Source organism: Chlamydomonas reinhardtii (assembly GCF_000002595.2).
Source record: "Chlamydomonas reinhardtii strain CC-503 cw92 mt+ unplaced genomic scaffold scaffold_22, whole genome shotgun sequence".
Lineage (NCBI taxonomy): Eukaryota > Viridiplantae > Chlorophyta > Chlorophyceae > Chlamydomonadales > Chlamydomonadaceae > Chlamydomonas > Chlamydomonas reinhardtii.
Window position 1 is genome coordinate 1 of NW_025061535.1, and position 62,701 is coordinate 62,701.

Genomic DNA, 62,701 nt, shown 5'->3' on the forward strand with positions numbered 1-62,701 from the left:
CCCAGCCCGCAGCGCCCGCCATCTCCCTACCATACTCCAGTGCGGCACTTGCACAAGCACGGGCGGCAGTGGCGATCAGGCCCTCGGGCACTGCTGCTGCAGCCTGCCGCGCCGCAGCCAGGGCATCGGCGCGCGCGCCCTCCTGCACCGCCGGGGTTCCGCCGGCACTGACCACACCCAGCAGCCGCGTCACCTGCTGCTCGTTCAGTCGCTGATGAAACTGCCACAGCCCGGTGCGCAGAGACCGCAGCATCAGGAGCGCTGTGGAATTCACCACGTGCGCCTTGGGCTCCCAGCGCTGCTGCGTGAGGTTCTGTGTGATGTACTGAGCGGCCACGGCGACGTCGTGCTCCGTGAAGGCACACAGGCTGGTGCCAGGGGCGGCCTGGCAGTAGCCGCGCATGACCCCCCAGCTGCGCTGCTCCTGCGCCACAGTCTCCGGGTCTGCATAAAGCAGCGCAATCGTCTGCTGGAAGTCCATGGCCGACTGCGCAAACATCTCATTCTGCTGGAATGCTGCGGCATATGTTTGCCGCTGCACCTGCACGCCGTTCGCACGCAGCTGCTGCAGGCGGGCCACCCCAGAGCGCAGGCTGAGCGCTAGGCTGGACATGAACTCCTGCTCTTGCTGCAGCGCCTGAGGTTGATGAATTACAGTCATGGCCAGCGCCCGGCCAGCGGCGCAGCCCAGCGGCGGCCGCATGTACATGAGCATGCGGCCGCACAGCCCAGCTGCCCACACTTCGCTCTCAGTGTTGGCGGGCCTGGCGATGACAGCCTGGCGCCAGAGAGCGAGGCCCAGGACGCTGTTCTGGCGGATGCGGTGGACTTTGCGCATGTAGGCCTCAAACTCATCCTGTGCCTGCTGTCCGACCAGGTCCCCACCGATGCCTGGGTCCGGCCCCCAGTCCACCCCCGCAACGCTGTCGTCCCACGTGTGCGCCCATGTCAGTGCCGCCCACAGCAGGTGCGGCAGGCCCATCCGGGCCGCCGCGATGGCAATCCAGGACCCCAGCGGCAGCTGGTGCGCCAGCGCCGGGGGGCCGAAGGTGAAGTCAAACATGCTTGTGCAGTCATCATGGCCGGCAAAGTCGAAGGCGTCCTCACACTCCCACAGCACTGCCACCGGCGTGCTGAGATCAGCGCCGCCCAGGTGGCAGAGCGCCGTGAGCAGCTCTGCAGACACCAGCTGATCCATCACAGGCACCTCCTCCTGTTGGGATGCGGGGCAGGCGAAGCAGACGAATTCCAAAAGTAAGCGCAAAACAGGCGGAGATTAAAGCTGTGTGTGTGGGGGGGGGCGGGCGGCTCTGGGGTTGGAGGTGGCAGGGGGGTGGGGCGGGAACGTAGGGGGTGAGCGAGCGCAGCCGCGGGCGCTGCCCACCCGCGGGTCGGCCCCGTCAGCTAAAGTCTTCTGAAGGCGCTGCACGCAGCCAAAGAGCCATGCAAATTATCCCTTATCCATTGAAACCACTTACGTCCGGGTTGGCGTCCATACGGGCCATCGCGGCGGTGGCCACCACCGCCGCCTTTATGTTGGCCTCACAGCACAGCGCGGCGCCCGCGCCCGCGCCCGCGCCCGCCCACTCCTGCGCCTGTGCGGCAACCGCTCCAGCCGCGGCAAAAGCACTAGCGTGGCAGCCGCGGAGGCCAACGGCCGCCAGAAAAGGCGGCGCGAGCAGCTCCTCGGGCGGCGCCTTCGCTGCCACTAATATGGCCAACACTCGCCTGCCCTTGACGTCAGGGCTTGAGGCCGCTTCATGAATAATGTCCGGTTGGTACAGGTCTGCATACAGCTCTCGGAGGTCAAGCCCCGCGAGCCGGCGGTCCAGCAATCCTGGCATTGTAGGTATATATGGTGAAATTAAGCTAGTGTTGAAGAAAGTGAACAAGATGAACGCGGCAAACCCCATTGCGCATTGGCAAGGCACGCTTGGGCCCCACGCGCATGCTGGCTCCCCGCCCTGGCTCCGTCACGGATGTCCCTAACCACAGTTCCGTGCCTTGTGCAGTGGCTTGGAGGCTAACAGGGGGCTATTATGTGCTGATCGGCTCGCTGGAGTCGCCGGCCCCAAGCATCCCGCGGGGGCTCAGCCCTTTTTCCAGCTGTACAAAGCTGACCCCCCTTGTCTGCGGGTATTTACATTAGCAAGCCCGAGCGTCGACTTATAACTTTTGAGTTATGAGGTTACCTGTCGGGCCATTTGTAGTTCATTCAGTTGAATTTAATATTCATTGTATGCATTGTTTGTTAGCTGCCTACACGGTTAACATGCGGCCGGGGACTGCAAGGGACACCAAGATAGCAAGGAGAAGCAAGGGCGTTCAATAGAGCTTCGTTGTATGTGCTGTATTTAGATTTGTGGCAGCACTGACATTGGGCACTACTAGGCACCGTGCGGGGCGCCGGCGGTGTAGGCCAATTGGAGTGCCCGGCGCCGTCACCAGCGGGCACGAGCTGAGCAGGCATGGAGCCGCGGGGAGCTATGGGAAGCCCTCCTGAGAAGGGGGGAGGGCTGGGACTGCTGGTGGAGGGCGCGGGCGCGGTGTTCCGCGATGACGACATTTTGGGGAGCCGAGGGCCCTCCCCACGAGGGGGGAGCCCCGGTACATGCGGTTCTCCCCATGAGGGGGGCGCTCCGGTCCATGGGGAACCCCCCATACCTCGAGGCGACTTTTCCTGGAGTGGGACCCAGCAGAGGGTGTGGGCGTCCTACCTACCCACGGAAGTCCCTTAGCGAGCAACTTAAGTTTTTACCGGCAATGACTGCTACAGTGGGCGCAATGTCCACGCAGGCCGACAATGCAATCTAGCATGCGGGGGGCTTAGGAAGGGACCAATGCAGTGAGTAGCCTTTAGATCCACATGCCCCCACCCGCCCCCGAGGGTGGCCACATGAAAGAGCAGGGTAGCCGGGGCACGGTTACTGAATGCAGGAGGATGCCGGTTGATGCTGTGTCTGTTGGCAGGGCTGACGTGTACCAGCTCGCGCGCGACAAGGCTGCCATGCGACAACGCAAAACCCACAAAATAAAGCCACCTGGAACGCAGCCAGGCATGGTGTCATGCGTAGATGCGAATGCGAGTGCAGGCGGCAGCGGAGGTTATTGTTGCTTGCAAGCAGTGAAAGCGGTCAGCAGAACGCACCGACATGTTACCTCAAACAGACGGTAACCGCCGTCCGCTGTTGAGGCCAAGGCTGGGGCCGCCGAGAGTACCAAATGAAACCAGGGAAACTGCTGGGCTGGGGGGCCGCTGGCGTGCTGGCGATACGTGGGGCGTGGCACTGGGCGTGCGGAACATGGAAAACACCAGCACCACCAACGCCCAGCAGCACATGCCCTGCACAAATCTCGTTTGTACTGAGACTATTTAGGGAACGTTACTGGCTTTATCTTTGTCAGCATTTATCTCTTCTGGCTTTCAAGTGGACTTCGGTGTTTTGGGACACGCCGACGTCGTCGGCACGCCCGCAGCGCCCCAGCACGCCCCAACCCCCTCTGGGGCCCAGATTCGTGTCGAGCTCAACGTCGCGACGTCCAGCCCAGCTGCCAGCCCGGTTCCTCCACCCGGCCGGCCCCGCTGCACCGTGCGTGGGCCGGTTCCTGGACGGGTGTGTGGAACCGTACACCAGTCCGCACTCGTCAGTTACCCCATGGCCTACAGCGCGTCATGTCCCCATGCAGCGGCGCATCATGCCCAACTCGCCTGGCCGGCACCAGCCTTTCATACCAGTCTCAGCTCACCATATACAGCAGCCAGTCAGCCTTCGCGTCAGCCCGGCCGCAGCTAGGCAGCCACCCTGGTTTGTTTCCTGCGCCAGCCTCAACGTTTTGACAACCTTTCTGCCGTTCTCTTTCCTCCTGTCCTCGCATGTACGTACTACTCCTGGCTCACCGCGGATGCCTGGCTGTGTTCCAGGTGGGTCTCTTGGGGTTCGCGTCATCACAACGCATCGCAGCCTTCGCTTGGTAGTCTGCGGCCAGTCTACGCCAGCCCAGCCTCTGACAGCCGTATACACCAGCTGAGAGCTTTAGGACGCCGGAGTGGTGCAGCTTGGCGTGCTGTTATCTCGTCAAAAGGTAACGTAGCAGTTGCGGTCGCTGCTCATGCTCACGCTTTTCTTTTTGCTTGTGCTAGCTCACTGGCCTCGGCTCTACAACGTCATGTTCGCTTGTACGTGTTGCGTTCTTTCAAAGCACATCAATAATGTGGGGAGGGCGTAGCTTCCCCCCCCGTGTGACTTGCTCCCTTGCGCGGTGGTTACGCAGCGGCGCCGGCATACCCTTCCATACGTGAAAGCGGCTTTCAACATTATGCCAGACACGGCACTTGGGACAGTTTGGGCTTTGGACTGTGTCACGTGTGTGGGCGTGTTACTGCCCCCCTCCAATCCGCATGTCAAAACACAGACGCCCGCCGTACATAGCTCTGTAGGCTGGTCCACTGCCAGAACGTTGGAAACGGCTTGCGAGCTACTCCCAAAACGTCACAGCGGACAAACCCTACGCCGGTGCCCGCGCTTGCGGCTGCGGCTGCGGCTGCGGCTGTGCCTGCGCCTGCGCCCGCACCGGTGCCCGCAACGGGCTCCATTGCGGGCTGCTGCAGGCGCTGTCGTACCTGCATGACAAGTGGCGAAGGTGGAGGCTATAAGTAACTTGTAACTAAAGGTTCAGAACATGAAGACTTCTCAAAGCAAGCCCCCCACCAAGCTAATTACCCACCTCCTCGACCTCGCAGCTCATCTCCTTTGTAAGGGCTGCCTCCAGGTCGTCAACGCGCTGCCGCGCACTGGACAGGACCGCCTTCGCACGCTCACGCATGCGCCAGAGCCGCATCGGCATGTCCTCCAAAACGTCCCGGCAGTACAGGCGGCACACACGCTCCAGATGCGCCTCCCTATTCGCCGGACTCATGTACTGGGTGACCCCGCCATGCGGCCCAATGACGCTGTTGAAGATCTCAGCCGGCTCCCCAGTGCCCTGCCCCACACCACCTACGCTGGCGTGACCAAATGCCTTCTGACAGGCGAGGCTGCAAACAGTACACATGACATTGTTAGTCATCGCCAGGGTAAAAAGTGATAGCCACTCACCTGTGGGCGTACCGATGCCACGGCGGGATTAGGGGTCGCAGGCCTGCGCCCAGCTGCTGCAGCTCTGGAGCTTGCCGTCCCAGCCATTTGGTGTAGGATTTGCCCCCCATCACCGGATCGCTAACTAGTTTAGCGATTTGAATCGTCCTTACGGCAGAAGGGACCCGGGTACAAATCCGGATGAAAGCCCAATTATGCAAAAGGCGAAAGATTGGTGCGAAACCGATTGGTGATCCCACGAATGAAAAAGGTCGTGGTGCAGAAGTCCGAATTAGAGGCGTCCAAGGTGCGGTCCAAGGTCCAAGATCCAAGGTCGAAGCAGGAGCGCCATGGCTCTGGCATGTTGCAATTAACTGGCAGTGCTCCGCAGCTTTAGTGCGGCGTTCCCTAGCGACATAGGGTGATGGCTAGGATAGGGTGGCTCGGATTGGCTAGGATAAGGTGGCTCGGATGTGCTAGGATGATGGTGGCTAGGATGCGGTGGTGCAGACCGTAGAGTTGGCTTGGCAGTGCTGGGGTTGCACTCGCAAGCGATTCTCCGATAATCTCACGCTAGGAGCTTAGGCCCAGTGTAACCTTTCTTTCTTTCTAGGATTTGCCCCACCTGCATTCATTGCAGTCGCAAAACTTAGCGTAAATGTATGGAACGGAAGCAGAAGCCCTACAGGAGCAAACCCACCTGCAAGCAATGTCGTACCACCAGAACTGCACCGCTGTTCCAGCGCTCAGGAGAGACAATGCCGCAGTCGTAGCGTAGGCATGACGTTCGCCTCCGAACAGGTTCATCAACCGCAGCAGCATACCGTGCCGGCATAGCACAGCCCCGACTGCCGTGATCAGGTTCTTGCGTGACTCAGCTGCAAGCACCTGTTGGGGCAGACGGGTCGGGTTAGGGCTGTAAGGTTCTGTTAGGCCATGGTGCTGGTACGTCACTCATTCCACACTACTGACCTTATCGGCGTTGAAGTTGGAGCAGTGGGTTGCTCCAATCTGCTGCGAAGCCGTGCCGTCTGCAAGTACCTGCTGGATGAGCGTGTTGGGCAGGAAAAAGCGGCGGCGTGCAAGCTGCGTGTACTGCGCCGCGTAGCCTCTGAACGCCAGCAAATTCAACTTGAAACATGCGTCGAAGTGCACCGAGTGGAGACAAGAAGGACCCGGACCAGAGCCCTCAGGACTGCATGCGGTGAGCAGCCATGCTGATAATAATAATAATCGAAACGGGCCGGCGTGGATTATCGGGGCAAGGCGGGTCAGTGTAGGGGCCCATCCCCTACCCTGCCGCCTCACCACGCGAGGGGGGCTGGCTGGGGACATCACCCTGGGGTCCTCGTGTGCCCGTATTCCATGATCCTGCGGGCTTTAATTATGCCTCCAGCACTATTGACGGCATGGTGGTGGAGCTTGTGTCCGCAGGTTTTGGCCGCCTTGGAGGACACGCCTAGGGTGGTCAGGAGTGGGACCAGGAGCAGCCATGCTGAAGCGACAGCGGCTGCACCAAGCATGGCCACAGTAGCGGCTGCCATGGCGCCGCCGGCTGGCCCGGCGTCTGCCATGTCCACACCCGCCACGCCGCCACTGCCGCTCGGCCCGGCGCGTGCGCCCACCACCGTTTCCCCAACCACTGCAGCGGCAGCCGCTACGCCGGCTGTCATGGCGCCGCCGGCTGGCCCGGCGTCTGCCATGTCCACACCCGCCACGCCGCCACTGCCGCTCGACCCGGCGCGTGCGCCCACCACCGTTTCCCCAGCCACTGCAGCGGCAGCCGCTACGCCGGCTGCCATGGCGCCGCCGGCTGGCCCGGCGTCTGCCATGTCCACACCCGCCACGCCGCCACTGCCGCTCGGCCCGGCGCGTGCGCCCACCACCGTTTCCCCAACCACTGCAGGGGCAGCCGCTACACCGGCTGCCATGGCGCCGCCCGCTGGCCCGGCGCCTGCGTCCACCGCCATTGCTGCACATGTGACGCTGTCACCGCAGCAGGGGCAGCTGTTCAGGGCGCCGCGAGGCCAGTCGGTTATAGTGTCCTCCGGGTAGTCCTCGATGACGTTCTGACAGTCCATATACAGCAGCAGCGCCTCGCGCATGCGCTGGCGCAGGGTTGTCGCCGACACAGAGCTTGGACGGGAGATCCCATTGCGCTCCCAGCTGTTCATCATAGCGTCACAAAACGCGTCTGCGCTGAGATGTCTGGTCCTGAATGACAGGATGTCATACTTCTGCAGCACGGACTGGTGCCACCAGAGAACGTTCTTGCCAGAGTGAGCGCGGTCGAGGTCCCACCCGCTGTTCGAGTCGGAGACGCAGTCCGCCTGAACCGGCAGCAAGTTGCAGCCCTGCTTGCACGTTGTGCACCAGCCCACAGGTATTTCCGCGATCACAGGCTGCTCCCGTGTGACAATTGTCACGGAACATCGCTTTCCCCCGAACACCGCGGACACGCCGCACCCAGGACATGTGCGTGGGATGGCCTGGGCCAACGCCCGCAGCGTGTCGGCGGCACTGTCGAGGAGGCGGCTGCGGCTGTCTGCCCCCGAGGCGTAGTGCTTTAAGAACGCCTTTCGGACCCTGACCTGAGCTGCAACGTCCACTGATGCGTCGTCGCCTTGCTCGGTGTCTTCATCATCGGACTCGCTGTGCACATGCGGCAGCGGATCCGCTGCTGAAGCGCCCATATGCATTTCCACGTTAGCATGTTGCTCTCCCTCATCATCTTCTAGCTGGTGGTGGCCTACTTCCTGTTGAGTGTTGCTTTGTTCAATGCGAGGTCGCACACGCACTCTAACTTGATTCGGGTTTTTCCTCTTCGCAATTCGATCCGTCCTTTTAGCGCCTGCACTTATAGGGTTTGGAACTTTGAAGTCCCTAAGTGACATTGTAACTGGTCCAAGCTACTGTGGCATTTTGGCACTCCTGCTACATAAAGCTAGTCCGTCAAAGAAGTGATGCCGACATCTGCTATTGAGGTTACGATATGCAGGCGCGCGGTCCAGGCCAATCGGAGTGCCCGGCGCCGTCACCGGCGGGCACGAGCTGAGCAGGCATGGAGCCGCGGGGAGCTATGGGAAGCCCTCCTGAGAAGGGGGGAGGGCTGGGACTGCTGGTGGAGGGCGCGGGCGCGGTGTTCCGCGATGACGACATTTTGGGGAGCCGAGGGCCCTCCCCACGAGGGGGGCGCCCCGGTACATGCGGTTCTCCCCATGAGGGGGGCGCTCCGGTCCATGAAGAACCCCCCATACCTCGAACGCCTGGTGCGCCGGGCTGGATACGGTGTATGGCTCACATGCACACTCACCTCCGCTCACGCCCACCGCTGCATGAAGGAAAGCCGGGGGAACGCCTGGTGCGCCGGGCTGGATACGGTGTATGGCTCACATGCACGCGCACCTCCGCTCACGCCCACCGCCGCATGAAGGAAAGCCGGGGGAACGCATGGTGCGCCGGGCTGGATACGGTGTATGGCTCACATGCACGCGCACCTCCGCTCACGCCCACCGCCGCATGAAGGAAAGCCGGGGGAACGCCTGGTGCGCCGGGCTGGATACGGCGTATGGCTCACATGCACGCGCACCTCCGCTCACGCCCACCGCCGCATGAAGGAAAGCCGGGGGAACGCCTGGAGCGCCGGGCTGGATACGGTGTATGGCTCACATGCACACGCACCTCCACTCACGCCCACCGCCGCATGAAGGAAAGCCGGGGGAACGCATGGTGCGCCGGGCTGGATACGGTGTATGGCTCACATGCACGCGCACCTCCGCTCACGCCCACCGCCGCATGAAGGAAAGCCGGGGGAACGCCTGGAGCGCCGGGCTGGATACGGTGTATGGCTCACATGCACACGCACCTCCGCTCACGCCCACCGCCGCATGAAGGAAAGCCGGGGGAACGCATGGTGCGCCGGGCTGGATACGGTGTATGGCTCACATGCACGCGCACCTCCGCTCACGCCCACCGCCGCATGAAGGAAAGCCGGGGGAACGCCTGGTGCGCCGGGCTGGATACGGTGTATGGCTCACATGCACACGCACATCCGCTCACGCCCACCGCCGCATGAAGGAAAGCCGGGGGAACGCCTGGTGCGCCGGGCTGGATACGGTGTATGGCTCACATGCACGCGCACCTCCGCTCACGCCCACCGCCGCATGAAGGAAAGCCGGGGGAACGCATGGTGCGCCGGGCTGGATACGGTGTATGGCTCACATGCACGCGCACCTCCGCTCACGCCCACCGCCGCATGAAGGAAAGCCGGGGGAACGCCTGGTGCGCCGGGCTGGATACGGCGTATGGCTCACATGCACGCGCACCTCCGCTCACGCCCACCGCCGCATGAAGGAAAGCCGGGGGAACGCATGGAGCGCCGGGCTGGATACGGTGTATGGCTCACATGCACACGCACCTCCGCTCACGCCCACCGCCGCATGAAGGAAAGCCGGGGGAACGCATGGTGCGCCGGGCTGGATACGGTGTATGGCTCACATGCACGCGCACCTCCGCTCACGCCCACCGCCGCATGAAGGAAAGCCGGGGGAACGCCTGGTGCGCCGGGCTGGATACGGTGTATGGCTCACATGCACGCGCACCTCCGCTCACGCCCACCGCCGCATGAAGTAAAGCCGGGGGAACGCCTGGTGCGCCGGGCTGGATACGGTGTATGGCTCACATGCACACTCACCTCCGCTCACGCCCACCGCTGCATGAAGGAAAGCCGGGGGAACGCCTGGTGCGCCGGGCTGGATACGGTGTATGGCTCACATGCACGCGCACCTCCGCTCACGCCCACCGCCGCATGAAGGAAAGCCGGGGGAACGCATGGTGCGCCGGGCTGGATACGGTGTATGGCTCACATGCACGCGCACCTCCGCTCACGCCCACCGCCGCATGAAGGAAAGCCGGGGGAACGCCTGGTGCGCCGGGCTGGATACGGCGTATGGCTCACATGCACGCGCACCTCCGCTCACGCCCACCGCCGCATGAAGGAAAGCCGGGGGAACGCCTGGAGCGCCGGGCTGGATACGGTGTATGGCTCACATGCACACGCACCTCCGCTCACGCCCACCGCCGCATGAAGGAAAGCCGGGGGAACGCATGGTGCGCCGGGCTGGATACGGTGTATGGCTCACATGCACGCGCACCTCCGCTCACGCCCACCGCCGCATGAAGGAAAGCCGGGGGAACGCCTGGAGCGCCGGGCTGGATACGGTGTATGGCTCACATGCACACGCACCTCCGCTCACGCCCACCGCCGCATGAAGGAAAGCCGGGGGAACGCCTGGTGCGCCGGGCTGGATACGGTGTATGGCTCACATGCACGCGCACCTCCGCTCACGCCCACCGCCGCATGAAGGAAAGCCGGGGGAACGCCTGGTGCGCCGGGCTGGATACGGTGTATGGCTCACATGCACGCGCACCTCCGCTCACGCCCACCGCCGCATGAAGGAAAGCCAGGGGAACGCCTGATGCGCCGGGCTGGATACGGTGTATGGCTCACATGCACGCGCACCTCCGCTCACGCCCATCGCCGCATGAAGGAAAGCCGGGGGAACGCCTGGTGCGCCGGGCTGGATACGGTGTATGGCTCACATGCACGCGCACCTCCGCTCACGCCCACCGCCGCATGAAGGAAAGCCGGGGGAACGCATGGTGCGCCGGGCTGGATACGGTGTATGGCTCACATGCACGCGCACCTCCGCTCACGCCCACCGCCGCATGAAGGAAAGCCGGGGGAACGCCTGGTGCGCCGGGCTGGATACGGTGTATGGCTCACATGCACGCGCACCTCCGCTCACGCCCACCGCCGCATGAAGGAAAGCCGGGGGAACGCATGGTGCGCCGGGCTGGATACGGTGTATGGCTCACATGCACGCGCACCTCCGCTCACGCCCACCGCCGCATGAAGGAAAGCCGGGGGAACGCATGGTGCGCCGGGCTGGATACGGTGTATGGCTCACATGCACGCGCACCTCCGCTCACGCCCACCGCCGCATGAAGGAAAGCCGGGGGAACGCCTGGTGCGCCGGGCTGGATACGGTGTATGGCTCACATGCACGCGCACCTCCGCTCACGCCCACCGCCGCATGAAGGAAAGCCGGGGGAACGCCTGGTGCGCCGGGCTGGATACGGTGTATGGCTCACATGCACGCGCACCTCCGCTCACGCCCACGGCCGCATGAAGGAAAGCCGGGGGAACGCATGGTGCGCCGGGCTGGATACGGTGTATGGCTCACATGCACGCGCACCTCCGCTCACGCCCACCGCCGCATGAAGGAAAGCCGGGGGAACGCCTGGTGCGCCGGGCTGGATACGGTGTATGGCTCACATGCACGCGCACCTCCGCTCACGCCCACCGCCGCATGAAGGAATGGCGCAGTCACCACCACGCGCCGCCGCCGCTCCCCCCGTTATGCCTGCCGCTCCGTGCAGATCCCGGGCTGATAGCAGCGCGCAGCAGCGGCAGTCGCCAGCCTTCCTCCCCACCCGCGGCCGTGCAACCGGTGACTGCTGGCCATGGGCAGCCGCGGCAGCCACAGCCTCTGCCGCGGCTGCTTGGCACAATCACCACCACGCGCCGCCGCCGCTCCTCCCGTTATGCCTGCCGCTCCGTGCAGATCCCGAGCTGATAGCAGCGCGCAGCAGCGGCAGTCGCCAGCCTTCCTCCCCACCAGCGGCCGTGCAACCGGTGACTGCTGGCCATGGGCAGCCGCGGCAGCCACAGCCTCTGCCGCGGCTGCTTGGCACAGTCACCACCACGCGCCGCCGCCGTTCCCCCGTTTACCCTGCTTATGCCTGCCGCTCCGTGCAGATCCCGGGCTGATAGCAGCGCGCAGCAGCGGCAGTCGCCAGCCTTCCTCCCCACCCGCGGCCGTGCAACCGGTGACTGCTGGCCATGGGCAGCCGCGGCAGCCACAGCCTCTGCCGCGGCTGCTTGGCACAGTCACCACCACGCGCCGCCGCCGCTCCCCGCGTTTACCCTGCTCATGCTTCCCGCTCCGTGCAGATCCCGGGCTGATAGCAGCGCGCAGCAGCGGCAGTCACCAGCCGTCCTCCCCACCCGCGGCCGTGCAACCGGTGACTGCTGGCCATGGGCAGCCGCGGCAGCCACAGCCTCTGCCGCGGCTGCTTGGCACAATCACCACCACGCGCCGCCGCCGCTCCCCACGTTTACCCTGCTTATGCCTGCCGCTCCGTGCAGATCCCGGGCTGATAGCAGCGCGCTGCAGCGGCAGTCGCCAGCCTTCCTCCCCACCCGCGGCCGTGCAACCGGTGACTGCTGGCCATGGGCAGCCGCGGCAGCCACAGCCTCTGCCGCGGCTGCTTGGCACAATCACCACCACGCGCCGCCGCCGCTCCCCACGTTTACCCTGCTTATGCCTGCCGCTCCGTGCAGATCCCGAGCTGATAGCAGCGCGCAGCAGCGGCAGTCGCCAGCCTTCCTCCCCACCAGCGGCCGTGCAACCGGTGACTGCTGGCCATGGGCAGCCGCGGCAGCCACAGCCTCTGCCGCGGCTGCTTGGCACAATCACCACCACGCGCCGCCGCCGCTCCCCACGTTTACCCTGCTTATGCCTGCCGCTCCGTGCAGATCCCGAGCTGATAGCAGCGCGCAGCAGCGGCAGTCGCCAGCCTTCCTCCCCACCAGCGGCCGTGCAACCGGTGACTGCTGGCCATTGGCAGCCGCGATTACTAGTTAATACCTAGGTTTAACTCAACATACATACATACAACATAGAGCCTGGCACTCATTGCTTTGCCTTTGTTTAACAAGGCCCATCCCTAACGCCGTTCTCGTGGCAATTGCGTTATACGTGCTAGTATACTGTTTGTTAACGCAGTAAATGTAGAAGCAATAGTTTGCACGTTGCAGTGCAGTTGGGCGATCGCGAGGTCTGGCAAAGTCATCTTTCGTTATGTGTCTACACTCTGTGATTTGAGCAAGTACTTGAGGTGAAGGCTTTGATGGGGCTTGCGTCGGGGGCTTGCGTATTCGTGGGGCGCATGCGTCTGCATGCGTTCCGCATGCGTGTTTCGCACGCACAACAGAGAGGTTTGCCGCTCTCCCCGCCCCTCATGCTTCTTGCTTTCCGTGGACGCATGCGTCCCACCCCCAACGCATGCTTTACGCACAAAAAGCAGGTGTGGGCACTTATTGTGCATCGGTGCCCCGGCCAGCCCGCCCAGCCCTGGCGGTGGGCTTGCTGTCGGCGCTAGCGCCCCGCCGTCACCGCCACCTGTGCTGCTGCAGTCCAGCCACTGCCGCGGTGGCGCCGGCAGGTGTCACCGCCCTGCCCAGTGCTGCGACCTCCAAGTCCGCGCCGGGCCCGCCTGCGCGCTGCAGTGCTTCGGCACTCCCGCCCAGTTATGGAGGTGGGCTTGCTGTCGGCGCTAGCGCCCCGCCGTCACCGCCACCTGTGCTGCTGCAGTCCACTGCCGCGGTGGCGCCGGCAGCTGTCACCGCCCTGCCCAGTACTGCGACCTCCAAGTCCGCGCCGGGCCCGCCTGCGCGCTGCAGTGCTTCGGCACCCCCGCCCAGCCCTGGCGGTGGGCTTGCTGTCGGCTCTAGCGCCCCGCCGTCACCGCCACCTGTGCTGCTGCAGTCCGCTGCCGCGGTGGCGCCGGCAGCTGTCACCGCCCTGCCCAGTGCTGCGACCTCCAAGTCCGCGCCGGGCCCGCCTGCGCGCTGCAGTGCTTCGGCACCCCCGCCCAGTTATGGAGGTGGGCTTGCTGTCGGCTCTAGCGCCCCGCCGTCACCGCCACCTGTGCTGCTGCAGTCCACTGCCGCGGTGGCGCCGGCAGGTGTCACCGCCCTGCCCAGTGCTGCGACCTCCAAGTCCGCGCCGGGCCCGCCTGCGCGCTGCAGTGCTTCGGCACTCCCGCCCAGTTATGGAGGTGGGCTTGCTGTCGGCGCTAGCGCCCCGCCGTCACCGCCACCTGTGCTGCTGCAGTCCACTGCCGCGGTGGCGCCGGCAGGTGTCACCGCCCTGCCCAGTGCGTGCTGCGACCTCCAAGTCCGCGCCGGGCCCGCCTGCGCGCTGCAGTGCTTCGGCACCCCCGCCCAACCCGCCGCCCGTACAGCCAACGGGCTTCTGTGCACACGTGCTGCAGCTCCAGCGGCCCATCGGCACCGCCGTGAGAGGGGGTTCATGGCAGTTCACGTGATAGCAGTCGTTGCAGTCATCGCAAAATACCATGTCAAAGACGGCCGTGGCCCTCCTTGCCACCGCCACTCTTCTTGGTGGTGTGCCTGCTGAGTGCCGTTTGCACCGCCCGCCCAGATCCTCCGGCTGCTTGTCCACGCCTGCATCATAATGCGCTGTTCAAGTACGGATGCAGTCACGACGGGATGTATCAACTTACGAGAACGGAGCAACTTTGGCGCTTGCGAGCATGTTCAAGCGTCAGGGGCAACCACCCCTGTACGTTTGTCAATTGATTTTGAGAAGGCGTTTGACAAGGTACCCAGATGGGCGCTGTGGCAACGTCTGGCCGAAAGAGGAGTACGTGGCCGAATGATGGAGGTCCTGAAGCGTTGCTATGAAAGAGTTTGCCTGCGGGTGAAGGTGAACGGCAAACTGAGCGACGCGTTTGAGTCGCTGCAAGGGGTCAAGCAGGGATGTCCTAAAAGCACCGACCTGTTTGGCACCTTCATTGAGGCACTAGCAGAATACGTGGACGCATGGGACCAGCATGAGCCAACTGAACGCACGTGGAAGCATGAGGCGCCGACGATAGGTGGCAAACTTGTGGCCTGCCTATTATACGCGGACGACCTGACGCTATGCGCACTGTCCATCCACCGTATGCAGTTTTTGCTCAATAGATTGCACGAATTTTGCCAAGCCTTTGGTATGCGAGTCAACATAGCTAAATGCGAGATCATGGTTTTTGCGGGAATAGCAACGCACCGGCAAATCCACGCCGTGTACGCTACGGCCCTTCGGTACCCGTACCCTGGGGGTGTAAGCATACCGGTGAAGGGGCGAGCGCGGTACCTTGGCCTATACTACGGCCCGGCCACAACGTTTGATTCTTGCTACCAAGAGCTAATAGCTGCGGGCAGGAGAGCTGCGTTTGGGTTGATAGCGGCGCTAGATAAGAACGAGTGCTCTCGGGCACCATGCAAGCATGTTTCGAAGTGCAAGTGAGGTCCGTGCTGTCGTATGGCGTCGAGGTGTGGGGCCCCGACGCCCTGAGCGCCCTGTTTGAAGGCACGAGCTATGGCGGCCACGACCGCACCATGGACAAAACGCTAAAAAGCAAGTGGAGAAATGCCAAGACTTGGTTTGACAAAGCCCTGATCGATCCGATGGTGGCACTGCAAACATCTTTCCTGGCACGAGCTGCGGGGGTTCGCAAGCCCACCTACAGGCTGCTTTATGCTGAGTTTGCCGCACAACCCATGCATTTGCACTGGGCGTACATGGTGTTTGGTTTCTGGAATCGTATTATCAAGCAAGACAAATCGCTAGCGCACGTGTTTTTGGAAGATGCCGTAGCAACGGCAGCTGCAGGAGGTTTCGAAGGCATGTGCTGGGTGAGCAAGGTTTACCGAGTCTGCAAAAAGCTTGGCTACGACTGGTGTACAGAGGGCCCGCAGGGCACAGACGCACTTTGTGAATGGCTACTGCGCGGGGCTGCCGATTGGTAGTTTGCTGGGCAACTTCGCCCACATGCTTATGGGTGAATGGAAGGCAGAGAGCATATGCGGTGACCCTCGGGCTTTCCCTGAAAGCGGAGGGCACCGTAGTACTGCCGGTGGGCCGGGAGTTAAGATGTGCCGCTATACGCAGTGGATGGGCGTCCCGCAGTTGGATGCTGCAGTTAAGCAAGGCATTTTACCGCACATGAAGGAGTATGTTACGCACAAGCACCTCATGGCGCTGATACGGTTCAGGCTAGGATGTTGGGATATCTAGGTTAATCGCCCCGTGGCGGGGGGCCGGTACCGTCCGCGCAACGAAAGGGTGTGCAGGCTGTGTCGAGGCGGTGTAGAAGATGAAAAGCACGTTATGCTGGAGTGCCCAATTTATGCTAACATTCGGTTGGCTTCTGGTATTACAGGTAGCGATATGAAAAAGATTATGCTTGACACGGACACGCAAAAGTTGGCTGCCCACTTGTACGCAGTTACGACGCTACGGGCACGGACGCTATTGATCTAGGCCATTTGCCTGTTTACCTAACGCGCCCCCGGACTCAAAGGAGTTAGTGGGGCCACATGGACTCGAACCCATGTAAATGCTCATGCTCATGCTCATGGCTGAGCATGCCAGCAATGACCGCCACAGCTTCCTCCTCGCCGTACTCTTCCTTCACCTCCTGGAAGTGGCCGAGTGCCTCCTCCTGCAGCGTTGCAAGTATCAGCAAACTACCCGTAGCCGCCCTAGCATGTGCACTTACCTGCGTCGGCGTGAGCTTGCCCCATTTCAAGCTGGCATCCCGCAGCGCCCTGGCCAGGGCTGCCTATAGCCTTCTTCCTTCAGCACCTGCAGCAGCGAGCCCTCCCCAGCCCCCTTCCCATCCATGTTGAAGCGCTCAAAATGCGTCTGCAGGAGCTGCTGGCTGAGTGCAGTTGCACCTGTTGCATAGGGGATGAAAGGAGTTAATGGGAGCTTGGCACGCAACCGTGCACACGAGGCTTGCACACCTTGCGGCTTGCGGACCTTGCGAGCCGCCACCACCATTTTCATGCTCTAGTGCTTTCAGACAACCTTATCTGTGCTACCTGCTAACTGCAATGTAAGTTATCGCTACGTGCATTGTCGCGCCTGACAATGAAGCGCAGTTACTGTCCTCGTTCATACGCTGCACTCGCTCTCGCGCCCTGGGACCAAGATCACGCATAGAAGAAGCTATGATCATTCGGTTGTGTCAATGCGTTGGGCCGAAATCGCGCTGTCCGCGACGACGCATAGGATGCGTCACACTTTCCAGAGGACCCGTAGATAGCTGTGATTAGGGAATGCGCGGTGGGCGGAAACCGGCAGGGAGGTGTAGGTATCTAGCACGGGTGTGTGAGGGCGGTGTAGATGTTTAGAGGGTGTGAGGTGTGAGGGGGGACTAGCCGCACAGGTAGCGGCTTAGTTGCGGTTATTGGGCAGGGCCAGCTGGATTCCTGGGCTATGAAAAAGTAGTGCAGAAGATGGGCGCACAAATGTGCGCGTGTGGCGCGGTTGGCGTCGGGGCATGGTAGGGTACGCGAAGCTTCGATTGAAGCGGCCGAACTAGGCAGCCGAGTCGCAGCCCAGCGGGGCACACATACATACTGTTCTTACGCACACTAAAGCTGAACGCTACCTGAGATTCAAGTACCACTCGAGCAGGGTTCGATCATTCGAGTAGTTTTGGTCTTCGCGTGTGGATGATTTCTTTTCTATTTTAGACAGGGCCAAAAATGATACCGAAGAGAAGCAACGGCAAGCAAAGCGGCCGGAGGAGGCAGCCCGGCAGCAAGCGGCCGCGTCTGCTTAGAACGCCAAGTTACAGGGGCGGGAGTTCCAGACATGACTAGTTGGAAGACGGCGGGGTGGCGGGACTGCGAGAGGAGGAGGGAGGAGGGAGGAGGGAGGAGGGCCGATCTGCGAGCCCGTGTTTCGAGGCGTTACCGTGGCCCAGTATGGCCGATGGTTGCAGACAACCCCCCTCCCCCAAATTCGCTAACAAGGCAGCCGTACTGCGGCGGAGCATTCTAAAGGGGGCGCCACTAAATCGACTGGAAAGAGGCCCAGTAATCCCACTAGCGGACCGCCATGCGATCCATGGAGCGTGCCCCTAAGGGAGTCAAGTGACAGGGGACGCAATGTACAGTGTTTAAATGCCGAGCACGAGAGGAGGCTGGTGTAGAAGTGGCGACTAAAGTCTGAGTATGACCTGAGTGCCAGAGTCGTAACAAATGTTGGACCAAAGGTACTGCGGATGCTGGCGTGCACACAACCTCCTGGACCGGTGACCGGGGCCCCATAAAAAAAATGCCGTGGCGACTGACGAGGATTCCCCGCCCAGAGGGAGGAGCTTTTCTTCCTATGGGTTTGGCTTTTCTCTCAACAACTTTCCAAATCAGGAAGCGTGATGTGTGCACGGATTGGCTCGCGTCTGCTGGATGTCTGTGCTGGGGTTGGCCCAGGGATGCGGGATGAGCCGGCGACTTGAGAGACGAGCCGCTCTCACGGCTCGGGTAGTCTCTTCACCAGTTCACGTGGAGCAGTGGAGGGCGTGGGGGAGGGAGTTTCCGCCCCGCTACATGCAGCTTCCTGCGTCAGTCCGCACACCCACATTAACCACAACTACTAAGTGCATTAATCCCGGCCAGCAGCCCCGCCACAGCTTAGTCCGCCCAGCGGAACTCGGCACTGTCACGCCAGTGCTTCAGGGCTGCCGCGTACGGGAAGTCCGACAGAGAGAACCACCGCTGCGCCATCATGCGCACAGTCAGGCACAGGTGCCGCTGCTCCAGCCGGTTGCGCTGCTTGTTCTTGATGTAGCTCATGGTGCTGAACACAAGCTCCTTGACTTTGGCCTTGACATTGCCCAAGCTCTTATCCTTAACCTTAGGGGCCATATCGTGGGGCCATATCTACTGTATGAACTGGTATGAATGTAATACGCATAGCAAGTAGTATTTGCGGCGGGGCCCGGGTAGTTTAGGGTCCGGCGGATTAAATTTTTGGTACCCGTGTGGGTACTCGAGGCCCCAATAATTAGTTTCCAGTACCCGCGTCAATTTCGTCGAATTGTTTTCTCAGTACCCGAATGGGTACTAGTACCCGGTTTTGGAAACACTGCTAGATTGCATCGTCGGCCTACGTGGACATTGCGCAGTCTCCATGCGGGTCCCACTCCATGACAAATCGTGTCCCCAGGGAGGCGCCCACACGACGGCACCCAAAACCCCCTGATAGATAGTACTTTCAGGATGCCACCACGCCGTCCCTAACTGATGTGTACAGGACAATACATCAGGGGGGTTTCACCGCCGTCCGGGGGCTGCGCTTCCCCAGCTACCCCAGCCAAACCCGCACGCCAAGGAGGCCCCAAACCAAACGCAGAGCGGGATACAGACTCCGCCACTTAATGTATATATGTTACATGCAATCTATTGGAGCAATAGCGCTTGACGGCAGGCTAAAACGTGCTCGTCGAGGCTCAAGTCATGACATTGACCGACCAACATCCTGCATAGGCGTTGTTTTGGAGCGTGATCAATTGCCGTCAACACAGATATCTGCATAGATGTAATCAGGCTACTATCTGGCCTGATATGGCGTGTCCTGGCGAACGCGACATGCAGATGTTTGAGGTCGGCCCCGGCTCGATTCAGTGCCCCGGGGCTACCCTATTGACCTTATATGTTTGTAGTAGATGCTATAGGAGGAATGGTACTGGGCTGGGGACACGACCGGCCCGTAGTTGGACGTTGCCGACCGACCTCGCAGCGCCACCTTGCCGGTGCCTGAGGCGCATGCTGCCTATTAATTGCTATTCATAATTCTGGGTCCCTTTTATGGGGCCACGCGGCCACACACCGGTGCTCGCGCAAACCCGATACTCAACGCGGCGACGCGGCGTTCTTAAGTGGGGGGCCGAATTCTGTGCGCTGTATTTACACAACTGGGTCCCTCGCGGCTGCCCGGACAGCAAATGGCCGCGGCTCCGACATAAACGCCACGGAGCGCACTCCCGTATGCGGCCCCAGCGACGTCGCGAGCACGCGCGACGCTCCTCGCAACAAAGCTGGGTCCCTCACGCCCGGGGCCCCGGCCCTCCCCCACACCCTCGGAGGATCGCCCGCGCGACTAAGTCCGGTTTCTATTATTATTCTTCTTATGATATAGGAATAATAATAATAATAATAATTACAACGCCGGCCCATAGGGCCTGGCATGGATTAACGGGGCAAGGTGACTAAGGCGAGAGGGCCCGCCCCCCTCACGCTGACGCCTCACCACGAAAGAGTCACAACCTCCGAAACTACAACCTCCAAGTCCTAGGCCGCTCTTCAAAGTCCACTACATCCAAGCCTGCACACCTAGCATATCGAGCTAGGGAAACGCCACGTTATAGTAGTGGAGCACTGCCAGTTCGTGCAAACCGAGGAGCCATGGCGCTCCTCTTCGAGCCTTGGATCTTGAGCCTTGTCTTGAACCTTGGACCTCGCCACTAAATCGGACTTCTGCACCACGACCTTTCTAGTTTGCAGCGGGCATAAGCCCGCAATTGCCACTAAGGGCAATTACCGTGGGATCACCAATCGGTTTCGCACCAATCTTTCGCCTTTTGCATAATTGGGCTTTTATCCGGATTCGTACCCGGGTCCCTTCTGCCGTAAGGACGAGTCAAATCGCTAACCAGCTAGGCCGGGGGCCTGATTGTGCACACCCTCCTCCTCTGGGCCCGAGGCGGGGGGGTGGGGGTGGGGGCTGTGATGGAGGTGTGCGATGCCGCGCGGGACGTATGGTGAAGGTGTCGGGGTGGGGAGTACGGGGGCCGGCGACGAGGTTTGCTGCATGTGTACCGCCGCCGTCCTGCAGCCAAGACCTTTGTTGAAGGGCAGCGTGTGTGTGTGTTTGTGTGTAATGCACGGTATGTGTGTTTTTGTGTGTGTGTGTGTGTGTGTGTGTGTGTGTGTGTGTGCTTGAAAGGTGTGTCAGCCGTGCAGGCATTGATTGGTGCAAATTAAGCAAGGAGTGTTCACCAGCGCCATCACTAACAAAACTGATGAACGGGCTGTGTCGAGGTCGAGCGCTCATATGTTACAGGGGCGGTGTTAGTGGCCGAATTCGCTAAAATGGCGAAACGGGAGTTGACGAAATAGGCTGCCACTGCAGAATGAATGAATATAAATAAGAATGTAACACATACGCCATAAATATGACCCTATGCAATATGACCGCGCACCGAGCTGGCAGGGTTGACGAACAGCGAAAGAGGCAGCGGAAGCGTGCAGTTAACCCTGCACTGTTGTTGCTGACCTTCTGCATGCTGTCCGCAGTTTGCCACTGGCCGCGAGTCCTGGGTGCGTTTTCGGCCGACCTGTTTGACCGGGACCCCGGGCAGAGCACTCGCTCTGCCGCCGGTAGCCCTCGGGCTATCGGCAACGGGACCGACCTTGGTCAACAGAGGCAAACGCTAGGCCCGACTCGATGTGCCTGGCACCACGCAAATGTCGCTCGTGTGTCGCATTGCATTCTCTTGCCTGGCAGCAAACGCCACAGCTGCCAGGCAGAATGGGCACACGCTAATGATAAGAGCTCCAGGTCTCGCATGGCCAATACGGGGACACTACTGACGCGCCGAAACCAACACTTGTCATGGTCCGACTCCGGCGCGCGCGAAAACCTCTACGACACCCACGACGCATCTGCTTCTTCCAAGCAACACAGCAACACTAAGACAACGACTCTCCACGACCTAGAGGGCTGGGAAGCGACAGTCGATTTAAACCTCTCGCAATTTGGTCCGCTCAACACAACTAACGGCCCCCATTATGCATGCGATACGCATCCAATGAAGAAAACAGCACACGGACACACCCTGCGTTGCCCCGCACAAGCAGTCAACACGTGGGACAATCCGGGCCGAGCTCTCGAACACTTGCACTGGCCTCAAACCACCTCGCTCTCACAACTTCACACAAACCATTTACTCAATCAAAGACACCACACAATGGGCAGTAGCCCAAGCCGCGTGCTTGGAACGAGCGTTCCAAGCGAAACCATAGAACAAGTTCTTAACGAGGGCTACGATAAAGACCCTCACACGCGCATTCTGATCAACTCACACCCTATTGACGCCAATATAGCGGCTGTGATCAAGGCCGGAGCTGGCGCACTCGATGAGGACCTAACCATGCCTGCGGAGGCGGAGGAGGGCCTCTTTGCAGGCGCGCGATTCCTCAATAGCGATAACGGGGAGGCTACCAACCAGCACTACAAACCGCTAAGCGACGGCCTGGGCGCCATGTTGCTCTGCGTCGGGGGATGCCCCACACGCCTCCTTCGCGCCAGTGGGCCCAACGCAAAGGCTGAGCACACCTGGAACATCCACCTGAGTGCGGCTGGACCGACCGCTCCTGGACGTGGCCGCGGCCGAGAAGCGGCCGCTGGCCGCAGCCCAGACCTGCAAGCACTGAGCGGATCACTGGGCCGGGAGCTAAAGCAGCGGGGCGCCATTGACGTTCAGGTAACTCGTAAACAACATGGCTATGGCAACACACCGAACGCGATAGGAGGTCACTTGGGCGAAGCCACCCGGACAATTGCTGGATTTGCGCACTCGCGAAACCGCCCACACGGCCCCGCACTGACCCGATGGCCCACATATCCACAAACGCACCAACAGGTCACAGTGGGCACCCCTAAGGAGGAGGCTGGAGGGCACAGCGTCACCATCACGGCCTATGGACGCGACCGCACGCTAGCCGCAGCCGTCCTGCAACTGGTCGGCTCCCGCCCGGCCAGCCTGTTCCACCAGGACAACCCACTGCACGGCGCCGTGCTCAACTTCCGCGCGCTGCACGGCAACACCATCACGGACGGTGACACACAGGTGCTTGTGGTCATGCGGGAGGTGGAGGGCGCGGAGGCGGACTACCAAACCGTGAACATGCTGAAGCGTGCGGGAGAGGCCACCGTGCGCAAGCTCCTTAGCAGTAAGTCGAGGAAAGGGCACAGGGCAGCACAGCACCCGTCTGAAAAAGGATGGCCGGGCAGTACACCCCCCATCACGCAGAGCAACCACCACACTGCCGCAACACTAGCAAGCACCCGTCCACCACAACACTCACGCCCCAACGCGCCCCCAAACTCCCACCGCACGGCCGACAGCAACACAACCCTTAACTCACCAACACTACCAGCACGCAGGCAGCTGACCAGCTCTGCAGCCCGACCACCAACCATGCAGCTAGCACACCACGACCAAACGCCTGTGCCCCCGCCACTGCCAACCCCACCCACAGGCGCCCAGACCCTTGGCGACCTGCGGCGCCGCCTGCTCAACTACCACGGCAGCATCCTCTGGAGCATACTCAGCTGCAGCGTGCGCGCCTATGGCAAAAGCGCGGCAGAGCAACAGAACCTGCGGCAAGGGCACTGCCCCGCGCCGCTGTTCAAGTACGTGGTGGCCCTCAACTTCAACACCGGCCACCAGGCCAAAGTGCTGCAGCTGGCCCGCCACATCATGCTCGGCGTGCGCAGCGAGACCACTGTCCTGATGTCTGCGCTGCCCTTCCCGCCCCCTGCTGCTGAGCTAAGGGCCGAGGACACCCACATCGTCCTCCTGCGCAACGAGACCTTCGCAGCTGCCGTCCGCCCCTCGGAGCTGCTACAGGTGCTCCAGGCACTGCGCACCAGGGTAAGCGAGGGCGCCCAAATCCAACCTGGGATCGCCACAAGTAACAACATGCCAAACCGCACGAACATGCGCACTCCCGCGCCCCCTCACCGTAACCAACCGCACGAACTAAACACGCCAACACCGAGCGCCACCACAAACCGACCCATACCCTCACCCCCCCCCTTACCTGCTTCCCCACACCACACAGGCAGCTGAGCAGGACTCCGCCTGCCAGGCATTCGCGCGGGAGATCCTCCAGAAACCGGAGCTCCTGCTAGTCTCCCCCAGCGACGACCCCGACGCCGGTGTCCAGCTACAGGAGGAAGAGGACGACTGTGGCTTCACGCCCTCAAACCGCAGCAGCTCGCGCACTGCGCCGGCGCCCCAGGCGCACCCCCGCTCCCGCATCGCGCCCGGCCTCCAGGAGGCTCACACCCGCGCGAAGCAGGCTGACGGCGGCTGCACCGGCCGCCGCGCACTCGTCCTCAACAGCAGCCGCGATGAGTTCATTACACTCCTCGGACCGGAGGCCGCCAGCCCCAGCAGCGTCATCACGGGCGCCCACTGGTGCTCCCGTAGGACGGGGCAGCTCTGCCCCGTGTCCCTCCACCTGGCGCGCTACGGGCAGGGCGGCATCACCTTCAAGGCCCCAGACGACAGCGCCGACCTGGCGCTGGTCTGCGCATCACCCTACGACACAGCCAGCATCTGCGCGGCAGCCTGGACCGACTCCTGCTTCAACCCCGCGGAGTACGCCTCCAACCAGCCCTCCGGCCTCTACCTTAAGGGACCGAACGGCACCATGACTCTGACGCTGGCCGGCATCATGCACCACAGCCTGGGCGGGCGGTACGTGCACACCAGCTACGACAGCCACGGCGGCGGCAGCAGCAGCAGCGCCACCACCGACCACCTGCTACAAAAGCCCACCACCACCGTCGTCGTCGCCCGCAACCTCCTGGCCGGCGAGCACTACCTCACCGGCGCGGAGCAGGCGTACAACCTCGACACGTTCAGCTTCGCCTACCAGAAGCAGACCGGCCTCATGCTCTACCACCCGCCGACCGCACTGGCACTGAAGCCCACGCGTAGGATGGGCTCGCCGGGCTTCCAAGCCCGCCACACCGGACGCCCGGGCCGCACACTGCTGACCCTGCCCACTGCCGAAGATGCCAGAGGCGCTGCTGACGGCGCCGCTGGCGGCGCCGCTAACGGCGCCGCTGGCGGCGGCGCCGCCGCCGCCGGCGGCGTCACCACGGGCATTGTCCCACCCGTGGGCACCACGCAGCGATCGCTCTCGCTCGCGCTCCAGCAGGCGTCAGCATACAGCGCGTCATGTCCCCATGCAGCGGCGCCTCATGCCCAACTCGCCTGGCCGGCATCAGCCTTTCATACCAGTCTCAGCTCACCATATACAGCAGCCAGCCAGCCTTCGCGTCAGCCCGGCCGCAGCTAGGCAGCCACCCTGGTTTGTTTTCTGCGCCGGCCTCAACGTTTTGACAACCACCATGCCGCACCCTCCTTTCTGCCGTTCTCTTTCCTCTTGTCCTCGCATGTACATACTACTCCTGGCTCATTGCGGATGCCTGGCTGTGTTCCAGGTGGGTCTCTTGGGGTTCGCGTTATCGCAGCGCATCGCAGCCTTCGCTTGGTAGTCTGCGGCCAGTCTACGCCAGCCCAGCCTCTGACAGCCGTATACACCAGCTGAGAGTCACAAGCTTTAGGACGCCGGAGTGGTGCAGCTTGGCGCGCGGTTATCTCGTCAAAGGTAATGTAGCAGTTGCGGTCGCTGCTCATGCTCACGCTTTTCTTTTTGCTTGTGCTAGCTCACTGGCCTCGGCTCTACAACGTCATGTTCGCTTGTGCGTGTTGCGTATTTTCAAGCATGTCAATGTATGTTTATGAATAGCTGATATGGGCCCTGGCGCGGCCTGTCCGCTTGCCGAGCTCGCGAAATGCAGCTGCATGCCCCGAAATTTTCCGCGAAGAGTTGCTATTAACCCCCGTAGAGACTCTCTAGCATCTGCCTATAGCTACTTATAGGCACGGCAACGTTGAAATATTGAGGAAATGCCTGCTTGAGAGACCTCCGTCAGCCGATTTTGCTCCGGGATACATTCCAATGCGGTATTATGTGTCTAAATAGCATGGTGAGTGAGTTTATGCCCCCTCCAGCACGCTTCCGCTCGACCGTGCCCGCACGTACCCATCGAGCCAGGGGTGCGGGGTGGCCAACTCGGCCCATGTGATCGGCAACGGCCGGCAACCGCCCCCAATTCCCAGTTGCGACCAGGCCCCGGCCCGAATTCTTTGCATAGACCAATAAGGGGCACCTCATAGAAGACCCCTGGCGCGCCGGGCGACTATATGACGGTGGCCGAAAACATGCTTGCCGACGCAAATTGGAACCTCGGCTTGGAGGCAGGGAGAGCTGCGCGATAGCAGCCTATGGACCTGTTATGTACTGAAGGTCTGAAACAGCTTTGTTCCAGGACTTCGGGGGCCTACTACAAGCAGGGAGGGGCTTCCATGCGACCAGCGAGGTGCAATTTCAAGCCGGAGTTCAAAAGCAAGACTGCGCAATAGCAGCCGCCGACGCCGCTTTGATATTTGGCATGTTACAATCAATGTGGGCGCATAAAACAAGTGGGGCCGGTTCAGGACGACCTTGCCGGACGTCGCCAACTTCGCGCCCCCCTGTGCCGGCTGTGTTTAGCCGCTGGGCACTGTGCCCCTCTCATTCCCCGCAACCGGCACGAAGCCATCCCCGCGCACCCGGCTGATGCGTCTGGAGCTTGTTGGTTACATAATGGATTCACAGTGCTGGCTTGCTAAGTTGAGCGCCCAAACACATGTGCCAAACCAGGTCCGTTGCTTGCGTGCCCTGCGCAGCTGTGCGCAGCAGGGGTGCCTGGGCGCCTTGCCCATGCTGCATTACATGCTTGTAGTGCTTTTCACTCGTTGCAGGCGGCCAGGCGCCCTTTGCATGCATCCACACACATTGCTCTAACACACTCCCATACATCTGCATTGCTTGCCCTGTAACCTCTCCATTCCCTCCAGCGCCTCCCCACCTCGAACGTGGCACACCCTTACGCCTCACTCACTCCTCAGACCACATCGTGCGTCATTTGCACTAGGTTACTACTGCAATGAAAAGCATGCATGGCACTTTGATTAGAATCCGGGGCACAATCAGCGCGTACATGTACATACATGGTCAGGCTACGGCGGACACAGCCCACAACACCAGTTCACGGTTGCATTCCAGATGTACAGAGGGGCCACTAGTACGCCGCGTGCAAATATGGCAGCAGACATTTACAGCTGCGTAAAAGAAATCACGTCAAAATCACGTGCGCACCCCCGCCATAAAGACGTGCGCCACCCCTGCTTGTCATGCACTCACTGCAGCGGTTGATTCATGCCAGACCCGACCAAGTACTAGTCGACATCATATCGCGTACAGTGCACCACTATGTGACTTATTCATGATGTATGTGCGCATACCACATTCCGGCTCCTGCGTCACATCCCGCGTCACACAATTGCTTAGGTTGCGTGTGCAGCTGCTCGGGCACCGGCTCCGGCGTTGCCGCCATGAGCACGTCGCCAGGTCCGTCAACATCCATGGGCTGCGTTTGCGTGTCCTGTCGGCCCGTTCTATCCCCGCCCCCGCCCCGTCCACGGCCCCGCCCTCGGCCCACGCTGGCCGCTGGTGCTGGTGCCGCCGCGTCCTTGTTGGCAGCGGGCTGTCCCCGGCCCCTGCCCCTGCCCCTGCCGCAGCCCCAACTGTGCTTCTTGCCACCATGCTTCGACATACTGCACACCAGGACCTGTAGAGGGGGGGCAGGAGGCCAAACAAACGTCAACCCAGTTGAAGGAACACCGGAAACCAGGCGCGAACGAGCACCCCGCACCTACGCCACAGTCTTTCATAGCACTCGCCCGCGCTCCGGACAGGACAATACAACTTAACACTTGCTACAATATGGTAGATGCCTATTTGGACAGTGTAACGGAAAAAGGGCTTCCCCTGCACGCAAATGCACACATGCATCGTGCATGTCTCCCAACATCCTAGTATCGAAGACCCTGACCCCTGGGACATCTCATTCTTAGCCTTGTCAGCAGATATGGCGCACCTGGCAGCCGCGGGCTGCAGCTCCAGCTGATCCCGCGCATTGAAATTCTACGCCACAGAGTTGTATACGCGTTGGCGCCGCTGCATGTTGCGTGCCTGGCTCATACGCTACCATATGTATCTGAGATGCCTATTCGGGGGTTGTGCAAGCTTCCGTGTGTGTCCTGACCCGAATGCGCATTTGATTTGTCGCGTTGACACCACATATTGTTATGAGATGCAGCCCATCCTACTTATGCAGGCCCCAGTAGGACATTTCCATTATCCCGGCAACTTAGCATGAGGCCGGCGTCGCACCGGCAGCAGTAGCGCCAAGCAGAGTGTTAGGCCCCGCCCGTGACCAGGTAATGGCTCCATCTAGTCTATATGATTACATGGAGGGCTCCTGGCGCGCCGGGCGCTCCAAAAAGGGAAAGGCTGCAGAATTGCTTGGTGAATTTCAAACGTCGGTCAAAGGCCAGTAAACTAGTCGCCCGGCGCGCCAGGGGTCTTCTATGAGGTGCCCCTTATTGGTCTATGCAAAGAAATCGGGCCGGGGCCTGGTCGCAACTGGGAATTGGGGGCGGTTGCCGGCCGTTGCCGATCACATGGGCCGAGTTGGCCACCCCGCACCCCTGCATCGAGCTCGCTGGCTGGCTGGCCAAACCCCGTCCATTTCGACCGCAGGCGAGCGCGGACCGCCCTGCCACTCAACCAGCAAGTCAATGCTATGTATGAGAAGTGTCTGAGAGCGCGGGGAAGTCAGGGGTGACATTTTTGCCGTATCTGCCCCCTAGACCCCCCGCACGGAAAGGGCCGTACGCTCCCTACCGTTCCAGCCCCTATTAAACCGATCGGTATGGGGGCGGTAACCGGGCGGTCACCCTGATAAACCGATGGTCAGCGTCGGTCAGCATCGGTTACGATTGGTAGGGGTTGGCCGCAAGGTAAAACATCGGTTAACGTTGGTAAAATGGTCACTTCCCGGTAACCCATTGGTATTTGGCTCCTCCCCAGCCCTTGTCCAGGCCCTTGTCCAGGCTCTGCCCAGGCTCGCTCAGCCCCCACCCAGATGCCGCCCAGGCCCGCCCAGCTGCCGCCCAGGGCCGCCCAGCTGCCGCCCAGGGCCGCCCAGCTGCCGCCCAGGCCTGCCCATCTGCCACCCAGGCCCACCCAGCCTGGCCAGGGCCTGCCCCCAGAGTAGACGCGTGCAGCTCTGGCCGCGGCCGTGCCTTTGGCCATGGCGGCTGGGGGTGTTAGGCTAGCAGACCACGTTGGGAACATAGGGGCGAGAAGTCTGGGGCCAGGCCTGTGGGATCCTTGGGGCAACCTCGCACCTGCCGCGCCCCTGAACCCCCCAGTAAAACTCAGGCAGTCGCTGACGGCCAAGCTGAGACCGCCGCACTTCCTGAGCTGTAAACTTACTTTAGTAATGTAGTTGCATGTAGTGTATGCTTCCCGGGCATAGGAATGCAGCTGAGCAGCTGGCTGTGTCGACCGAGGCAGCAATGAACCCCACCGGTCACTGCTGTCACTGGTGCATGGCTTTAGCGGTTGATATCAGTAGTCTGTTATGCACTCAGAGTACTTGTCGCAGAAGTTCGGGCTTTTCGGGTGTCTTAGGGAAAGTGGTCGCGCGTCCCCCGGCCGGGGGACGCAAACCCATGTTCGTCAACTCGTCGAGTTGTGTATTTGAACTTGGCCACAAAGTGCATATTGACTAATGCCTATATAAATCAATCAACCCCAACACCTAACGCCGTCCAGGAGTGCAGAGTACTTTACATCACCGGGTTGAGGCCGTTGTCTCCATCTTACATCCTTCCTAGTACACTAAGTTAGAAGCTGACATCTTTCCCAGTACAAAACACAATGTTGCCCGGGGCCCTGCTGGCTTGCCATGCAATGTCGGCGGCATGGGGCATTTCAGGAGTTCACTTCATTTCTCTGCAGTCTGCGTTCATGCATATGCCTCTATCATACATAAACTAAAGCAAGCTATACAATGAACCAACCATTATTCACGTCGCTCTTATTCTGGGACGACTACTGTGCTTGAGCGGTGGATGCCTTGTCGACTATATGCAGCGACAGTATCAAAACAATGCAAAACATGAATGTAGTAATGAAGCTGGCTCATGATAACGAGCTGGCATAACAAGCTCGCCAGTCAACAAAGGCAACCGCGCGTTGACCGGGGCTTTTCCAGTCTGCAAAGGGCCCGGCGTAGTACCATGTGATTGCTGGCTCGGGTAACATGTGCATTGCACTGAGACAATGCCAGGAGTTTGTTTTGTGGACAGAATGTGTGGGTCCACAAGTCAACATTCGCGCCGCTTGACGCCCGCAGGTCGCTGAGCCAGGCGCAATGGCGTACATTAGCTCCAGGTCCGCCGTGCGCGGGCCTGTTTTCGTGGTGTCAAGGTTGCAGGTTGGGCTATACCCCTTAACTAATCGACTTCATGATAACACCAACCGATATATGTTTAAGATTATACGATATCTCGCTGCGAACACGCGCGGATACCAGCTTGGAAGCACTCTGTTGAGAGCTGTCGGGAAAATCGGAGCTTTGAGCCCCAAAATGGCCCTCCTACGGGTCCTTATCATGTTAATGATAAGCCTCACAAACAAGTTCCCGCTGGAAAGCCCCCGGTCGTCGACTGGACCCATCCACCCTCCTGGAGTCTCTCGGGCTCTCGTAGACCTATGGTCTCGATCTCGTGAGCTGTCTCAGACAACAGGAATCGGTGGAGGGGACCCATCGGCCGAGCTCCAGCGGAACTGGCAAGAAATGGCGCCATTATCCTCAATTTCTCCCCCGGAAGCCCCTCACGACTCCCAAGACTGCCTGCTAGCGAATGCAGAATATCAGGAAGTCAAACATGTAAACCGTTCCAGCGAAGCAAGGGACCAAGAACCGAGACCCAGCCTTGACATACCGTGGGAATCCCTCCCAACACCCACGAATAACCACCAGTATATCAAACGTGATAAGCAACCTACAGCAGAACACTCACACGAGACAGAACGCCCTCTGAACAAGCTTCCGACATTTTGGCAGCAATACTCAAGAAAGCCTGATATACACTACCAAAACCACTCGGATAAACAACAAAACAAGAAAGAAACCTGCACCGCCAAAGCCTTCCCCAGCGACCTGCCCTCCCAGACACAAACAAACTACATGGAACACTCATCAGATACGCCCAGACAAGAAGAATACCAATTAGGTAGAACAAACCGAACAAAGGTTAAATACCGACACGCGACTGACCCCCTCACGGGGCCCATCGATAATCAATCGAAAGAAGGAGCACTACCACTACATTACAATAGAATATGGCACCCTCCAAAACTCGTTGAGAGCCAATGCAAATCTACGCCGCGGACACTACACCTGGGACGAAGCACAGCTCTTATACAAACAAAAATGACACCCCCAAGCTTTGCTAGTGCCTCACTTAACAATACTCGCTGCTATGGCCAAAGCCTATGCCTGCGGTCCCTACACTCGGCGTCCGCCCAGCGGATCGCCAGCGCAAGCCAACACTGCGAACCATTTAGCGCCTACAAGACCTCAAACACCTCACAACGCCTATCCGCGCTTCCAATGCAATCAATAGGGACGCATGGCATCACGCAAGCGAGCTGCGCCGCGCCACCCGACACGCCGGGCAAGCAGCACCCCCTGCGTGTCGCCTTCGACGTGCTGCAGCTCGAGGCATGGTACAGGCTGGCCAGTGCGCGCGCGCCCTGCATCACCACAAAGGCTGGGCCCGCCGTGGCCGCGGCAATGGACACCGATGACGAGGAGGGAGCCGGTGAGACGGGGCAATCAACACCCCCTACTCAGCCCCAACGCAGCAACCACCCACCTGTGTATCCTGATGCCGACAAAGCAAATCTGTGCCCCACCTGTCTGCAACCACAACCTGTACCTAATCCTGCCCAAATTGTACCACACCGGTCACCATGCAGCCTAAATCTACCTAGCGACACCTGCGACGCCATACGCACGGGACCTGGACCCCTCCGGCTGGGCTCACCCAAAGGAGGACTGCACACTCGCGTGGATGGCGCCGGGAAGCTGGGCCAGCAAAACACCGGTACGACGCCAAGGGCCTTGGAAGCTATGAACAGCATATTGCGGGAAAACACCACTACGCCCTGCTGTGAGCTAGATAGCAACCACAGGACGACAGGGTGTGCTCATAGTACGGAAGGAGATGATAGAGCCGATGGATGGGGGCCGAGGAGCTCTACAACCCACACGGCTGCCAGCAACAAGGACAATGCGGAGCAAACCCGCTGCCGGAAAGAGAGAGAGCAGAGGATGTGGTATGAGACTGCCGATAGATCTGAGCGGTGCACGCACAGTGCGGCTACAATTTTCAGCAACATGGGCGTAGACGCCGATGGGTATCGCTCGCCTGAGAGCCTCGAACTGCAGAGAGATAGCTTTTCTAAATGTATCGGATTTAATGCCTGCTGGCGCCAACTGCAGGACAAGATGGAGGATGCTATGGGCCCTAGGATAGCAGCGAGCAATATAGGTGAGGACATAAGTAGTGGGAGCTATGCGCACGCGGAGAGTAGCAAGACCGCCGACGCAGCGGTCACCTATGGTAAAGTGGCAAGAGACGAAGAACTCAACGCGGGGAACGACGGACTCCCGGAGCGAGACAACGCGGCGCACGCCGAACAAGCAAACTGCAACACATTTGCCTGTACCGTCCTCTGCCACCACAACACCGCCTACAGCGGCGACCCCAGCCTCTGGTGCCAGATAATGGGACCATACCCCATCACACAGCTGCTACTGAACAACGAAACAGACACACTCATAACGACAGCCAGCTATGTCTCTGCTCACACCGCCAGCACACTTCTCTGGGTCACCGTAGGCATATTCCACGGAACCTGTACACTCCTGCGCCACACCGTCGCCTGGCTGCGAATCCTCCTCGCACACACACTATCCTACTCGGCCACCAGCGCTGGGCAGCTAGGCCTGAGCGGCTGGCAAGTCACGTCGCAGGCATCACTATGGATCCCCACGCTCATCCTAACTATCGCCGGCGTTGCGCAACTCAACCACGCATCACGCAACCTGCTAGCTCACCCCACACCAGCACGGGCGAAAAACCTGATTTTCACCGTCCCTGCAGCCTTTCTTCTAGCCCAGCCTTTAATCCTCCTGATCATGACATACCAGCACACCACAACCATCATTACGCTACTAGCGACAACGTGCGCGGTATACAGCATTATCAAAACAACGCGCGGCGCGATACCTGCAATCCTGGGGCTTCCGCTATATGGGCTTGGCCGCGGGATAATCCTGAAACCTACCTTCTCTATATGCACATTGACCACTATCATCCTGCTCCTCATGAACCTACAAACCACTGCCCACTCCCCCCAACTAGCACCAGTTACGACCCCGTTGGCCCTGCAACTCCTCCCTCACGTCCCTGGCCCGCCAAGCCTCAACATCACCACCGTCACCACCACCCTACTCCTATCCCAAACACACGCACACCCTCACGACGCAACGATCAACCTTATCACCAACCTTGCGGCCTACTCGCACATCATGAGTAGCAACCCAATGACTCTACAAATCGGCACGCAGCCTGGACAACAGCAACCCGATTTAACGTCACCCTCACATCCGCTACGAGGCGGAAATAACACAGAGCGGACCACTACACCAGCAGTCGAAAACGGGCATATCCCAGTACCACTAAGCTGGCCCAGACAAATACCAAGCACATACTTCCGCGAACAACAACACCTCAATTTCTGTACGATACACGCTATCAACAACATGCTGGGAGCACCGTGGCTAAGGGCCCATGCCGTGCTTGCTTTCTGCCAAGTCGTGCACACTGCGCTGGCCGACACACCCGAACTACAAGCGACCTGGGGCCATCACTTCAAACACAATGGGCTTTTCCATGAAGCCGCCATCAACCATTACCTCCGCCACCGCCCAGCGCCAATCGACACTACGGGAACACGCCTGCTTCTACGCTTAGCCGCCCCTAACCTTGACCCAGGCCACTCTCAGGACACAATTCTAGGCCTACTCCCAGAATGCTCCCGGAACATGGGGTTTATGGTGCACGATGGGAGACACGCCTACGCAATACGCAAGGAAGAAGACAGCTGGTTTCTAGTCGAATCCTTTGTACACATTGGGCGTAAACCTATGACACCGGACCTCTGGCAAGCAGTGAAAGGCGACATATTCTGCTTACACCCCTACCACCTAGACATGCCGCTTGACCCAAGGACATACCCAACAATTCCAAACCTACCGCCGCCGCCGCAACCACCATCACCGCCGCCCCCGAATCAAACCAAACCCAAACGAGGCCCCACCCAAAGGGCCCTCTCCACTATGTTCGCCCGACAGACTACCCAACTACCGACAAACCACAGTGCAGGAGACAACGCAGCCCCCACACCCCACCCAGGCCCCGCCGAAACTACAGTGACTCGCCCCCTCACCCAAGCCACCCTCAATATTACCCGAAGGGAGGCGACTGAACCAGCGCGAACGCAGAACGAACGCCCCGCCACCCCCGACAGTGCAGCACGGCCCACCCGCCGCCCACGCCATGACAACCAGCTCGACCTGGAGCCCACAAGCCCCACACGCGCGAACACCACAACTAGACCGAGGGCCAATGCGAACATGCATGCACCGAACACCAATCCCACACAACCAACGGCCAATAATACAACACAACCAACGTGGGCGCAAGTCGTTGCTACGCATGCCGAAGCGGCAGGAAATGCACTCCGGACAGTTGGCCGGATCACAACACAAGCACCCCACCAAAGGCCAGAGACCCCGCCAAGCGCCGCACGACCCACACAGCGCCCACGCGCTGACCCACCCGACAGCCCGACAACGCACCAAACAGTTAATCCCAACACCCCACGACGCACACCGCCTGGCCCTACACCAGACCCTGGCGCTGGCGCCCAAGACAACACTGACACACGCCCTGACAACACAACTTGGCTACACATCGCCACACATAACGTACGCGGGCTGGGCACAAACCTTCTTTCCACCATATGCCACCTACGCGAATGGAATGCAGACATCGTGATTCTTACCGAAACCAAGCTGGGCCCACGCACACGCTGGCTAAAGGACGCCCTAAGGCAAGAGAAGCTATCATACCGCACTTTCACGTCCACAAAACCAGGGACTGAACAGTATAAACGCCGCTCCGCCGGCGTCCTCATGGCCATCTCCAAACGCTACCACTCGGGGAGCAACGTTCACACAGCAACGATCCCACCACACCTCCACGGGTATATCGTCCATTGCACCATACGCACACCACACAGCACCCCCCTCCATATACTGGGAGTTTACGCTCCAGAAGACATGCCCACACGCCGTCGTATATACAAATACTGTGAAGAAACAATTAACACCGCCAACAAAACGGATGCACATGTTATTATTGGCGGCGACTTCAATGCAGTCCTGAATGAGGGGGACAGAACAGGGCCCCTTGATGAGGCGGACAAACACCACGCCCGCTTTGTCTCAAAGAACAAACTCAAAAGGCTTCCCGAATTCGGCGGCACAGTAAGCATGTCCTTCTACCAAACACGAGATGGGACCCCTCAACCCACCAGTCGTATAGATGACATCCTAATCTGTCAGAACATCCACTCGGCCCTCCCCACGGCAAGCCGCACACCGGCAACCCTGCAGGTGCAACCCTGCGGTGGCCTCTTCGACCACTACTCACTCCACGCCCGCGTGCCAACCTTTCCAATCCGCCTCTGGCCCTCACACACCGCAACACAAGCAGACACACAACCCCCAGAGACGCCGGGCCCGTGGCGTACTGTGGTGCTACCAATCCCTAAATCAACACTTGAAGCCGCGCGAACAAAAATCGAGCACACGCTAGCCAACCCAATCGCGACCCTCGCCAGTGCCATTCAGCCTGCCACAACAGCAATTCAACAGCATCTTGCACAACACACTTCTGGCGCCACCAACGCCTCGGAACTACAACATGCCCTTCAGACCGACCCGGCCATTCAAACACCGGACCTAGACGCCCTGGCTAACCAGCTCCTAGAGATCCTTCAAGACGGGCTTAGTATCCTAGTCGACATGTGCCCCAAAAAACCACCCACCCGCGGTGTGTTTGCACCTCGAAAAATAAATAAGCGCATCCGGGAGTCCCACAATGAGATAAAACAGCTACGCACACAGTGTGACGCACTACTCCAACAACAGCACCCATATGCTAACATCACGACGACGACGGCGCCTAACACTGGAATCCCATTGCCTGACCCAACGACAGAGCAGGATGCTGAAAATCCGCCACCCCAACAGCCACCCCCGGCGCACGACGCCACCACCACCGCAGAACCACAACGCCGGCCTCGACCTCCCCCCGCCACGCCGGCGATAGCCAACCTGACTGACAAAATAAAGAGAGCCGGAGATACGCTGCGGCAAATCCTGAAAAAGCAAACACGGCACGATATCCAGAAAGCACGAGATAGGTTCCAACATAAACTTGCCACGCGCGCCAAACAAGCCCACAAAGACATATTTTCCACACAAGAGCAAAGCAGAGGCATACCCGCGCTAATACACCCACAAAACAAGGCCCACTGTACGGATAAAGCCTCCATCCTTGATGCAATCCATGCCTACTTCCAGGGCCAGGGAGCCAGTATCACAGGACCACGCAGTGGTAAATATAAACCCGAAGATCGAACGCAAGTGTACCCATTCGACCCCAGCCTCAGGGCCAGCTCCCCTGACACGTTCACCCTACACAGCCCCATTTCACCGCTGGCCCACACGCTGCTCCCTAGCATTGCCGACAGCGCTAACTTTGACACGTGTATCGATCACCTAAGTCGCAACAAATCCCCCGGGCCAGACGGTATCCCCAATGAACTACTCCGCGCCCTACCCGCCCCTATGCGCACAACCGTGCACAACCTCCTCACTCTTATGTGGGTCCGAGCCCATACGCCCACCTCCTGGACCGCCAGTGAAACGGTCTTACTCCCCAAACCAGGCGACTCGCTCTTACTAAAGAACTACCGACCCATCGCGCTAGCCAATACCACGTACAAACTATGGACCAGCCTTATCACCGTGGCTATTTCGGATATTTCACAAGACCTAGACATTTTCAGCGAAACACAAGAGGGGTTCCTTCGCTACAGGAACACCGAGCGGCAAACCCTCAACCTAGTACACGCACTTGAAGACGCTGGGCTCACCAAGCAAGACATATACGTGATGTATGCGGATTTCTCCAGCGCCTTCAATACTATATCGCACGACCGCCTCCTGGAAATCATGTGGGACCTAGGAATGCCACACGACCTGATACGCGTCGTGCAAAACCTATACTCCAACGCCCGCACATACGTACGGACCGAACATGGCCTCACGGCCCCAATAAGTATAGAACGCGGCACGGTGCAAGGCGACACGCTCTCCCCCGTCCTCTTCTTAATGTTTATCGAGCCCCTAATCCGGTGGCTGCACGTTGGTGGACGCGGCTACTCATATGGCTGCTTACCACCGCACCTGAACGATCGCTATAACTGCTCGTCCGCAGCGTACGCCGACGACCTAGCGGTGCTTACAAACACCTTGAGTGACCTGCGGATACAATGCGATAAAATCCACCGCTACTCTGAATGGGCCGGACTGCAGGTTAACCACGCAAAGTGCAGAGTCACTGGTATCCTGCACCGCAGAGCCATGCAAGACAAGGGTCTGAACGGGCCCACATGCAACCGTACACTAAGATCAATGCTGGAAAACAAAATCCACATTGGCACCACAAGTATACCCTACCTTCCAGCGACGGAACCGTTCAAGTACCTCGGTGTGCAAGTCACAATGACCCTAAACTGGGGGCCCCAATTTGCGTACCTATGCAAAAATATCACGGACAAAAGCCTAAGCCTCCAAACATGTCAAGCCTCACCAGAGCAATGCCTGCGCATCATCAAATCGTGCATTCAATCCGTTGCTGCATATAGTTTCGCCGTCATGCCCTACACGGAAAACGACATACGCACACTTGACAATATGATCGCACGACTGGCCAGAACATGCTATCGCCTCAGCCGCGGGTTCCCCACGCGAGCCGTCCTAACGCCAGCAGAAATGTCTGGCCTAGGAGTCGGCTCCCTGCTCCCAATCTATGTGCAGAAAGCAACACGGGCCCTAACATTGGCCCTGAATGACCCAGGCCGCCTGGGAATGGTCACACATGGTGGGGTGAGCTTGTCTCACTCCTCCTTAAGACACGCGGGCACCTGTGCCCTGCGTAGATATTATTATTATTAATGGTCACACATGCCCTGCTTGAACTACAGACCAGAATAGCCGGCACTACAGACATGCACAAACTCCGCCATGAAAGCCACTACTATACGACACTGAAACAACTCAGCATCATGCGCGCCTATAACCTCACCCTATGGGACCACGGGGCCCCATACAAAGGGCCACCCAACACACTGCTAACCGCAATCAGCCGCAGCCCACACCCTATCTCACACCACTTGGTCCTTACCTTGACACAAGCCGGCCTTGATTTGCGAAACCTTGTAGGTAAAGAGCGTACACCCGAGGGGCGCGCATGCCTCATTCCTTCTGACATCCTCTTCCAACACCTGCCACGCAACCAATGCCAACATAAGCACCGAGTGGCCCTAAACCGCCTTAGCCTATGCCTGAGCGCGGAATGCGATGGTGCCCGTGAGGCACCTTTCAACCAGGCTGAAAGCTACAAATGTCACTTACCCCTTCCGCAGCGATACAGAGCCCTCCCCAACACGCCAGCCTTTGCCGCCCTCCTACCCCGCAATGCCACCCCGGGCGAGCTAACAACCCAATCTACGATGGACGCCCACCTCCAACACATGACTGCACTACACCCCAATACCGAGGCTCAAACACCCCAACACCCAAATGGCCTAGGCCCCCGCCAACGCCAAACCACGTTAGCCCACATGCTGAGAACAACAGGTGCCCCACCCACAGCACCAACCCAGTCGCCAACGGCAACTCTAACCCAAACTCCGACAGGCACACTGCGTACCCCGCCACTAGCGCAACCCATGCCACCGCCGCTAACACAGCCCCCGCCCTCACTAACAACACCAGCGGGCCCGGACGCCCCCAACACCCAGACACCACCCACAGTAGCGTCCCCCACAACGGCCCACCAGCAGCCAAAAAGTAAGAAACAACGACCCAGCGCCATCAAGCGCCTACAGCAAAAGATCGATGCTGACCCCCGGCACGACCCACTGCCACCCACCGATATGCGCAGCCACACAGAGAAATCTGGCTTTATACTAAACAACGACCCCGATGAAAATGACTCCGGTCCCCCGAACTTTGTCATGTGGGCACCACACTACTTTGCCAAGGTACAAAAAGACATGCAAGGAACCAACCGCATGCCTCGACTTGGAATTCCCCGCCACCACAGCAGGTTCCCGCAAAACCGCACTCGCCCCAACCCGACCCGTACAACCCCAGCCCACCTCGCAGACCCCTACTTCCTGGGTAGCCAGGTGGACGACACCAATCCGCTAAATCCCGTCACAGCTTACATATCCGCAAACCCGCCAACAACACCTCCCACCTGTGCTTACGACTCCCGACCGAGATGGGCAGACACTGGGGATTTCATGATTGCACCTGAGCCTCCAAACTGGCCGAACATTGCTGGTGCCACACCGGGGGACAGCCACGACCCCCGCCAGGCTGACCACGACCCACAAGGACAAATGCGTGCAGAATATATGCAGGAGCGTGAACGCCTCCGTGCACACTTGGATGACCACCCACCCCAACCAAGGCCCTTCAAGCGTTGGATGGGAATCCGACTCCAGCTCCTGACAGGCAAACTACCTTGGCCGACGCAGGCATACCACGTTGCCCAAGCAGCGAAGCAACTAGTGTACTCCCTGTACCACGACATTGAGGAAATCTCGCACATTCAAGCTGGGCCCATCACTAAAGCCGTCACTGCCCCAGAGAAGGGTGCCAGTCTCCACACCGAGCGCTACTATGAGGTAGCTTGGAAGGACACAACCATTGTTAAAGGAGCGGCTGAGGCCTACACCCGCATGAAGTATACTGGGACTGCTGCCGCACACATGGGATACGGGCAAGCGTGCCACAAATATTTCCTGCGCATGAAATGGGACCCCACCAGCGAACCCGTAGACAAATGCCCCACCCTCCAAGGGTGGACCCCTGCCATCTCCGAACACCTGCGGAAACTTGCAGAACCCCCTACACCCACGCCACAACCCAAGCCCAAAGACGCCCGTCTTACACCTGCCCAACAGCAAGGACGATGGACGCAAGCCGACGTGGCCGCGTCCCACGTCCGACGCACCACCAAACAGAACACGCGCATTGACACCAACCCGTGCAATCCCTACCTCGACGTTCACCCCACCGGAAGGTATACAATCCAAATCCCAGACACATACACTGATGAACGCACCCTCGCCCACGTCTACAACCCTACCGGACGCCACATAGCATCCGTTACGCTAGGTACCTTGCTGACTCTTAAAGCTCGGTATGAACACGCCCTATCTACCCACCATGACGCAACCAGCCCGCACCGATCTCAAGGGGGCTTCCCGGAAGACTTGGCTAAACTGCTACTCCGCACACGGGTAGACAGCAAAGGCAAGACATGCAAGTCGGCCCCCACACGTGAGCGCTCTCTCCCCGAGTCCCTGAAGCTGGCGCTGTACAACTGCCTTGCCTCGACACACTCAGACCCTGACCGCCCAGTGGGGCTGGTGGAACGGTTTGCCTCTCCACTCAACTGCTCGGGCCGCGCCACTAAATATTACAGCCAACACGCAGCTGACTCCCTCTTCGGGGCCTCACATGATGCGTACACGGCCCCGTTTGATGGCCTTTCCCTCGCCCACCCTGACCCTGACCCAGACGCCTGCACAAAGGCACTGGCGTGGGCAACAGCATCGATCGAACACCTAGAACACCAGGCCACCCCCGCCATCACCTTCATGATTATCCCACAAGGCAAAGGCGCCGCCAGCCGGTGCCTTGCGAGTCCACATGTCACCATCCTGGCCCTGATTCCACCTGGCGTATCCGCCTCTAGCATGTTAGATGGCCTTGGGGCGGCCGACGAGGCTGCCAGCAGCAAGCAGGGCCTGCAGCTACTCCTCATTGCGAACACCACAGGGGTACAAGCACTCAACTCCAACAACAACCTGACACGTCTCCAAACCTCCCTGGCCGAACTTGGAGCGGTGCCGCCACCGACCTCGCAACCCTCAGGGCGTCGACAACCACTGGAGTGGCCCGCGCGCGTAACCCTCCCCCGTGACCGCACAGCCCCACCGGGCCGACCATACAGCCACCGTGCAAAAGCCCGTGCAAAGCAGCTAACTAGACCCCAAGCACCAGCAGCACAGGGCCTGGACACATGCCCTACGCCCATGCCCACGCTCTCTGCCCTCTACACCACACGAGCTGCCTTCCCCGCTCGGAGCAGCTACCTGTACGATGCCGCCACCATTGTTTGGACCGACGGATCTTGCATCAAAGTTGCGGCCGGTGAAGATGGCAACGAAATGAACAAACTCGGTGCTTGCGCGTGGTCCCAACAGACCGAACACATCTACGTCGAACCAGGCGGCCTCAACAGCACCAACACAATCCAGAGAGCCGAACTATCAGCCATTCTCGTTGCGTTAGAATACATCCGCCCCCGACTCTGTCTGATGGGCATGACCCAAGTAACCATAGCCAGTGATTCCCTAGTGTCTCTCTACTTGATCCGCCGAGCCCTTACTGCACCACAACGACTCCTACTATCCAAGCATAAAAACCTGCTGGAAAACATTCTCCACGAGCTACAAATGTATGCCGACGCCGGGGTCCCAGTCCAGCTGCTGAAAGTCCGCTCTCACACAGGGCTCCACGGCAACGAGGAAGCTGACAAAGGTGCAGCCAAAGTCGCCGCCAACGACATGGAGGCCATGGGGCAGGCCATACGCTTAGCACCAGACGAACCGTGGTCCAACATCTGGTGGCCCAAACGCAACTCTGACAATTTCTACCTAAGCGACCTAAACCGTGGAGTCCTGAACTCATTGCCCCCCGAAGCACAACAAGGCTTTACCAATAATACACCAGTGCTGGAGCAATGGGCGGAAGCATCTGCCAACATGTGCCCCACCCTCAGCAACCGCACCCTCGCCAGCTCCACCAGGCACCCCTGGCTGGTCAAGCAAATACTCTACGCCCGCTACGGCTACCTCTTCAACGCACAGCTTAAACGGCGCTACCGCCTGGGAGGGAACGGCAACTGCCCCCTCTGCCACACCCCTGACTCCGGAGGGCACATCCTCGGAGGCTGCACACACCCTAAAATGAAAGGCGCGTACATCAATCGGCACAACTGGGCAGTCCAGCGTATCGCCAAATGCATCTCCAAAGGGACCTACGGGACCGGGTTCATGGTCATGGATGCGGGCCCCCTAGCCGACCTGCCACACTATGCGTCTGCACAACGCCCCCCCGCCTGGCTGGCTGCGGAGAGGACATCATCACCCCTTATTACAAGGCTCAGACCTGACATTCTGTTCATCCCAAACCTGCCCGCCCATGAAACACATAGAGAAGGGTACCGCCCGCCCCTGAACAAAGCACGGCTGCCCATCTATATCCTTGAAATCGGTTACAGCTCTGACGTCCGCCATTTGGACAAGCGGGAAGAAAAATCTCAACAACACCAAGAACTCAAGCGACTGCTGGAAGCGGCCGGATGGACGGTCCACTACTCCACCAATGAATGCCTTGCGCTCGGAGTGACTGGGGCCATCCCTTGCAACCTCACTAAGCTGCTCACCTCTCAACTTGGGGTGACCCACACAGCCGCACGAGTATGTGGAGAGAGGCTCCACACACACGCTGTGAACAGTGCGGGCGGCATTATCAAAATGCGCCGAGTAACCGAGCAGGAACTCAAACCGAGAGGCGGGTGAGCCACGGCTCCCCCACACCTCCTCGGAGTGCGTGGTGAGGTGGCAGCGCGAGGGGGATGGGCCTCCTCGCCCTAGCCACCTTACCCCGATAATCCACGCCAGGCCCCATGGGCCGGCGTTTGAATTATTATTATTATTGCAGGTTGGGCTGCGAGCTGTTGGCGCACGGTCAGTCTCAATGCCCGCCGTGCTCGCGCCCTTTCCCGCGGCTGGATGGTGTCAAGCCCGCAGGGCATGGAGCTGGCTACAGTTGCTATGGCATCGCAATCAGGTTACGGCCCACCGTGCTCGCGCCCTTTCCCGCGGCTGGATGGTGTCAAGCCCGCAGGGCATGGAGCTGGCTACAGTTGCTATGGCATCGCAATCAGGTTACGGCCCGCCATGCTCGCGCCCTTTCCCGCGGCTGGATGGTGTCAAGCCCGCAGGGCATGGAGCTGGCTACAGTTGCTATGGCGTCACAATCAGGTTACGGCCCACCGTGCTCGCGCCCTTTCCCGCGGCTGGATGGTGTCAAGCCCGCAGGGCATGGAGCTGGCTACAGTTGCTATGGCATCGCAATCAGGTTACGGCCCACCGTGCTCGCGCCCTTTCCCGCGGCTGGATGGTGTCAAGCCCGCAGGTGGCGCGAGGACTGCAGTCAAGCCGTAAGTTTGCAAGGCAGTGGCATGGTCCCGGGGACAGGGAGGGCAGCTTTGAGGCGAGGGATGGGCCCATCCCTTCAATTCCGTCTCACATATTGCACCGCATTGCTGCCGCAGGGATGGATGGTGGAGTGAGCTAGGACATATGCTGCGATGTTGGCGCATGGTGTCCATGACGGTGCTGCTTAGTGCTCAGGTGGCTGCTATGGATTGTGGAGGCCAGACCATGCCTAGTCACTTGTGTGTATCAGCTTGGAGGTAGGCTGCGTGTGGACTTCCCAGCTGCAAGGGACTTTATCCCTCTGGTCTTGTGCAGGGCAAGGCAGGGCATGACCACTGCGGTCTTGTAATAGCTGTTGGGTGCCTACTGTGCCTCTCTCATGGACGGGGCGGGGGTTGTAGCGTGACTGCGGGACTGGCGCAGCAGCCGGGGGCTGGGGCAGCAGCCGGGCGCCAGGTGCTGGGGCGGCAGCCGGGCGCCAGGGGCTGGGGCGGCAGCTGGACAGGCCTGGGCGGCAGCTGGGCGGGCCTGGGCGGCTGCTGGGCAGGCCTGGGCGGCAGCACTTACTTGATCGGTTACCGCCGGTCACTAAACGGTAACTGGTCGGTCAGCCGCTGGTTACCATGCCTTCTGTTAACCGACGGTAACCAGTGAAGTGGTCTATAGACCGTCGGTCTGCCGTCTCTAGTCCAATTAGACCGATGGTAACCGAGGTGACAAAGCCGTCGTTCTCACGGGGATAACCGCCAGGTAACCGGTGATTTACCGATGGTTTAATGGGGGCTGGAACGGTAGGGTACGGCACTGGGGCAACTTCGGACTACGGATTTGGCACGCAGGCAAAGTTTTGCGGGGTTGAAGCGAGTGCAAATTTGGACGGTGCCGACAACGCGGTGAGACCGGGTTGCGCCGGATACGAGTATCTGGCGGCTCAGGATGTGTGCCTGGGGCACATGTTGGCCGGGCGAGCGGTACTGCATCCCTCCGGAACACTTGTGGCTTTGGGCGGAAAGGAGGCACGGTGCACGACGCCGGTGCACAATTCGGGCTTTCTGCCTGGCCAGCACACCGTTTGCCCCTATTTCAAGCCCATATAGGAGCTCTTGTCATGCGTGAAAAGCTGGAGGGGAAATCGTGCACCGCTTGCACCCAGCCAGCACCCAGCCAGCATCTAGCAGAGTTTTATTCCCTGTAAAGGGCGAGCGGTAGCACTGCGAAGCAGACGAGTTTGTGCGTGTACAACGGTCGAGGCCAGGGGGGGGCCTGGAGCTCGCGACGGCGTCTTGCATTCGCATTCACTAGCAAACACTTCGCTAACAGGGCGTATCAGGGATAATCGCCCCTGGGCCCCGGCAAGTTCACGCTGGTATCTGTTGCCCAGTGGCAGGGACCTACTTAAGGTCCCGCCCTTAAGTGTTTGGCAAGGGCGAGCCTCCCGCTTGCGGGTGCAGCCACCATTCACGCGGTTGGCACGTGCCCTGCACAAATCTCTTTTGTACTGAGACTATTTATGGAACGTTGCTGGCTTTATTCTTGTCAGCGTTTGTCTCTTCTGGCTTTCACGTGGACTTCGGTGTTTTGGGACATGCCGACGTCGTCGGCACGCCCGCAGCGCCCCAGCAGCCCCCCTTGCCCCCGGGCCCAGATTCTTGTCGAGCTCAACGTCGCGACGTGCAGCCCAGCTGCCAGCCCGGTTCCTCCACCCGGACGGCCCCGCTGCACCGTGCGTGGGCCGGTTCCTGGACGGGTGTAGGGAACCGTACTACGGTCCGCACCCGTCAGTTTACCCCATGGCCTACAGAGCGTCATGTCCCCATGCGCCGGCGCCTCATGCCCAACTCGCCTGGCCGGCACCAGCCTGGCTGCGCGGGTGCGGTAGTGTGGGGTGCTGCATGCTGTGGCGCTCTGTGTGCTGCCCGCAGCGGTGAGTTGTCTTGGGCATGTTGAGCTGGCTCTGGTGCCGGCCTTCCTGTGGCGGCGGGCCCTGTCTGTGCGGGTATGGTGGCCTCCATGTGGGGTGGCGGGCGTGGTGGCGGGGCGATCTCACGGAGTTGCCCAAGTGCGTCCTGAAGTGTTGCCATGTCAGATGCACGCACCGCGTCACGGCACCAGACCTCCCCGTCAAGTGTGTTCCAAGTGTTGTCGTGTAAGACTGTGTTGTGGATAGGGCTGTTCACCGAGTCCATTACTTCTTGGGCTAGCTCACTCTACAACGTCATGTTCGCTTGTGTGTGTTGCGTTTCTTTATGCACGTAACTCCCCCCCCCCCTCGGCCCCCCTCGGCCCGCGCAGCTAAGTCCAGTTTCTATTATTATTATTATTAATCCTATATCATAAGAAGAATAATAATAGAAACCGGATTTAGCCGCGCGGGCGATGCTCCGGGGCGGGGGGGCGGGGCCGGGGCGCCGGGCGTGAGGGACCCAGCTGTGTTGCGAGGAGCATCGCGCGTGCTCGCGACATAGCTGGGGCCGCATACGGGAGTGCGCTCCGCCGCGTTTGTGTCGGAACCGCGGCCATTTGCTGTCCGGGCAGCCGTGAGGGACCCAGTTTTGTAAATACAGCGCACAGAATTTGGCCCCCCACTTAAGAACGCTGCGTCGCCGAGTTGAGGTCCGGGTCTGCGCGAGCACCGGTGTGTGGCCGCGTGTCCCCATAAAAGGGACCCATATTTATATATAGCAATTACTAGGCAGCATGCGCCTCAGGAACCGGCAAGGTGGCGCTGCGAGGTCGGTCGGCAACGTCTAACTCGCGCACGGCCCTACGGGCCGGTCGTGTCCCCAGCCAAGTACCATTCGTATAACATCTACTACCGCATTAGAGTAACTCCGGGGCACTTAATTGAGCCGGGGCCGACCTCAAACATCTACATGTGACAGTCGCGTTCGCCAGGACACGCCATATCAGGCCAGATAGTAGCCTGATTACATCTATGCAGATATCTGTGTTGACGGCGTTAGCCTGCCGTCAAGCGCTATTGCTCCAATAGATTGCATGTAACATATACATTGAGTGGCGGAGTCTGTATCCCGCTCTGCGTTTTGTTTGGGGCGCCGTCTCCTGGCCTCCTCAACTGGCGGGTTTGGCTTGAAAACCCTCTGATATATTGTCCTTCAGTTAGGGACGGCGTGGTGGCATCCTTAAAGAACTATCTATCAGGGGGTTTTGGGTGCCGTCAGGTGGGCGCCTCCCTGGGGACACGATTTGTCCTGGAGTGGGACCCGCATGGAGAGGGTGCAATGTCCCCATAGGCCGACAATGCAATCTAGCATGCAGGGGGCTAGGAAGGGACCAATGCAATCTAGAGCTTATTGCATGTTCGCCAGCAGCCAGGCAGACATCCCACGAGAAACGACGGCTGGCGTCCTCTTTGCGATGCAGACCCCCTTTGGGGCCTAAGTACCCACATCATGCGAAGCGGGCGGGAGTAGTGCCCGGGCTCAAAGTCAGTCAGGGAAGCCCGCGGTCCCTCAAGTTAGTCGCCGGCGGCACTTGGACCCGCGCCACGCACAGCCTGTCTAGCGAAGCCACAGCGGTGTTGTGGCCATCAATTATATAACAGCACAAATTTTTACACTGACAGCACGCACGAAGTAGGCTGGTCAACAGACGTCAGGTACGCAGCAGCCCAGCACAGAGCTCTCCATCCCACGCTGCTGTTGTCGCAAGAATTCCTTCTAGCTCCTATGTCAATTTCAGTTCGGCTATTCATCAAGGGGTGCTGAGCCGTTTGGGCTGCTCTGGGCAACGGCGAGCTCGACTTACTTGATGCGCACGTGTCCACCCTACCTGTCTTCCGCGAGAGCCTCGCTGAAATGCGTCATGAGGCAGCACGACTGCCACCCTGCACGCACCTTTTACGGGTCCTCGCGTACGGCCATGCGGCAAATTTTACATTCAAGCTCATTAGAACAACCCAAGGGCACCAAATCGAGCCGGGGCCGACCTCGGGGCACCAAATCGAGCCGGGGCCGACCCCGGGGCACCAAATCGAGCCGGGGCCGACCCCGGGGCACCAAATCGAGCCGTGGCCGACCCCAAACATCTCAGTGAAAACCCAAATAGTTGATGAAGATGTTGTTACAGGTGGATGTGTGGTCATCACGGACCCTGCAACGAGACTAACCGAGCCGCTAGGGCCCCTCGCCTCTTGAACACCAAAATGTCATAGCAGTCCACAAAAGTAGTGGGAGAAAAGAAACAATCAGTTGTGTGCGTTGTGTCGCAAATTATGTTCGTTGTGTGCGTTGTGTGCATCGTTGTGTCGCAAGTTATGTGCGTTGTGTGGTTATGTTCCGCCGCCTCGATCACAGCCGTCCGCCGCCCAAAACGCAGCACCTAATCCCTGCCCTCACGATCAAAATTGGAACAACACTCGCTCGCCTTCACCGTTCAAGTACTCAATGTCAGCAGAGCCCGTCCACTTCGGCCCCGCTCCTGCCTCAGCCAGCCCCTTGTATATGGCCGTCCTCTCTTGCCGCAGTAGCATGCTTGGGCGTGACAGATACGGGACCATCACCACGTTCTTCTTCTTTGCCCACACCTTAGCAAGCTTGCGCAACCCTTCCCGCTTCTCCTTTACGACCTGCACGACCAGGCTGCAGAAACCGCACGCCACGCTCAGGGTGCGCACGAAGGTCAGCACGCCGTCCTCGAGCGCCAGCCCCGGCAGCCAAGAGAAGTCGCCCAGCTCCGCCGCCGCCGCATCAATCTTAGTGACGTTCTTCAGCACTACAAAGTAGTCCTCGTCCTCGTCCACGTCCAGTAGTCATCATCCAGTGTTTGATGTTGATGCGTGGTGCGACGACTCTAGACGCTCCTTGACCTGCGCGATTTCCTGGCGCAGCTCTGTGATCATTTCAGCAGCTTCTATGTAGATATCAGCGACCTTGCCATTCGTCGACACGAGCACGGCATCGGTCATGCTGACCCGAACATACAGGTCCTTGAAGTAATCAGGCATGCCAAGGTGCTTGCTAGATTTGATATCATTCCAGTCTTTCGGCGGCTTCCTTGATCGTGGGCAAGCTAAGATGCGGCGTACTCATGTTTGCGTAAGATAGGCAGGTTATCAAGCGCAGCGTCGTGCAGCGAGTGCAGCGTGTCGAGTGGCGTTGTGTAGCGTTGTGTAGCGTTGTGTGGCATATGAGCAAATAGTTGTGTTTACGGCAATCGATAACGAACACAGGCAAACCCACCCCTGTGCGGTTCCCCACACCCGTCCAGGGACCGGGGCCGGCCGGGTGCGGGTCTGCGGGAGCCGTGCTGACAGCTGAGTGGGGCGGCGGGTGGAGGGCTGGCCGAGGGGAACGAGGTCGGTGCGTGTCCACGGCATGTACCCGATATCGCTGAAAAGTCAAACCAAGAACAAGAACTAAATAACCAAGTTATTGACGAGTGTTGCGGAACTAATGCGTACGTAGACCAGAGCGGAAGGCGGAGTGGGCTTGCAGGCGGCACGAGAGTAGGCAGTCAGTAGCGCAAGCTGCGAATTCACATGTTACCTCGTAACCGACGGTAAAGGCTGTGGACGGTCGCGCCCATGGCTGGCTGATGGAAGGTGGCTGCTGTATTGGGATGGCTGGGCTGGACGACGCCGGCCGGGCTGGCGTTGGGACTACCAGAAAGGATGCGCCCGAAACCAACCTGGAGAACACCAGCGCCACCGGTGCCCAGCACGACATGTAAGGGAGGGAGGGAGGGACAGGAGGCGTGATGCACTGCAGCGTAGAAGCTGTGGCGCTAGGCGCGAGGCAAGCAACGTCAACCCCAAAGCAACCGCGAGGACATGGTGCGCAAGCCGGGCTGCGGGCTGTGGCTGTGCGCTGCGCGGGATGACTAAACGAAGAACAAGCTAAGTACGGGGAAGTGATGGATGCGGTTAAATGAGCAAGGGCGCCGGGCGGCCGAGGAAGTAACGACAGCGCGATCGCTGCATGCTCATCCCGGTCACACTGCGGTCGGCATGGGCGCGTGCGGTGCATGCCGTGCGACACCAGGAAGCCACAAGCAGCAAACGCAAACGAATCCTCCGCAGGGGCGGCAAGGGACGCAAGCATACGCAGACGAGGAGGCAAGGGGTGCAGAAATTGTAATACGACAGCGACCCGTCCGCACAGTGCTGCAATCGCGTGCATGCGGCCGCGTGAATGCTCCCGGTCATCTCCCTTGTCCCTACGCCCGTACCGCCTCTTCTCGGAGTCGTTTGAGGCGGGCGGGGCCTTACCGTCATACCTGTCCTTGAACCTGAAGGGCTCCCGGTCTTCGTCACCGTCCCGGTCCACAGAACAGTTGAGGCGGCCCAGGCCCTGGTTGACGTAGATGGCTTCGTCAATGGCGTTCTGGAGGTTGTCCGGGTGAGACCGGTAGACCTCGTCAGCCAGCGTCTTGTGTAGACCGCCCATGAACTGGTACAGGTATTGCTTGTTGCTGTTGCCGTTGATGCCCAGCAGCGCCAGCAGGTGATGGAACCTGATCACCGGATCTCTAACTCAGTGCACACCCTCCTCTGGAGGGTCTGATTATGGCGCTTGGTGAGATGCTTGTCACAGGTTCGAATCCCGCAAAGAACGGTTTTGTTGGCCAGATCACAGCGGAGAAGAAGATAAGATCAGGGCACCGCGGAAGGCCACGCCGGTGCAAAATGCAACAAAGCACGACATGATGCAACATCAGCAGAACACAGAGGTCATCGTCCCGATTCGTGGCCACACTTCCGGTGGCCCACTTGACCCACCCCCAGAGTGGAAGGTGCCCCCACGCATAGAGTGGACGCTCATTCTGCGCTAAGTCCGTGGCCTGCCGCCCTGCCACGCCCTGTAGTTTTAATCTCGCTGCGGCGCGAGCACTATTTCATAGAGGAACGCCCAGCCAAACCTGGTCATTCGCTTCATGACCATCAATCTGCGTCTTATCTGCTTGCAATGTAAACGTTTTACAAAAGAATAGGATGCGAAAAGGTCAGATAGCGCTCAAGACAGCTGCCTTGTGGGCGTGCTTCCGACGTGCTCTGTATGCTCAGTTGCTTAGAAGGGTATCAGTGGATACGCTTGTGTAACTTTGGGGTTCGCTGAGGCGCGGGGACCGCACCGGCAATTGCTGGCCCGGCGCACTCGCCAAGCGAAACTACTGACGCGTTTTGCTCATGCTAGAGCTTAATATGATAACTGCGAGAGCGAATGAGCAGCTCGCTAGCTTGGCCGCTTCGGGCAGGGGGCCGGCACGGCCGGCGCGACCTCCTCCCCCGGCACACCGACGCACCCGTCCGTCGTGGCCGGACCACACCCCAGCCCCTGCCACGCGTGATGGGGCAAATGCACGCATGCAACGCGTGGGCTTGGTGGTGTGGAGCATGTGTAGACCACTGGGCAGGCCACCAGGTGACCGGTCCAAGAGCTTCCACTATGCGAGTGGGCTGAGAGACCACAAATAGAGGAGACGCTGAGGCTTCAGGACTTGGGGAATGGGGACACAACCGCCATTCATCGAAATCACCCGGTCATATTGCACCCCCATCCCTCTGACATATAGCCAAGGCCATATGCAAGAGGGCAGGGCGGGGCGATGACCTTGGCGTGCGTGGGAGGGGCTGGAGCGTGGTTAAGGCATAGGCTGGGTGTGCCACCCATGTCAGATCCACACCTCGACCCCTGCCGTGACCCCACCCGACGGAATCACCCGGCCATATTGCACCCCCATCCCTCTGACATATAGCCAAGGCCATATGCAAGAGGACAGGGCGGGGTGATGACCTTGGCGTGCGTGGGAGGGGCTGGAGCGTGGTTAAGGCATAGGTTGGGTGTGCCACCCATGTCAGATCCACACCTCGACCCCTGCTGTGACCCCACCCGACGGAATCACCCGGCCATACTGCACATCCATCTCTCTGACATATAGCCAAGGCCATATGCAAGAGGGCAGGGCGGGGCCATGACCTTGGCGTGCGTGGGAGCCTGGGAGGGGCTGGGGAGGGGCCCTAGCTACAGTGTCAGTGGCCACGCTGTTCACTCCTGCAGTGGAGGCTGCTGGCGCTCTTTCACCCCGTCTTTAAACCAGGCTACACACAAGCACCCGTCTCTCTCAGCCGGCGCTGTCCCCTCCCCCCCATGGTTACACATTTGCACCATCAGGCTCCAGCTGTCGGGCGACAGACGGGTGCGTCGGTGTGCCGGGGGAGGAGGTCGCGCCGGCCGTGCCGGCCCCCTGCCCGAAGCGGCCAAGCTAGCGAGCTGCGCATTCGCTCTCGCAGTTATCATATTAAGCTCTAGCATGAGCAAGACGCGTCAGTAATTTCGCTTGGCGAGTGCGCCGGGCGAGCAATTGCCGGTGCGGTCCCCGCGCCTCAGCGAACCCCAAAGTTACACAAGCGTATCCACGATACCCTTCTAAGCAACTGAGCATACAGAGCACGTCGGAAGCACGCCCACAAGGCAGCTGTCTTGAGCGCTATCTGACCTTTTCGCATCCTATTCTTTTGTAAAACGTTTACATTGCAAGCAGATAAGACGCAGATTGATGGTCATGAAGCGAATGACCAGGTTTGGCTGGGCGTTCCTCTATGAAATAGTGCTCGCGCCGCAGCGAGATTAAAACTACAGGGCGTGGCAGGGCGGCAGGCCACGGACTTAGCGCAGAATGAGCGTCCACTCTATGCGTGGGGGCACCTTCCACTCTGGGGGTGGGTCAAGTGGGCCACCCGAAGTGTGGCCACGAGTCGGGCCAGTTAGATGGAACACACCGACATCACAAGAAACCAGGAATTCAGGCTATCAGGTGTATCTATACACCATGATTGTCGGTTTTGAACCTTTAACATCGCGACGGACATATTGAACATGTATATTGAGCGTGTTCGGAGCACACACAACGAGCTCGGGAGCGCGAAATGGCGATCGAGCCAAGCATGTCGAGACCCCGATTGATTTTCACACCGCGTCACACTACCGCCCCGACATCCTACTAATTCCTTCCATCTCCGCCGCAGCCCTAAACCCAGACTTTGTCGTGCTGCCCAGCGAACACGACACCATCCACATCATCGAAGCAGGATACACCGCCGACACGAACCACGCCGCCAAGCAACACGAAAAAGCACAACAGCACCAGGCCCTTGCAGCCGACCTGCGGGAAGCGGGATGGAAAGTGCAATACACCCCACAGAGTGCCATCAGCCTCGGGTTTGCAGGTACAATCCACAAAGATCTCCACCCCCTCCTCACCTCCCTGGGCGTCACCTCCCACAAAGCGAGGCAGTGCTGCGACACCCTACACGACCACGCAGTCGCCACCCTCAACCACATAGTCCTGACCAGACGGCGCCTCGAACGGCACTATAAGGACGGGTTTGTGCGTTGCACCTGCTTTCTGTGCGTAAAGCATGCGTGGGGGGCGGGACGCATGCGTCTACGGAACGCAAGCAGCATGAGGGGCGGGGAGGGTGGCGAGGCGCTTGCTCTTGTGTAACCCGCACGCATGCGCTGCGCATGGGCACGCACAGATAAGCATCTGGACGCTAGACGCAAGACGCATACCCATACATATTCCTACCTTATACTTCCACCTTACACCATGACAATTTGCAAATGCGTGAATCCTTCCGGCGCTTGAGTGGGTCTTTTTTGTTCTACGCTGTGCTTCTCATACTTATTGATTCGGGCATTGGGGCGATGGCTAGCTTAGCGAACATACTTATTGCCTGCCAGTTGCTGGCCTTTGGAGCAGCTCATGTAGCCGGGCTTTACCTGCAAGCTGCCGCTCACGCGTACTTGGACAAGCGCATCGCTTGTGCAGACTATCATGTGTTTGTTAAGATGCCGTGCGGACGGACGGCTACCTTCCTCGGCGGCCAGCAATCCACCGTGGCGGATCTTCGGAGTTTTGTGGGCGCAGCTTGTAATGCGAGCGCGGACTTAAGCATACAAAGTTTATCAGGTGGTATCCTCAGCGACCCAGCTAAGCTCCTTCCAGAGTGTGTTCCATCAGGCGGCACAATCAACGTCCTGCCTCGCCTTCGTGGCGGTGGCCCGAAGCGAAAGCAAGACGACATGGGCAAAGCCAAGCGTTTGGCGGAAAACATAACAGGTGGGAAAACGCAAGCAACAGGTCGTGCTTTTTGCACGGCGGGTGGAGGGGCAAACTGATGCGACGCCACAACTGCCATTTGCCGCTTGAGCCATCCCTTGCGCTTTCTCTGCAGATGCTTGGCTGGAACGGCATGACTTCATGCACGCACCTGCCGTGCCGGGATGTTATGAATGCACTTCGTGTCACCGGAAGCAGTGGTCCCGCCGGGGTATGGCGCGCCACTTCACACGAGGCTGCCCCCTGGACAACTCCCCACCACCTGCGAATCCAGTGAATACACCCATGGACGGTACCGCTACGCCGGCCCTAATGACGGTCTAATGGAGCAGATGCCAGACGTGCCGCCGAATGCTGACGACGCTGACCTTCACCAACACCTTCCTGGCGATGACGGCACCGAGCATACAGACACTCGCCAACATGACATCAATAGCGGTAGGCCGTTTAGGTCAGGTAGAAATGGTGGGTGGATTGGGCGGGTGGATTCATGTAGTATCGGGCTTTGCAGGGAAGAGCACACGGTTTGCTTGAACGGGAGTGCCACGTCCGTCGTTTTTGGGATTGAGTGGGATTGCTAGGCTACCCACGTTCAGAGCAATTACCATGTCCTTTGTGCGCTATGCCTTCTGCCTTCTGCCTCTACCTTGTGCCGTCCTGTGCCTCTACCTTGTGCCCCCCTGCCTTCTGCCTCTACCTTGTGCCGTCCTTCCGTGCAGTCCTTTTCGCCTACGAGGAGGCCGTGCGCATGGGGCGTGATCCGTCCGAGATTGCAGCCCTGATCGATCTTCTGGAGAGTATGAATGCTGCTACGGCTGATCAAGCTGCGGACGTGGCGCGAGACATGTTCCATGCTCAGGTTCGCAACCTCACGCCCACGAATCCCGCGGAGGCGTTTGAGGCAGCAACCACTGTTGCACAGTACCAGGCGCAGATGGACAATCCGCTGTGGATTGTTACTGACAAGGATGGCAATCAGAATTAGGGTTCGGCGGGAAAGCACAGGGTGGCGTGTTTCGTTGCCCTGTGCTTTCTGTATCTCACTTGCCTCCCCCACTCCTTTCCCACGTAGAGTCACCCACGACCCTCGGGGAGTTCGCCTTTGCGTGGCTGAAGAGCAAGATTGATGGGCGTGTGCGCGAACGAGTTGCTGATGAACAACTACGCTTTCTGAAGGAGAAGGGGGTTCCACGCAACAATAATGTGCCTCCTAGTATGTACATCTGCCGCCGTATGTTTGGCGTGCCAGATCCTGCTGACTTCGAAAAGCATGTATGCGCTAGTGATAAGGACATCTTCCCGTCCGTGCCCCTATCTAAGTGGCATGAGCACGTGAACGAGACGTGTGCCTGTGGGCATCGGCGGTTTCACACGAAGCCTGCCGCGGACGGTCGAGTGACACCCGTACCGAACAAGGCAAGCTGAGCCTCATGAGTAGCTAGTGGTTGGGGTGATGCATTTGGCGCAGCCTGTTGCACCTCGTAACCGGCGGCAGCGCAATCCATCGACCTCACTCTCCCTCTCATTGCGTCCGCCCAGGTTTTCTACGACTTCGGAGTAGAAAACGTCATTCGCCACATGTTCATGGACAAGGCCTTCTGCCAGCTACGAACAACAGGCCGGGATGGGAGCAAGGATGACTTCTATGGCTCCAGGTGAGCGTGCTTGCGGGTTTCGTCGGACTTCACTAGCTACCAAGTACGATTAACACTGTGCGTGCGAGTGTGATTGTGGCTGGTGTGGTACTGAGGTTGCACGGATGGTTTCTGTGACACGCAGGGCTGCGGCCAGAATCAATGAAGTGACCCAAGGTCAGCTCAACAACAAGGACAACTCCGCATACGAACTGGGCTTTGACTTTGGCCAAATTTTCGCCTTCAAGCAACACAGCTTCGGCCTAGTTGTAATGCGGTGCGTGCTTCAACCGTATTGGATATGGGGCTGCGCGTGCGCGGCTTAGGTGTGAGCTTTGGGTGTGGTGCAGGCTTGGGCTGTGTTGCGGGACAAATGGCGTATATGTTGATCTACGGCTGTAGTGTTTGATTGAGGTGCACGCCCTCCACTGGACAAGCGTAGCAATGCCGCTTGATTACGTGCTGCAACCTGAACCCTCCCCCCTGGCTGGTGCTCTTACGCAGGAGTGCGGACATACCGGTAGCCCACCGGTCAAAGCGTCGCTTCACATTTGTCCTGATGGTCATCTCCGGCCCCAAGGAGCCCGAGTCCATGGAGGTGTACTTTCGGGACACAATTGATGCGTTCAAGAAGTATGGGCCGTCAAGTTCGCAAGGGATGCGCGTCACGGAGCACGGTAACGGCAGGGAGTTCGGCCACAAGATTTTCCTCGGTGGTGTCTATGCAGGTACGGGCACAGCCATCACTGGGCATAGGAATGCGTGGGAGGCGCAGTGCTGGGCGCGTGCATGGGCGTGGGAACATATGTAGGTGCTGACAACGGCATCGGCAGGAGCGTGGATGGGGGCGTGAGCAAGGCAGTAGGCTTGGGCGCGGATGAAGGCATGGGTGCGGGCCCATGATACACGCCTGAGCGGTTGCTTGCACCTATGCCTACAACTCACATATGTTGCTTGTGTCCTTTGACCGGTGCCAAACAGATACGCCTGCCAATCGGAAGCTCTCGCGCTGGCTCTCATGTACTGCTGCTAACGGCTGCGGATACTGCGCTCTTCGCGCGACAAGTGGACAAGAACTGGGCTTGAAGGGCGGTATGTACTTCCTGGGCTACACAGAACCGACGGCCGTGAATAAGTGGCGGAACCTAACTAACCTCTTTGAGCCAATGCCGGAGACCGCATTGTGCGGGGACCCAGATATCCGTATTACGTCAGAAATGCAAAAGGCGCGTGCAAACTTCGTGTCTGACTACCCTGCAGCATCTCATGACGTGGGTTGTCACGGCTGGGCGTTATTCGTGCGTGAGCTACCTTATCTAGAGTACAATGATATGTGGGTGTTGCCAGTTGCGCACGCCGCACTCTTGGGAGTTTGCAAGAGGTTCTGGCAAGAGGTGCTTGGGCCGTTAGGCGCTGACAAAGAGGATTATGCCATTTCGAGTCCGCATAGGAAAATCATGTCTGCGCGTGCTGAAGATATAGTGATGACGAATGACATGAACAGGCCGTACAGAGATATTTGCTGATAGTATGTACTTGGCAATGATGGCGCCCCGGACCGCCGTCATACCAAAGCGAGAGGGAATGAATGTTAAGGCTGGCATAAGATATGGAGTTCAGAATGAGGACGACATTTTTGAATTCTTTGAGCATGAGGCATCAGACCACGGAGTATTATATGTTGTTGAGCGCACGCACGCCGATGCTGATCAAGACATCATTTGGAGGATTATCAAAGCGGGTGCGCACAAGGGCAAAGTCCTGACCGGCCAGCTCAAGTCTTTTGAAGGGGCTAAAGTCATAGTGACATTTCCGTCTGCCGACATATTTCAGAACTTGCTGGGGGGTCTGCCTGGGCTTTGCTTATCAATCAATGATCAGCTATTTGTTTCAGAGGCTGGCAGGGCTTTCTGGAATAGTTCTGGCGCGCACCAGAAGGTGTATCAAGACCTTAGCCATCATTACGGAGACCATGACGGTCGTTGTCATTTCCTATTCATCATAACATGGAGGCCCGGCAATGGGTATTTTGTGATTAATCCGGCGCAAATAGTCGGGCATTCAGGTTTGAATTATCTCCGCCGGACGTGTGGGGGGCAAGCAGGACAATAACAGATCCAGGTGTTAGGCGGGCTCTTAGCAATAGCACTTACTATTACAGGTCCCTCGAAGAGACAGACATGCAACTGTTCACACCCCTGATACACAAGGTTTTGGCAGATGATGATTTTGCTATCCACATGACAGAACAGCATCGCCTGAAGGAGGCCAATGTGCAGGCAGTCACTTGCTTTGATGACAAGAAGATGTGGCACATCGAATCTACTGAGGAGGTGTACAGATACCTGGAATTGTTGAGGCAGCGGTCACGTTCATACTTTACCATTACACAAACCCGTCACGACCCCCGGCTGTTTCATTATGCCGGCCTGATGGCTCCCGCCTTTTCATTTTCATTTGCCGGGGTGCCTTACATCGTAATAACATACAATTCACGGTCCAATTCACGGAAGGCTATCGGCGGGAACCTAGCAGCCCTCATTACGTCTCATGACTTGGCTGCAGCAGGGGCGGCCACCCTGGCAGGCAGACGGGGTGCTGTTAAGTTCACCATAAGCACCACGACACCAAATGCCACTGGTGTTGTGAGTGGAGACAGAGGAGCGAAGAACTTCGCCACGTCCTGTATCAGGAGCTGGGAAGATGGTGGTCTTGACACCATTTGGGCGATCATACGACCCCTCTTTGACGAGTCCAAGGATGAGCTAGAGGTGACTGTTGAGGAGGCCGGGCTGTCAGGAGGGGCAGGCGGGACAGCAGCGGTTGAGACTGTAACGACTGGAGGCAGACGCACGAGCTGGCTGCAACGCCGCTCAGACTGTTTCATGATGTAAGTGGCTGCGGTGGTTGGACTGCTATAGCATGTACGTGATCCATGATCTTAGTTCGGGCGAGGACGAAGGCAGGCAGCCCTCGACACTCCTGCCCGTAGTCTGGCGTGAAGTGGACGGAGAGGAGCAGGCGTTTGACTTGGGAGACATGTGGGTGGAACTCCGTACTGCGCTGCTGCATTACTTGCGCTATGACCCCACAGATTTCACTGAAGCTAGGTGTGATATCGCTGCTGCACGTTTGAAGGCCTTTGCACGCGACGCATATCACGTATTTGGCGCATCATTCTGCACATACAACCTGCACGCTCTATGCTGCCGTCTCCGCCAGCAGGAGCGTGCTCGTGGCCATGTTGCTTTCGCCCTTGAGTTTTGGATTGAGCGTGGAGTGCAGTATGTAAAGAGTGATGTCAAGTACCGCACCACTGGCTGCCCTGAGTTACTGTTCACGTCTGGATATTTGGCGACCCTAACGTTGAGAGAGGTGAAGCACAGTGCCCCGGATAAGTACTTGACCTTTGATGAGCATGTGCCTGCGTACTTCTCGGCTAATAAGATGCACAATTCCGCGTATAGTGATGCTCCTTTGGACGCTGAGGCCGAAGATGGTACACAGCTGCTGGGGACAGGTCGCAAAGCTACTGCGGAAGAGCGTGATTTGGTCTTCCGGGCGCTGGTGGCAACTGAGAAGTATGACGACATGCTTTGGCTCGACGGTGTTGAGCACTGGCACGAGCCTTCGGTGCAGATCTACATATTCCAGCGGGCGCTCAGGTGCCGTGATGAGGTGATCCTTTCCCGTACGTACACATTGGCCCGCAAAAGAGAGTCTTATTATTTCAAGGTGCACTACGGGCAAGATGCGGAGGAAGGAGTGTGGATTGGCGCAGCTTATTTCTATGCACGGGTAGAAGTCGACGGCAAGGTGTTGCGTATTGCCATTTGCAGGCTGCATAAAGCCTGGGAGGTAGAGTCCGGCATGTTTTGTGTGGATGACTTTACAGAGCGACAAGGCACGGCCGAAGAGCGGCGTAATCAGATAGGGTTGCCCGAGTTTGCCAAGGAGGTGAGCGCAATAGATACAAAGATGCTCCGCTGCAAGACGCGAAGCAAAGCTAGTTACTTTCTCCAGTACAGCACTGCTTCTCGTATGCCATGTGATGGGCTGTTGGATGGCTGATTCATGGAGTGCGTGTTTGCAATCACGCACTGGTGGTGACTGGTGAATGGGGCCTGCAAAGATAGAATATTCATGGCGCTGCCAGGGTCAAGCCCACTGCTTCCCGTGTTACATGTAACGGGTGCATGCACCACCAGCCCCTTTCCCCTGCCGGCGCACAGCTGTTCCCCCGCGGGACCTAGCTTGGGCGCCGTGGCTGTTGTGACGCGCCGGGTGCATGCATGTCAGCCCTTTCCCCTGCCGGCGCACAGCTGTTCCCCCGCGGGACCTAGCTTGGGCGCCGTGGCTGTTGTGACGCGCCGGCTGCATGCACCACCAGCCCCTTTCCCCTGCCGGCGCACAGCTGTTTTCCCGCGGGACCTAGCTTGGGCACCGTGGCTGTTGTGGCGCGCCGGCTGCATGCACCACCAGCCCCTTTCCCCTGCCGGCGCACAGCTGTTCCCCCGCGGGACCTAGCTTGGGCGCCGTGGCTGTTGTGACGCGCCGGCTGCATGCACCACCAGCCCCTTTCCCTTGCCGGCGCACAGCTGTTTTCCCGCGGGACCTAGCTTGGGCGCCGTGGCTGTTGTGGCGCGCCGGCTGCATGCACCACCAGCCCCTTTCCCCTGCCGGCGCACAGCTGTTCCCCCGCGGGACCTAGCTTGGGCACCGTGGATGTTGTGGCGCGCCGGCTGCATGCACCACCAGCCCCTTTCCCTTGCCGGCGCACAGCTGTTTTCCCGCGGGACCTAGCTTGGGCGTCGTGGATGTTGTGACGCGCCGGCTGCATGCACCACCAGCCCCTTTCCCCTGCCGGCGCACAGCTGTTCCCCCGCGGGACCTAGCTTGGGCACCGTGGATGTTGTGACACGCCGGCTGCATGCACCACCAGCCCCTTTCCCTTGCCGGCGCACAGCTGTTCCCCCGCGGGACCTAGCTTGGGCACCGTGGATGTTGTGACACGCCGGCTGCATGCACCACCAGCCCCTTTCCCTTGCCGGCGCACAGCTGTTCCCCCGCGGGACCTAGCTTGGGCACCGTGGCTGTTGTGACGCGCCGGCTGCATGCACCACCAGCCCCTTTCCCCTGCCGGCGCACAGCTGTTCCCCCGCGGGACCTAGCTTGGGCACCGTGGCTGTTGTGACGCGCCGGCTGCATGCACCACCAGCCCCTTTCCCCTGCCGGCGCACAGCTGTTCCCCCGCGGGACCTAGCTTGGGCACCGTGGCTGTTGTGACGCGCCGGCTGCATGCACCACCAGCCCCTTTCCCCTGCCGGCGCACAGCTGTTCCCCCGCGGGACCTAGCTTGGGCGCCGTGGCTGTTGTGACGCGCCGGCTGCATGCACCACCAGCCCCTTTCCCCTGCCGGCGCACAGCTGTTTTCCCGCGGGACCTAGCTTGGGCACCGTGGATGTTGTGGCGCGCCGGCTGCATGCACCACCAGCCCCTTTCCCCTGCCAGCGCACAGCTGTTCCCCCGCGGGACCTAGCTTGGGCACCGTGGCTGTTGTGACACGCCGGCTGCATGCACCACCAGCCCCTTTCCCCTGCCGGCGCACAGCTGTTCCCCCGCGGGACCTAGCTTGGGCACCGTGGATGTTGTGGCGCGCCGGCTGCATGCACCACCAGCCCCTTTCCCCTGCCGGCGCACAGCTGTTCCCCCGCGGGACCTAGCTTGGGCACCGTGGATGTTGTGACACGCCGGCTGCATGCACCACCAGCCCCTTTCCCTTGCCGGCGCACAGCTGTTTTCCCGCGGGACCTAGCTTGGGCACCGTGGATGTTGTGACACGCCGGCTGCATGCACCACCAGCCCCTTTCCCTTGCCGGCGCACAGCTGTTTTCCCGCGGGACCTAGCTTGGGCACCGTGGATGTTGTGACACGCCGGCTGCATGCACCACCAGCCCCTTTCCCTTGCCGGCGCACAGCTGTTCCCCCGCGGGACATAGCTTGGGCACCGTGGCTGTTGTGACGCGCCGGCTGCATGCACCACCAGCCCCTTTCCCCTGCCGGCGCACAGCTGTTCCCCCGCGGGACCTAGCTTGGGCACCGTGGCTGTTGTGACGCGCCGGCTGCATGCACCACCAGCCCCTTTCCCCTGCCGGCGCACAGCTGTTCCCCCGCGGGACCTAGCTTGGGCGCCGTGGCTGTTGTGACGCGCCGGCTGCATGCACCACCAGCCCCTTTCCCCTGCCGGCGCACAGCTGTTTTCCCGCGGGACCTAGCTTGGGCACCGTGGATGTTGTGACACGCCGGCTGCATGCACCACCAGCCCCTTTCCCCTGCCGGCGCACAGCTGTTTTCCCGCGGGACCTAGCTTGGGCACCGTGGCTGTTGTGGCGCGCCGGCTGCATGCACCACCAGCCCCTTTCCCCTGCCAGCGCACAGCTGTTCCCCCGCGGGACATAGCTTGGGCACCGTGGCTGTTGTGGCGCGCCGGCTGCATGCACCACCAGCCCCTTTCCCCTGCCAGCGCACAGCTGTTCCCCCGCGGGACCTAGCTTGGGCACCGTGGATGTTGTGACACGCCGGCTGCATGCACCACCAGCCCCTTTCCCCTGCCGGCGCACAGCTGTTTTCCCGCGGGACCTAGCTTGGGCACCGTGGCTGTTGTGGCGCGCCGGCTGCATGCACCACCAGCCCCTTTCCCCTGCCAGCGCACAGCTGTTCCCCCGCGGGACATAGCTTGGGCACCGTGGCTGTTGTGGCGCGCCGGCTGCATGCACCACCAGCCCCTTTCCCCTGCCGGCGCACAGCTGTTCCCCCGCGGGACCTAGCTTGGGCGCCGTGGCTGTTGTGACGCGCCGGCTGCATGCACCACCAGCCCCTTTCCCTTGCCGGCGCACAGCTGTTCCCCCGCGGGACCTAGCTTGGGCGCCGTGGCTGTTGTGGCGCGCCAGGCTGCATGCACCACCAGCCCCTTTCCCCCTGCCGGCGCACAGCTGTTCCCCCGCGGGACATAGCTTGGGCACCGTGGCTGTTGTGGCGCGCCGGCTGCATGCACCACCAGCCCCTTTCCCTTGCCGGCGCACAGCTGTTCCCCCGCGGGACCTAGCTTGGGCGCCGTGGCTGTTGTGGCGCGCCGGCTGCATGCACCACCAGCCCCTTTCCCCTGCCGGCGCACAGCTGTTCCCCCGCGGGACCTAGCTTGGGCGCCGTGGCTGTTGTGACGCGCCGGCTGCATGCACCACCAGCCCCTTTCCCTTGCCGGCGCACAGCTGTTCCCCCGCGGGACCTAGCTTGGGCGTCGTGGATGTTGTGACGCGCCGGCTGCATGCATCACCAGCCCCTTTCCCCTGCCGGCGCACAGCTGTTCCCCCGCGGGACCTAGCTTGGGCGCCGTGGCTGTTGTGACGCGCCGGCTGCATGCACCACCAGCCCCTTTCCCTTGCCGGCGCACAGCTGTTCCCCCGCGGGACCTAGCTTGGGCACCGTGGCTGTTGTGACGCGCCGGCTGCATGCACCACCAGCCCCTTTCCCTTGCCGGCGCACAGCTGTTCCCCCGCGGGACCTAGCTTGGGCACCGTGGCTGTTGTGGCGCGCCGGCTGCATGCACCACCAGCCCCTTTCCCCTCCCGGCATAAGTGACGACTGCATTGACGGTACACATCAGGCCGTTATTGTTACACCTCAGCCGCCAACGCTCTCACCTCCAG

General features: G+C 59.8%; 8 protein-coding genes across 9 annotated transcripts; 4 read left to right on the top strand and 4 right to left on the bottom strand.

Moving 5' to 3' along the window:
• Positions 1-31: 31 nt before the first annotated feature.
• On the bottom strand, positions 32-2,185 carry CHLRE_22g753347v5 (uncharacterized protein; the record flags this gene model as incomplete). The annotated part of the gene is made up of 2 exons (XM_043072907.1): positions 1,479-2,185; positions 32-1,213 (listed from the first exon to the last, which is right to left on the bottom strand). Coding segments are annotated over exons 1-2 (1,548 nt in total), but the record flags the coding sequence as incomplete, so codon positions are not given.
• A 1,184-nt stretch (positions 2,186-3,369) lies between these two features.
• Positions 3,370-5,565, bottom strand: CHLRE_22g753397v5 (uncharacterized protein). The gene is made up of 3 exons (XM_043072908.1): positions 5,097-5,565; positions 4,726-5,035; positions 3,370-4,560 (listed from the first exon to the last, which is right to left on the bottom strand). The coding sequence occupies exons 1-3, from the start codon at positions 5,204-5,206 to the stop codon at positions 4,507-4,509; spliced, it is 474 nt and encodes a 157-aa protein (XP_042914150.1). The 5' UTR covers positions 5,207-5,565; the 3' UTR covers positions 3,370-4,506.
• A 64-nt stretch (positions 5,566-5,629) lies between these two features.
• On the bottom strand, positions 5,630-8,013 carry CHLRE_22g753447v5 (uncharacterized protein). Its single transcript, XM_043072909.1, has 4 exons — positions 6,597-8,013; positions 6,048-6,186; positions 5,776-5,963; positions 5,630-5,700 (listed from the first exon to the last, which is right to left on the bottom strand). Exons 1-4 carry the CDS (start codon positions 7,766-7,768, stop codon positions 5,685-5,687), a joined length of 1,515 nt encoding a protein of 504 aa, XP_042914151.1. The 5' UTR covers positions 7,769-8,013; the 3' UTR covers positions 5,630-5,684.
• A 4,812-nt stretch (positions 8,014-12,825) lies between these two features.
• On the top strand, positions 12,826-16,127 carry CHLRE_22g753497v5 (uncharacterized protein). The gene is made up of 2 exons (XM_043072910.1): positions 12,826-14,178; positions 14,366-16,127. Exons 1-2 carry the CDS (start codon positions 13,205-13,207, stop codon positions 14,397-14,399), a joined length of 1,008 nt encoding a protein of 335 aa, XP_042914152.1. The 5' UTR covers positions 12,826-13,204; the 3' UTR covers positions 14,400-16,127.
• Positions 16,128-21,165: 5,038 nt separating this feature from the next.
• CHLRE_22g753547v5 (uncharacterized protein) lies at positions 21,166-25,337 on the top strand. The gene is made up of 4 exons (XM_001691126.2): positions 21,166-22,268; positions 22,428-22,737; positions 23,047-23,441; positions 23,632-25,337. Exons 1-4 carry the CDS (start codon positions 21,936-21,938, stop codon positions 24,877-24,879), a joined length of 2,286 nt encoding a protein of 761 aa, XP_001691178.2. The 5' UTR covers positions 21,166-21,935; the 3' UTR covers positions 24,880-25,337.
• A 5,038-nt stretch (positions 25,338-30,375) lies between these two features.
• On the top strand, positions 30,376-32,277 carry CHLRE_22g753597v5 (uncharacterized protein). 2 transcript variants are annotated; one of them, XM_043072911.1, is made up of 2 exons: positions 30,376-31,370; positions 31,528-32,277. In XM_043072911.1, the coding sequence occupies exons 1-2, from the start codon at positions 31,160-31,162 to the stop codon at positions 31,530-31,532; spliced, it is 216 nt and encodes a 71-aa protein (XP_042914153.1). In that variant the 5' UTR covers positions 30,376-31,159; the 3' UTR covers positions 31,533-32,277. The 2 variants fall into 2 exon arrangements, with proteins under 2 accessions (XP_042914153.1, XP_042914154.1); XM_043072912.1 differs by having other exon boundaries at positions 30,496-31,370.
• Positions 32,278-35,485: 3,208 nt separating this feature from the next.
• On the top strand, positions 35,486-36,071 carry CHLRE_22g753647v5 (uncharacterized protein). Its single transcript, XM_043072913.1, has one exon. It carries the CDS (start codon positions 35,841-35,843, stop codon positions 36,012-36,014), a length of 174 nt encoding a protein of 57 aa, XP_042914155.1. The 5' UTR covers positions 35,486-35,840; the 3' UTR covers positions 36,015-36,071.
• Positions 36,072-47,348: 11,277 nt separating this feature from the next.
• On the bottom strand, positions 47,349-48,420 carry CHLRE_22g753697v5 (uncharacterized protein). Its single transcript, XM_001691123.2, has one exon. The coding sequence runs from the start codon at positions 48,242-48,244 to the stop codon at positions 48,053-48,055; it is 192 nt and encodes a 63-aa protein (XP_001691175.2). The 5' UTR covers positions 48,245-48,420; the 3' UTR covers positions 47,349-48,052.
• Positions 48,421-62,701: the final 14,281 nt, after the last annotated feature.

Coding starts and splice junctions, on each gene's coding strand:
- CHLRE_22g753397v5 (XM_043072908.1), bottom strand. CDS start 5,206: ATGGGGGGCAAATCCTACACCAAATGGCTGGGACGGCAAGCTCCAGAG. Junction 5,036..5,096: donor TGGCATCGGTACGCCCACAG/GTGAGTGGCTAT, acceptor TACTGTTTGCAG/CCTCGCCTGTCAGAAGGCAT. Junction 4,561..4,725: donor TGAGCTGCGAGGTCGAGGAG/GTGGGTAATTAG, acceptor GTGCGGGCGCAG/GCGCAGGCACAGCCGCAGCC.
- CHLRE_22g753447v5 (XM_043072909.1), bottom strand. CDS start 7,768: ATGGGCGCTTCAGCAGCGGATCCGCTGCCGCATGTGCACAGCGAGTCC. Junction 6,187..6,596: donor GCAGCCGCTACTGTGGCCAT/GCTTGGTGCAGC, acceptor GCTGGCGTTCAG/AGGCTACGCGGCGCAGTACA. Junction 5,964..6,047: donor CCAACTTCAACGCCGATAAG/GTCAGTAGTGTG, acceptor CTGCCCCAACAG/GTGCTTGCAGCTGAGTCACG.
- CHLRE_22g753497v5 (XM_043072910.1), top strand. CDS start 13,205: ATGCTTTACGCACAAAAAGCAGGTGTGGGCACTTATTGTGCATCGGTG. Junction 14,179..14,365: donor CGTACAGCCAACGGGCTTCT/GTGCACACGTGC, acceptor CCGCCCGCCCAG/ATCCTCCGGCTGCTTGTCCA.
- CHLRE_22g753547v5 (XM_001691126.2), top strand. CDS start 21,936: ATGCCTGCGGAGGCGGAGGAGGGCCTCTTTGCAGGCGCGCGATTCCTC. Junction 22,269..22,427: donor GGGGCGCCATTGACGTTCAG/GTAACTCGTAAA, acceptor ACGCACCAACAG/GTCACAGTGGGCACCCCTAA. Junction 23,442..23,631: donor TCCAGGCACTGCGCACCAGG/GTAAGCGAGGGC, acceptor CACACCACACAG/GCAGCTGAGCAGGACTCCGC.
- CHLRE_22g753597v5 (XM_043072911.1), top strand. CDS start 31,160: ATGCAATCAATAGGGACGCATGGCATCACGCAAGCGAGCTGCGCCGCG.
- CHLRE_22g753647v5 (XM_043072913.1), top strand. CDS start 35,841: ATGCTAACATCACGACGACGACGGCGCCTAACACTGGAATCCCATTGC.
- CHLRE_22g753697v5 (XM_001691123.2), bottom strand. CDS start 48,244: ATGCCTGATTACTTCAAGGACCTGTATGTTCGGGTCAGCATGACCGAT.